The sequence below is a fragment of the Lolium perenne genome, chromosome 4 (genome assembly GCF_019359855.2).
Source record: "Lolium perenne isolate Kyuss_39 chromosome 4, Kyuss_2.0, whole genome shotgun sequence".
Classification (NCBI taxonomy): Eukaryota; Viridiplantae; Streptophyta; class Magnoliopsida; order Poales; family Poaceae; genus Lolium; species Lolium perenne.
The window spans coordinates 185,305,553-185,366,500 of record NC_067247.2 but is presented as its reverse complement, the minus strand read 5'-3'; the positions used below and the strand labels follow the sequence as shown (position 1 = coordinate 185,366,500).

The 60,948-nt window shown below is 45.6% G+C and overlaps 1 protein-coding gene and 2 long non-coding RNA genes across 3 annotated transcripts; all 3 read right to left on the bottom strand.

Annotated features, from left to right (window-relative positions):
- Positions 1-234: 234 nt before the first annotated feature.
- LOC127294532 (uncharacterized) lies at positions 235-4,412 on the bottom strand. The gene is made up of 10 exons (XM_051324375.2): positions 3,655-4,412; positions 3,316-3,390; positions 3,025-3,111; positions 2,510-2,599; positions 2,353-2,427; positions 1,815-1,901; positions 1,049-1,222; positions 877-982; positions 605-809; positions 235-495 (listed from the first exon to the last, which is right to left on the bottom strand). The coding sequence occupies exons 1-10, from the start codon at positions 3,852-3,854 to the stop codon at positions 362-364; spliced, it is 1,233 nt and encodes a 410-aa protein (XP_051180335.1). The 5' UTR covers positions 3,855-4,412; the 3' UTR covers positions 235-361.
- Positions 4,413-19,103: 14,691 nt separating this feature from the next.
- Positions 19,104-20,032, bottom strand: LOC127294533 (uncharacterized). Its single transcript, XR_011756636.1, has 2 exons — positions 19,834-20,032; positions 19,104-19,711 (listed from the first exon to the last, which is right to left on the bottom strand). It is a non-coding gene; the product is annotated as an uncharacterized lncRNA (long non-coding RNA).
- Positions 20,033-21,545: 1,513 nt separating this feature from the next.
- Positions 21,546-22,244, bottom strand: LOC127294534 (uncharacterized). Its single transcript, XR_007846722.2, has 3 exons — positions 22,202-22,244; positions 22,003-22,077; positions 21,546-21,652 (listed from the first exon to the last, which is right to left on the bottom strand). It is a non-coding gene; the product is annotated as an uncharacterized lncRNA (long non-coding RNA).
- Positions 22,245-60,948: the final 38,704 nt, after the last annotated feature.

The window sequence follows — 60,948 nt, the reverse complement described above, 5'->3', positions numbered from 1 at the left end:
GCAAACTTTTCCTCATTTTCTGAAGGCCTCATCATGCCCCTTCCTCTCAGGTCAGGTCAGGTGACGGTTGCTTGTATTTTGCTACTTGGATGGCTTGCAGCGTTGGGCAAGGCATCTCGAACAGTTGCTTGCTCGCATAATTTACACTCACGGTGGACTGCAACTAAAATAAATTTAAGAAAAAACATAAAATAAATTTAGGAGATAAGACATACACACAACAGTGTCAGTATGTATCTCAAAACCAAATTCGGAACACCAAGACAAATCATTAACTCCGTAGCCGAGGCCCCTCACACAAGACTTGTTACTTTCACGCATTGGAGGTCAAGTCTACTCGGCATACATACACCATCATCGCTCAATCAAAGTAATCATCATCTTTAAAATAAACAAAGGGGGGCCCCATAGCAGCATGGCCACCCTCATACCCGATCCCCAAAATAGGGTGCTGCAGTGCATGCATCCCTTGATTCTTGCACGCGTAGCAGTGACCTAAACAACAACATTATATAATTCAAAGAGATTAAAACGATAATTTTGCAGCAAACAAATTAAACACGATCCATGGTGAATTAGAACAAAGAGAAGGAATTGCAGATACCATCATCATATGAATGTAGTTTGTAGCATGAACTGTACTTTCTTCCATAGACCTCCTTCACTTCAGCGAAAAAAGGTGTCAATGACCATTGGTCATCTGAAATCTTTTTCATCTTCACAGTGAAGTTGAAGTGATGAAATATATGACTGTAGCTCTCCACACTGAAGCACTGGTATTTAATCTCATCGAAGCAATACAACACGTCCTGAAACAACACCTTATAAATACGGAACTTGCTGATAAAATGGACAGAATAGTACAAAATCACTTACTTTGAATTGCTTCTTTCCTTCAATGTATTTCTCAAAAGCCAACATAACTTCCTTGCCCATCCACTTCTTACCATTCTCAATTATCTCCTTTGTTGATGCTTCACCCCTGCAACAAATAGGTTAAAACTGCTGCATGCTTCAACAATTATATGCAAATCATATGGGAACATACTGTGCTAGACTTTCTGTCGGAGAGGCAACAGAATCTGATGCTTCAGCAGCTACAAATTCCTTTCCCGATTCCCAAATTTTCTGAGCATCCAGTTTATGCTGGACCGGGTTGTTGTAGCCATGTGAATGGCCAATCAAAGCCTCGAGGATGTCAAAGCGTACCGGTCTGTATACCCTGAATCAGACCAACACCGAAATGATTAACAACATGAAAAATAACAATCCACACACACACACACACACCCAGTGAGGCTAGGAGGTAATATAGCAAAAGCTATGCCATACATACTGAAAAGTTGTTAAACAGCATTGAGCTCCATATATATACTAATATACACACTGTTCGAAAAAATTCGATAGTTGATTTTGTATCACCCAATCAGATCTGTGAGCTGTAAACTTTGAATTTTTCGTAGTATTTTAATAAATGGTTGTGTGCATCTATTGATGCAGAGGCCGGGGCTTTCCCCATTTCGAAAAAAATATACACACTGTTCTCTGAGGTGCAGATCTGGAGTTTGTGAAGGACTGGGGATGTGGCTGCCTTTGGGGTGGCGAGTGTGAATGGGAAAGGTCGACAGGGGTGAGATAATGACAGACGAACTCTAATGAATTGTGATGCTCGTCCTCCGCATCTATCTCTGCTGCACGAGCGCCATCGGACAGGCTGCAGTGCGCCGTGCGGGAGAGCTACCGTGGAACATTCCCTAAATAGATTTCCCGATAAATAAACATGGGATGAACAAAAGCAAAATCATCATACATACCAAGGGACTGATTTTTTGGGGGGCTTCTCCTCAACAATTTCAGAGCCAGTCTCACTGTTGGTAGTGTCATAAGCACATTCCTCGGACCTACAGCAAGAAATGTCCGCACAATCAATCATGATTCCGAAGCTACCATTTTGTTGATATAAATAATCTTCTTCAACTAATTTTTGTGAAGTTGATGATGAATATACATAATGAGATGCAGAACAGATGAAAGATGCTACAAGTAATTTTTTTTTATCGCTTTGAGGCTTCTAAGTAGTAACAAACAACAGGATAAACATTGAGATTGATAAAAAAGCTACCATTTTTTTGATATTAATAATCTTCTTCAACTATTTTTTGTGAAGTTTAAGATGAATATACATAATGATATGCAGAACAGATGAAATAATGCTACAAGTATTTATTTTTATGGCTTTGAGGCTTCTAAGTATAGTAACAAACAACAGGATAAACATTGAGATTGATGAAGCAGGAAAAATCAATCGTTAACTATTAACCCATGGTTTTACGGAGAAGAGGCTAATGTTACCCGTGAGTTGAGTCAAGTGCAGGAGGTGACTGAGAAAGTTTCAGTGCTCTAACCTCAAGGGCATACTCCTCGATGCTTACCAAGACAAGGGAACCAATATTAGTCAGTGACTATTACAACATTTTTTTAGGGAGATATGCAGAGGCCAATGTAGTACCTAGGAGTTGAGTCAACTTTCGGAGGTGATTGATGTATTGCCCATGCTTCCAACTCCCTGTTGCTCACCTCGCTGTCATGCTTATTAACCCTGATGGAACAAGCACGGTAATATGCTCACTGGTGAATGATAATTTTGATTCATTTGTTACAGGTAAAATTAAATTTATTTGTGCCTTAATGCAACATCTGCAAATTTTGGACTTGAATTATTTATAAAAAATAAGATAAACCTAGAGATTAACAAAATATAAGAATAAATATTAAAGCATAGTTCTACTGAGCAATGCGCATGCCAATGTAGTACGGTTGCAAAACATATGTGTGTATTAGCTAAAAAATATGCAAATGGTTCCAAGATAGGCTTGTAAACCTTGGAAGCACATCGAGCTTTGTGGATAACACACTCACAGAACCCGTGGGGTTTACATACAACAAGCATCGACAATTTAAAAAGAAGAACCAACAGCCATCAAAGAAAAAGAAAAGAGAAGAACCAGCGTATATTGGTCATACCTGTGAGTTGAGTCAGGTGGAGGTGATTGATCCAATGTCAATGTTTCAAACTCCCTGCTGCTCACCTCTCTGACATGCTCCTCAACCCTGACAAAAACAAGCACGGTACTATGCTCATTAGTCACTGATTGTTAAGATGGGAGGTACTGCAATAATAACCAGGGCATTCTATTTTGTCTACGAAAAAAACTGAAGACTATGGTGAATAGCAAAATTCTAATATGTTGTGAACTGGTGATGGTAATAGGCACAACTGAGGTAATTGCAATGAGAAGGGAAAAAACCAAAAACCTTGTAGATCTGTTGGCTAGGCGATCCGAGTAGAGAAAACTGTGACGAAGACAAGCTGGTTCGGGTTCAAGTGACCTGCAAAGGTTGGAAGATCTGGAGTGAGGTTGTACTAACAACATTGTCTTGTCCAATGCCTATATTAAGCCTTTTTAGAAAGAGCGATATCAATAATCATCTTCCCTAGAAATAAAGGGTCAAGGAACAGAGCATGACCAGAGATCCTGGCTAATGTGACATTCTAATCTCTACTGCAAGGAAAGAATAACATGGGTACAAATCGCATCCTTTTTAAAACCCCCGCACACACGTGCACGCTAATTAATCTGCTGGAACACGTACCCCGCTTGCTCCTCGATGTCAGGACCAGAAGTTTCAGGGCTCCCCTTGGCGAGGGCAGCGGGAGGGGAGAGCGATCCTGGTGTGATTTGGCGAACGTGGGGTGTCCCGGGATCCTCCTTGTGCAGCTCACTGGGTCCCTGCTTTAGCTTGAGAACGGCCGCCAGACGGTGCTCCTTCTGAACTATCTTCCTGGCTCGCATAAATTGCTTCGAGAGACGGTTAGTAGGAGCAGGAGTTTGAGGGTGGCCATGGCTTCCCGTAGCGAGGGCACCGGGAGGGGAGATTTGGCAAACTTCGGGATCCTCCTTGTGTAGCTCACTGGGTCCATGCTCTTAGGTCGAGAGCGACGGCCTCCTGGCTTAGCTAGTTAGCTTCCTCGGCTCCTGCTTCTGGGCACCTTTCTTGCTTCTCGGTAGGGTTAGCAGGAGCAGGAGCAGGAGTTTCAGGGTGGCCGTGGCTTGCCGAAGCGAGGGCACCGGGAGTGGAGATTTGGCGAACTTGGGGTGTCCAGGGCTCCTCCTTGTGTAGCTCACTGGGTCCCTGCTCTAGCTTGCGAGCGGCGGCCTGCTGACGGAGCTTCAGCTTCTTCAGTCTTCTCTTCATCGCGTTCTTGCTCGCTCGCCACGCTTGCTCCTCGGGAGGATTAGTAGGAGCAGAGGTGTGAGAGTGGAGGGCGAGGGCAGCCGGCGGGGAGAGGAGACCCTAGTCCTAGGCTCCTAGTGTGGTTTGGGGAATTTCGGGTGTCACACGGGTGGTATGTGTGAGCCTCACTCTTCGGGATTTCATTTCTTCTTCTTCTTCTTCTTCTTCTTCTTTGAACTCAGTACGCCTCATCTCTGTGCGTGTCAGCATCCAGTACAACAGATTGGGGTACACCAGCTTCTCTCCTTTATCTTATTTTTTCAATTGGCAAATCACCATTATTTACATTCTGCTTCATTGAAAATATCACCTTATTTGATATCATGATACCACTCTTCGAAATTTTAATTTTATCCAAAAATTTAAAAATGAAATTTTGGGTGTTCACAAGATGTGTGTCTACGTGCCCTGTAACTTTCATAACCAAACTCAAAATACCCTAAGAGAAAAAAAAAGAGAAATCAAGCATGAATAGTGTCAAATAAAGACCAAACCACAAAAGGTCACTATTCACATAGCATTTTTTTTTCTCTTGGTGTATTTCAAATTTGGGTGTGAAAAATCTAGAGAACGTAAACACACATCTTGTCAACCACCACAATTTTTTCATTTTTTCGACACTTACATTTTAAACTTTATGAAATGGTATCATAGTATCATGTGAGGTGCCGTATCACTAGATATTTTCCCCTACTTCATTGCCACCTCCTCTATCTTCCCCGCAATTACACAAGCTCCAGCTTTTCTTCAACCTTTTTCTTTCTTTCGAGATAAGCATCTTAGCTTCGATACAATGCTTCCACCCAAATTTCATATACCGAACACCAGATCTATATTGCAAAACCAAAACTGAAAGGATTCAGTTTCAAAAAAATAATCCCAAATCAACAAACCCTAGAAATCATGTCTCGTCGGAAAAGGAGGTGGTGCCAGTGGCGACAGCGAGGGGGTTGGGTGTCCTCGTAGCTGATGCTCGTCATCATTTAAGGCCATCCTCAATGACATAGGCATCCCCAATGGGTATGCCGAAGATGGTACCTGAGGTTTATTGAAGGCCCATGACTCGAAGAATATGAAGCCCGGAAGCCCAATAAACTGTCGATATGGAAAGATAGAATTGTATTAGGAATAAAGACTTGTAATCTATACGGGACGAACTCGGAGAGTCTCACAGAGTTTGTACCTTGTGCAATACGAAACCCTCGGCTCCGCCTCCTATATAAGGGGGAGTCGAGGGACGAAGAAAGGATCGATTTCATTGTTAACACAACCCTAGTTTTCTAGCAGTCGAGTATTTTTCCGGCTGAAACCCTCGAGATCTACTTGCCCTCTACTTCCACGAAAATCTTAGTCTACAATCCGTAGGCTGGCACAGCGAAGCGTCCCGTCGTATTGGGTGGCGGGATAGTGCCAGCGTCAATGCGCGCCCGTCTCCTCGCCTTTCACGGAAACCATAGAGCCACCCATTACCGAGAGAGACAACCATCGTCGCCATGTCGAACCACCGCACCCGTGGTGCCATGCGGATGGCTTTGCGCTACGCATCCTAACCGTCTCCAATGCGTGGGCTCTCTACAGCGTGTGGTATCCAGTCCCGTCAGACATGCACCTGCCAAGCAGCGACGAATGACGGCGGACGACATCGACATTCTACTGGTGCCTAAGATCGATAGCGACCAATGGTGGCAAGAGATCCACGACCACCACCGTAAGTTGTCGGAGGGGGAGCATGCGTCCCCTAAGTGAGATGCCTCAGGCAACGATAGCTGTTGGGCCGACTTCTTCCGGGTGCGACGGGATGAGGAGACCGCGAGATTCAACGGCCTCATCTAGCCGTCGAACTCGTACAACGCGGTGGAACGCGGGGCACGCTAGGCCGCAACCTGGAGGCCATCCTCCAAGGGATACTATGCGGTGGACCTTGGCTGGAGATGTACGTCGTCGTCGCCACCAACAACAACAAGGTGGCTTCTGAGGGAGGCAATGACATCTTCTTGTTCTACGACCTCGCGCATGTGTTCTCTAGGTCCACGTGCTCCGAAGCCATCGTTCTCACGCGTCGCTCGCACCTCCCCCTATAGTATCCCCAAGCGTGGGGTGAGGAAGAGTTCGCCACGCCGCGGCGAGGAGACGCAACCCCTCGCAGGGCATCATGATCGACGATCCGAGTTGCCTACACGGCCAGAAGTCAGAGCCGAAGCTGGATTAGCAGATCAACGACGGGGAGCCGTAGCTAGCCGCCTACCTCCGCTAGCAGAGGCTAGTCTCTAGCGCCAATGAATCCGAGGACATGTCCGGCTACAGTTAGGCGTGGATGGGCTCGATAAACAACCAACACGCCTAGGATAGGACGATCGAGGACGCGATCGTGGCGTCGATCCGCGAGACAGGCACACCAATCGTCGACCTCACGCGAGATGACGACGCCGGTAGCAGCAGCAATGCTGGACTCAACGTCGCCGTCAAAGATGAGCCTGACGATGAGCCCAACCAACACGGGAAGAAAGAGGTCGACGGCTCAGACTACCGGTACTTTGTGTACTGCGGTGGCCGCCGCAGCCGCCGTTAGATTAGCTTTAAAGTTTCGATAAATTTCATCTGAACTATGTAAAATATCATCAAACTTGAATACAATTATAAATTATCGTCTAAACTTATTGTAAAAAAAAAAACTGTTTGAGAAACATGTATGGAAACGAGCCTGTCCCAAACCAAACGTGGCACCAGCGGCATCTCCCAACCGATCTAACACTTTTGGTGGAGATTATTTGAAGAAGACAACCGAAGATGCTCTAAGAAGACAAAATTAGTAACGAGACAAGGACAGCGAAAATGGATACCTAAGAGCATCTTCACTTGTCCTCCCCAAGGTTCCTTATAGGTTTTTGAGGAGTGTCGGCGCCCAAAATCGCTCCGAGCCACGGCCTCTAAAATAGATTTGGCGCTGGCGCAACCATCCATCCGGCGTTCCCAGGACGAACCCAGTAGAAAGGGATGCTAGCAGGGGCGCCCGGCATGCCGCGTGTTGGCGGGAAAGACCAGTGAAGAAGGCGCGGAAAACGCCTGCATGATGTGGACCCGCCCGTCAGCGTCAGCGGACTCGTCTTCCTCCTTGCCTTCCGCGCCCATTAAAGGATGCTTCGCCTTCTGCGCCAGCTCGCCTTCCGCGTTGCGTCTAGTCGTCTTCACCTCCGCTTGCTCGTCTTCAGCGGTGGCGTTAATGTCCGCCAACGCTCCCTCGGCGCCATATAAACCACCGCGCGCACCCGCTCGCCGCACATTGCAGCCAACGACCTCGCCCTCTCCTCCTCCAAACCTTCTCCAGCACCCTAGCCCTAGCCCTAGCCATGGACCGCCAAGAGAGAGAAGAAGGCGCCGCCGCCAACAGTTTGGCCGCCGGTGCCTTCAAGTCGCCGAGGTGCGCACCCTCTAGAGCGCGCGCCCCGCGAGACATGCGCTATCTGGGGGATGGGTGGCTGGCTTGCCGGTCCCGCCGGTGCCGACGGGACCTAGCGCGCCGTTGCCATTTACGATCATTTTTGGGAGCAGCTGACGTCGGAGGAGTGGAACGACCCGCCCTAGTCGCCGGACAAAGACCAAACGTGGACCATGTGTTGCAGTCAAAACCCACCGGCGGGCAGCGACGGGCAACACAGTAGAGCCGGGAACAACTTAGGGCTGCAGCTGGCCCTGGTCCCTCCGAGCGACGGCCCGCAAAGCCTTCTGGTCACACGTCCGATGCTGGTGCAAGGGCGTGCCACCTGACCTATACCTGGTCAGGAAGGTGATGGAGATGCCTCGCTTAGTTTCCTGCATGGCATACACGTAAACATTAAATACGAGCCTCGATCGGCTCTCAGGTTGTCCTGTGAATCGGCTCAAAGAGCCGATCCACCCATGATTCGTACGAGGTGCACGAATATATGGTGGTCCTGCTTGATCAAGATAAAGCTAATTCAATCTACGACGATTTAGGGTTTTCACCGCATAATCGGATCATCCTACTCACGATTGGGCCTCGCGGCCACGCACGGTGATCGTAAGCCGATCCTAGATAGGGCCTAAAAACCAACACGAGGTTGATCCCCGGAACATCCTGTCTAGGATTAGCAAACGACACCCTACGTGCCGCTGGATCCTCCAACCCTTTGTAAGGCCTAACTATTGCAGATATTAAACTAATCCTTGATGAACAAGGAGCAACCGTAACGGATCGGATCTACTAAATAATGATCAAGCGGGGTGCCGCCCCCACACCTAAGATAGGTGTGAGGGCGGATAGCATATGATACGAAGAACTATGCTAACCCTAACACATCTATGATAACTACGTTGCTCGCCATCAAAAAGGCTTCAGTACGAGCAACGCATGAACAACATAAAGCCTCTGCTGCCTAGATCGCAAGATGCGATCTAGGCAGCATGATGCTTACCGGTAGAAACCCTCGAGACGAAGGAGTTGGCGATGCGCCGAGATTGATTGGTTGGTTGAACGTTGGTTGTTGTTTATTCCATAAACCCTAGATACATATTTATAGTCCAGGGGACTTTCTAATTCAGGCGTGCACCTAACCGTGCACGGGTCAAACTCTACCTTCTAATCTAAGATGCGATCTACTATATTAAGATACAAGGGCAAACTAGCCCAACTTTGCGCATAAGGCCGATTCATGTATATTCCTCCATGTATAATCTTTAAGTCCATCTTGATCGCGGCCCACCTCTGACCCGGTCAAATCCTGGTGATAACACATGCCCCTCTGGTTTTGGTAATGATAATTTCAAAACCACTCTGTTTTCCTTTCGAAGGGTCATGTCGTGGCAGAGCAGAACCGTTGCAGTATTCTTCATCATGACGCCCTGTCTTCTCAGCTTCTCTGCAAAATTCGATAGCTTTAGCATCACCTCCTCGGAAACTGCAATGGCATTAAATCTCCACCAGGCTCCTCATTATTTAACCGTGCCGATTGATTAGCCCACTTCATCCCCTTCCTCTGTTCCAGCTATCGGCACCAAAAAACCCTCTTCCCCTGTAGCGATGTCTTCCTCTTCCTCTGTCTCCTCCGACCTGAAGAAGGAACAAGAGGACGACACCTCCTCCGACGAACCACCACCAAAGCGTATCCGGGGCTGGGCTTGGTCAGACGAGGACGATGATGATGACGAGGAAGAGGCCTCTGCTGAAGGTCACAGTAGCAGCAACGAGGAACTCGCCGACAGCAGCAATGGCGGCAGCTACCTCAGCGACGGCGAAGACAGCAACAGCCCTTAGAGTAGGGATTTACTAGCATAGGGTTGGCAGTAGTAATCCGTTCCCTTTTGTTGAACAATCGGCTTCTCCTTGTAAGAAATTTTATTATCAATGAAAACTTCTTTTGATTTTGCCGACGTCCTGTATGCTGATTCAGCCGATTTTCCCTCATCTGACTTTGTCGACCGTTAGCCCAATCAATGTTCAATGACTGATGACAACGCATCGGTCTCTCACGATAATCTGCGAGACAGGTTAATTCAGTCATCCCTCCAAATTAGCCAGTCTTACCGATGACGATAGCACTGCCGATCGCAGTAAGCCGTGGGTTTAGTCTTGAGCAGGTGTTTTTACAAGGGCCCTGGAACTGTCGCTGAATCAGCTTGGATGCTAAAGCTGATACCTCTATAACAAAAGCACCCCTTTTCAGAACAGTTGCGATGTAGAGCCAGCCGATTCCAACCAAATTTGCTCTCCAGAGCCAAGAAACTTTCAGGCGAGTTGCCCCCCAAGCCTCACCCAAGGCGAGAATAGTGATGAATCAGCCAAACACGTTACCATTGGCTTCCAAGTTATTAATATGGAACCAGCCGATTCCAACGAAATCGGCTCTCCAAAACAAAGACATTTTAGGGCGAGCTGCCCCCCGAGCCTCAATCAAGGCGAGAATACCGGCATGGATGCACAGATCAAACAAAAAGGCTCTGACCTTAGGTAATCTGGTAATCCGAGATAGCCACCATTGAAGAATCAGCCAGACTTGCCCCCATTGATCAGTTTCCTTCCACTGAGCGCCGATGTTGTAGATGAAACACCAACAGCTTAACTGACGCAAAGGGTTGACCATCTTGGCGACAATGTGAGCCCTGAGCACATAGCTGGTAGGTCTTGGTCTTGTGTAATTGTACTAGAGTCGATGGCTGCGCATCGGCTTCGCTTCTTAATTCTAAAGTCGATGCCCTTGCATCGGCTGTATAAAAAGTTTTTTTTTTACTGGCCGATTTTTTCCTATCGGCCCCAATATTTCACTGCACACATGTTCTCCTGCACATGTTCGCATGTTCATCGTGTTTAGGTGCCCCCCGAGCCGAATCTGTCAGGGAACTGCAGATATCGGCTTTGTGGTTAGCCAAGGCACTGTACTTGCACGTCGGCTCCGCGAGGATTCGTGCTGACTTTCATCCGCTGACGTGGCCGCTGCCCAGTAGATCGATGTTGAACACAAGCAGAACATGTGGTGAAGATAATTTTGGCCGATTGCTGGAATCGGCCTCCATATCGATTGAAGCGCTGACTGAAGGTTCTGTAATGCCCCTTCATAATTTTTGGGGCCGATCACAAGGATCAGCCTCGGCCCGTTTGCTCATCGGTTTGTTCTTGCTACTCGGTCAGGCTGGTGGATAAAACCAGCCCAACCTCTGACTTTATCATGTTGATGCGCTTGCTGTCGTCCACCTCGAGTGCATCGTGTAATCGTGGAGCACTAAGCTCCGTCGGAAGGACGAGCACCATGTTTGTGCCAGCCGATGTTTCGTCATCGGCTTTCCTTTGCTTGGGGCGCCCCTCCATTTTCCGTGGACGACCCTCTTCATCCAGGGTTCGCTGAACTTTCACAGCCAGATCAGGTCGTGCCTTCCTTAGCGTATGCAAGTATAACCTTTCGGCTTCCTCCAGGCCGCGCAATCGCTGAACCCTGCGCTTTTGGGAACGGCTGAGTCCATCAGGGCACCACCTTGGCCGGTGGTACCTGTCTTCTTCTTCTTCTTGTCCCTCGTCTTCTGAATCCTCGAGATCTTCCCATCGAGGGTACTCAGCGCGTTTGCTTTGTGGCGGGAGAGGCCCTAGGCGCTTGAACACGGACACATTGGCTGCCTCCTTCTTCTTCTGGTTGCATTCTGGGCAATTGCCGATTGTGGGCAATCGGCTCATTCCTGAATCCCAGCAGTGTCTGAAGAAGGGGCAGTCCCAGTGCCTGTCGTTGTCGTTTTGCTCCCTTGATTTTCCTTTGGCACGGCGCTCGTGCTCCTCCTCATCGCGATCATGCCGACGATGTCTTCTGGCTTCTCTAGCCAGACGATCTCTTTCATTATCATCTCTGGATCGTCGGCGTTGGTCACACTGACTCACATACTTGTTGAGGAGGTAATCAGAGAGGGGTCGCTGATAACTTATGTTCTTCACTTCTCCCTCTGTGACGTAGCGCTTGCCATCGTGACGAAGCCGATCGCGTGGAGCGGCCTCCTCTATGTCCTTGCTACGAGAGCAGCTGCCCTCGTCTCCATCCTTGCCAGCGTGGTGTCCAAGTCCTACCATGTTGATGCTGAACGAGGATCCTGGCTGGCAACTTTCAGGGTAAGTGCACCCCACCATGTTAACGGCGGGGAAGGGTTGGGTGTCGACCTTCATGGCGTACTGGTTGAAAATCAGTCGTCCTTGTTCTATCGCCATTTGGATCTGCTGACGCCACACCCTGCAGTCGTTGGTGGCATGGGAGAGCGAGTTATGCCATTTGCAGTATGGCTTTCCGTTCAGCTCCTGTGCCGTGGGGAATTTGAGACCTTCAGGTATCTTCAACTGCTTCTCCTTGAGTAAGAGGTCGAAGATTTGCTCAGTTTTGGTCACGTCAAAATCAAAACCCCTGGGAGGACCTGGTGGCTTAACCCATTTGCAGGACACGGGGGTTGCCCCCGAGTCCATTCAGCCACTGCTACCTCTTGATCTCCCGCAGAAACTTCGTCTTCCTCTGCCTCGACCAGGACTACTGCACGCTTGAATTTGTCCTGGTACAAGTCCGGGTGGCGCTGTTCATATGCCGACAGTTTCTGAACCATGTGCGCCAGTGAGGGGTAGTCTGCTTGGGAGGCCATGTCCTTGAGCGGTGTGGCAAGACCAGCTACTGCCAACTCGACTGCTTCCTTTTCAGTCACACGAACCGAATAACATCGGTTCCTAAGATTCCTGAAGCGCTGGATGTATTCTGTCACAGTTTCTCCACGCTTCTGACGTATTTGTGCTAGATCGGCAAGGCCAGACTCGGAAACCTCCGAGTGGTACTGCGTATGGAACTGTTCTTCCAACTGCTTCCAAGTCCGGATCGAGTCTGGTGGCAACGAGGTGTACCACCCGAAAGCCGATCCCGTGAGGGACTGTGAGAAGAACCTCACGCGTAGTGGATCCGACACTGAGGCCGTTCCTAGCTGTGCCAAATATCGGCTCACATGCTCGATGGAGCTGGAACCATCCGATCCACTGAATTTGGAGAAATCAGGGAGCCGATATTTAGGTGGTAGCGGGATCAACTCGTACTCGTCGGGGTACGGCTTGGAATAGCCGATTGCCCTCCTTTTCGGCACCATGCCGAACTGGTCTCTCAGTATGGTACTGATCTGATCCGCTGTGCTGGCCGCAGGAGTTGAACTCTGAAGATTCGCCGGGGTGGCGTACTTAGCCAGCCATGCTTGCTTTTCCAGCTCTGAGCCAACTGCAGGAGCTGAGCTCTGGAGGTTCGTCGGGGTGGCATATTTAGTTAGCCACGTCTGCTTCTCAAGATCTGTCGCTGACGTTCCTCCTGTTTTCCCAGAAGTCCCTGATGTTGTGGCCTGGTTTGTGAGCGCCCAGTTACCGCAATCTGGCACATACGTGCACATGTACCCGTGAGGGATCTCCTTAGGCGCCTCATGCAAGAACTGGCAGTCACTAGGGTCACCACCGATCTTGTAGACGACGAATGCCGGTGAATTCGGCACTTCTGGTGCTGCCAACGCAAATGGCAGCGGTGGACGGGACTGGAGTGGCAACTCTCCTTGATGCGTCCCGAGAGCTGGTCCTGACGGCGAGTACTGGCCTCATGATCTCCTGGATCACGCGAAGAGCGACACGCTCCAACGTGTTTACCAGGTTCTCAGAGTGGCGGTGTAGCGAGTGAGCTACCAAGTAGTTGATCTCCTGCCGCAGGGACCTGGTGCGTTCTTCTGACGGGGCAGAGAGGTCTATCCCATCGAGTGCACCATCAGGCGTGAACCCCTTCCACCTGATGCCATGTGAACGGGTTCTGTGGAAAGAGCCGATGAGGTCGGCTTCGAGGATGGCTTTGACCTCGTCATACTTCTTCTTGAGCTCGTCGGTCAGATCCTCGTACGTGACTGGCGTGCCGTCCGCCATCTCAGATGTAGATGGCGATGTGGTTGATGTAGACGATGGTCCCACCGGGCGTGTCAGAATGTGTTGCGGTCAAAACCCACCGGCGGGCAGCGACGGGCAACACAGTAGAGCCGGGAACAACTTAGGGCTGCGGCTGGCCCTGGTCCCTCCGAGCGACGGCCCGCAAAGCCTTCTGGTCACACGTCCGATGCTGGTGCAAGGGCGTGCCACCTGACCTATACCTGGTCAGGAAGGTGATGGAGATGCCTCGCTTAGTTTCCTGCATGGCATACACGTAAACATTAAATACGAGCCTCGATCGGCTCTCAGGTTGTCCTGTGAATCGGCTCAAAGAGCCGATCCACCCATGATTCGTACGAGGTGCACGAATATATGGTGGTCCTGCTTGATCAAGATAAAGCTAATTCAATCTACGACGATTTAGGGTTTTCACCGCATAATCGGATCATCCTACTCATGATTGGGCCTCGCGGCCACGCACGGTGATCGTAAGCCGATCCTAGATAGGGCCTAAAAACCAACACGAGGTTGATCCCCGGAACATCCTGTCTAGGATTAGCAAACGACACCCTACGTGCCGCTGGATCCTCCAACCCTTTGTAAGGCCTAACTATTGCAGATATTAAACTAATCCTTGATGAACAAGGAGCAACCGTAACGGATCGGATCTACTAAATAATGATCAAGCGGGGTGCCGCCCCCACACCTAAGATAGGTGTGAGGGCAGCTAGATATGCAAGGGTTGCACTACGATAGCATATGATACGAAGAACTATGCTAACCCTAACACATCTATGATAACTACGTTGCTCGCCATCAAAAAGGCTTCAGTACGAGCAACGCATGAACAACATAAAGCCTCTGCTGCCTAGATCGCAAGATGCGATCTAGGCAGCATGATGCTTACCGGTAGAAACCCTCGAGACGAAGGAGTTGGCGATGCGCCGAGATTGATTGGTTGGTTGAACGTTGGTTGTTGTTTATTCCATAAACCCTAGATACATATTTATAGTCCAGGGGACTTTCTAATTCAGGCGTGCACCTAACCGTGCACGGGTCAAACTCTATCTTCTAATCTAAGATGCGATCTACTATATTAAGATACAAGGGCAAACTAGCCCAACTTTGCGCATAAGGCCGATTCATGTATATTCCTCCATGTATAATCTTTAAGTCCATCTTGATCGCGGCCCACCTCTGACCCGGTCAAATCCTGGTGATAACACCATGTTCTTCCAGCACCAATGCGAAGACTACCTCGACGGCAGCGGCGACCCACCAGCGAACGGCGGCGGTGGTGGAGCACGCCCGGGAGAACCCTAGCGTGGGTCCTCGACTACATCACCGATGGCAACGACCCGCCGCTGCGATAACCTGGCGGCCCCGCTTGGCAACGGCCAGTGGGCGGCGCGGCGATAGGCGGGCTCCTCCTCCTCCCGATCCTCCTTGTCGTGAGGGTCGTTAGCTAGGTACTCCCCCTACAACACGCCCTTGCCGTGATTCATGGCATAGGTCAAGGATGAACCGGAGGAAGCGCCTGTTCGCAGGCGCCGCAATGGCGGCAGAGGCGTCACCATCCGCGGGCGGCGCCAACCATCTCCACCGCGCTAGAGCGAGTGGCCGCCACCGTTGGAGTACAAGGTGGCGACCTCCATCGTCAAGGTGGAGGACAATCCGAAGGAATTCCCTGGGCTGCGCCAAGCCTAGCTTTAATCTTTCGCGGCGACGGACGAGTTCGCCGATGCGTGAAGCGCGGCGGATCACCACTGCATGGAGGAGGAGCGCTGCCCTCGCCTCGGCCTCGGCATCAACCTCGACAACGACGACGACGCCGGCCAGCCCAGCAGCTGCGCGGGAGGCGCGGGGACGCTGGCAAGGGCTGCAGCTACATGCCATAGCCGAAGAAGGAGGAGCCCGATGACGAGGAGGAGGACTACGCAGCGGCGATGTACCGTCGCCTAGGGCTAGGCCGTGGCGGCGGCGGTTATTACTTTTTAGGTTTTTTTTACTATGTTTTTAAATTTGTACAAATATTGGCAAGTATGGCCGAACTATCTATGACTCTACTTTTTCTTCAAATTTTGTTATATTTTAAATTTTAAATCTTTAGTATAGGGGCCGTGGCTGGCAGCCGACGGACACCTATTTTTGTTTTTCCGCCGACGCCTCACCATATGAGTCCTAAAACAGCTGCGTCGGAACCAATATGGGTATGGGGACAATTGGAGATGCTCTAATCGTGAGAGGAAAAAGCTAAGTGCCGAAACAAGATCATATATAGCGGCGAGAGCCATAGGAGGGGAAAGGTGTCACCTTGGATTGGGGCCACGGCTGGTGGAAGAAGACGGTGTTTGGTCCATGGCGCGTGGACGACGGCGGCGGGTATGCTCCATCGATCGAGGGGCCGGGATCTGTTTTATTCAAGTCGGCGAGAGACAAATCGGCGCACGATGGAGGCGAAAGGTGCAGACGTGCTCGCCGGCCGGGTTCATAGAGCCTCAAGACTCAAGAGTCCAACACGGAGACGCACGATGCACCCAAGTACACACTCCGTCGGACTCGACTAGCCGTGAACAAGACAGACCCTAACTCTGACTTGCGATTTTTTTTTAGATGAAAAGAGGTCTCTCACCGTCCCTACTTAATTTAAGATAAGAACAAAACAAACCAACGATTTTATGTTGTACATTCTAGCTACGGCATAAAGCAAAAATGAAAGGAGTTAATTGCGGTGGTTGTAACATCCTAGGTATTGGACTCGGAGTTAATTGCGGTTGCTCCGAGTGCGAGCGGCGGTATGTCGGGATGGTGGTCCCGGAAGGTGGTGTTGGTGGTCTCTGCGTCGGGCATGGTGGGTTAGTTGGATGTCGGGGCGGCGGCCCCGAGAGCTTGACAGTGTTGAGGACATCGACCTTGTGTCGGGAGGGCGACAAGGTCGTTTTGGCGCAGTTCTCTGAGTGGTTCGTCTTCAGCTATGTTGGAGTCCCGTGTCTGCTCCTCCCACAGTAGGCACGACGTCTTCTCTCCGGCTTGTTTTAAAGGCAAGCTGGTCTTGGCGAGTGTGTCGTCCTTGTATCAGTGGTGGGTTTGAGTGGGCTTAGCCCCGTGGTGTCTTGTTGTATGGTTTTCGCTCGGTTTTCTCCTAAAAACTGTACACTTTCTGCTTGATTAATGGATGAGGCAAAGCTTTTGCCTCCATTTCAAAAAAAAAAGGTATTGGACAAATGCAGGGTAGAGGTAGCAAGCTTGTGTGCATTTGCATCTCAAATCGAGGCAATTTTTCTCGCAATTAAAAACAAACATAGGAGGATCGAGGTCTCTCTCATTCTGTTGAATTAGGGTTTAGTCATGGCAGGGTCGACAGATTTCGACATGACATTTGTAGAATTTATGTGTTTTGGGGGAATAGTTTGAATTCAATTCAAATATGAATAATAAGAATTCAAATTTGAATCCTAGACAAAAGAATAATTTGAATTCAAACTATAACTATCTAATTACAATTCAAACAATATTTGAATTAGAAATTAAGACAATAATGAGAAAGAATACGAAATTGAAGAATAGAGAAATTACACATTTATTAATTAAACACAATATTGCAAAGTCTTTACGATATTCATTTTTACAAACTATAAATTATTACAAGTATGAAAAGATCAAATAAAAACCTAAGCTAACCCTAGACTAGTGTCAACAGCAACAACAACAAAGCAAGAAAAACAAGTGGCAATCAAAATAATATGTCCAATAGTGATAAACATCACTTGGCCGAGCCCATCCTAAGTAGCTTAGGGTCACAACAACTTTAGCAAGCACACATCTCACTCATGTTTGAGTAAGAGGAGTCACACGGAAGATGTCAACATACCACTTACTTTGAATTGCTTCTTTCCTTCAATGTATTTCTCAAAAGCCAGCATAACTTCCTTGCCATCCACTTCTTACCCTGCAACAAATAGGTTAAAACTTCTGTATGCTTCAAAAATTATATGCGAACGTACTGTGCTAGATTTTCTGTCGGAGAGGCAACGGACTCTAATGCTTCAACAACTACAAATTCCTTTCCTGATTCCCAAATTTCTTGAGCATCCAGTTTATGCTAGACCGGGTTGCTGTAGCCATGTGAATGGCCAATCAAAGCCTCCAGGATGTCAAAGCGTACCGGTTTGTATACCCTGAATCAGACCAACACCCAAACGATCAACAAATGCAAAGTAACAATACACACACATCACTGAGCCTAACATGCAACATATCAAAGTTATGATATACATACTGAAAAGTTGTTAAACAACATAATATATACAATCGTCTGGCCACTGCGGTGCAACAAGTCAAAATTTGTATGAAATGCAAATATATTGATCATGATGATCATGTATCGTATGCTTCACTTAAATTGGCATATGGTACCACAGGTTATAATTGTACAACAAATGGCTAGAGCAAAGAGCCTGTTATTCCACAGGTTGTAGCATGGTAGAATATTCTAGGCCTGGTGTTGAGTGCACGCAATTGCATCGTGTAGATCCAATGCATAAGATTGTTTAGCATGGATTTGAGAAGGAAAGATGCATGAAGGAAAATGTAGACCAGTGAAGGAAGAGAGCCTCAACTTCTATACAAGCACAAGTAAGCTGGAGCCAAAGGAATAGTCCATTGGGGTGGTGGCAGGAGGCCGTCCTACCGACCCGAACGGCTGCTCGAAAGGGCACTTTCTTGGTGCTCATGCTCATAGCTTGGTGGCTATGAAAGTGGCGCAAAGGCATCATCTTCGATAGCGTGCGGCCTGAACTCGGCGGCCTCCTCGACTCGATTAAGGTGTAAGCCAGATCGTGGGTTGCAGCAGGGCCCTCGGGCCTTGCGTGGATTCTACCTCCAGCGGCTTAGCTGTAGTGTTGTGTTGTACCCGGGTGTGGCCTTTCTAGGCTTGTAAACAACTTCTACTTGTCAATGAATGAAGCGAAGCTAGCTCAAAGCTTCGCGTTTTCTCGAAAAGGAAGCGATGTGATCGACACAAAGCTGTGCATGCAAGTTTTGATTCTAGTTCTGAACATTCCTACATTGCAACATAAATCATGTTGAGATGCATATTTCAAAATCTAAGAACATCTCTAATAGATGATGTAAAATAGGGCAGCCGGAAAAAGTTTTATGGCACAAAAATTGGGCTATAGAACACCAAAACAGTTTATGTCGTAATGATGATTTTAGGGCATGCTACCGTAGCAGATGACATAAAATATGACACCACATACCTATTTATTCTCCACAACTCCATACATATATGTGAAAATAATATAAAATTACTTAATTATTACACCACAATACAAATAGTTCAGCAATTCTTAGCATACATATCAACACAAAATTCATCACAAAAACACACAAATTTAATCACATACAGCATGAGACATAGAGATAAAACTAGTGGTTTTGGTGGACATTCTATATCCACCACTACTCAATGAGATTCTTTTAAATATCTGCATGCATATCTAAATCTCGAATGTTATGGTACACATCAAGAAAGCGCCGGATTCAGTCTCCACATCTACGCGGCCACACCGGTTGTCCCATCAAGTCATAGATGCCATAGTCTACAAAATTTCTACACTCATTCTCAACAATCATGTTATGCATGTCGAGGACAAGCACAATGTACATCCTTGGTTCAACTACGGCTTGTATTGCACCCAGACCCATATCACCACGGTAAAGTTTAAGAAAAACCACAAAATAAGTTTAGGAGATTGGCATACACAACATAATTAGTATGTATATCATAACCAAATTCGGAGCACCAAATCTTCCTACTTTGACGCATTGTATGTCAAGTCCCCTCAACATCATAGACCATCATCACTCAATCAAAGTAATCATCATCTTCAAGATAAACGAAGGGGGGCCCCATAGCAGCATGGCCACCCTCATACCCAAGCCCCAAAATAGGGTGCTGCAGTGCATGCATCCCTTGATTCTGGCAAGCGTAGCAGTGACCTAAAAAAATAAAAAATATATATATATATAATTCATGAGCTCAAAATGATAATTTTGCACCAAACAAACTTAACAAGATTCAGAGTTAATTATAACGAAATAGAAGGCAAAAAAGCACATGCCATCATCATATGAACTTAGCTCGTAACATGAATAGTACTTCCTTCCATATAGCTCCTTCACTTCAGCGAAAAAAGATATCAATGACCAATGATAGTCCGAAATCTTTTTTGTCTTCACAGTAAAGTTGAAGTGATGAAATATATGGTTGTAGCTCTCCACACTGAAGCACTGGTGTTGAATCTTATCGAAGAAATGCAACATGTCCTGGTACAACACCCTATAAATTAAGAACCTTACTGTCGATTAAAATGGATAAAATAGTAGTCACTTACTTTGAATTGCTTCTTTCCTTCTTTGTACTTCTCAAAAGCCAACATGACTTCCTCGCCCATCCACTTCTTACCATTCTCAATGATTTCTTTTGTAGATGCTTCGCCCCTACAACAAATAGGTTTAAATTGCTGCATGCTTCAATAATAATTATATAATAATCATATAGGAACATACTGCGCTAGTTTTGCTGTTAGAGAGGCAAGGGACTCTGAGACTTTTGGAGCTTCAATTTCCTCTCCTGCTGCCCAATATTTTTCAGCATCCAGTTTATGCTGGGCTGGGTCGCTGTTGCCATGTTTATGGGCAATCAAAAAAAAAAATGCAAGGTGTCCACACACATCACTGAGCCCAAGAGGTAGCATAGCAGAAGCTATGCTACACATACTGAAAATCTGTAAAACAGCATTGATATATACACACACTGTTCATTGAGGTTCAGCAAGTCAGAATTAATATGACATGCAATGATCGATATACTGATCATAAGTTCTGATCAGGTACATGCGCTTCACATAAACTGGAATGGCACCACAGTTGTAATTCGTGAGACAAGTAAAGCAAAGAAAAACCATCAGCAGAAAATCAATCGGATTGTCCATTTGTACTGTTTGGTTTGTTTACTTGCACACTAGGATGCATCAAAGAGCCTGAATTGGGATAATATGCATGGAAGGAACTAGCATGAGCAGGAAAAAAAATCGCAACTCCTATACAAGCGCAAGAGCTAAAGGGGAAAACTTTCTATTTAAGAAAGCCAGGAGGAGCACAGGGGGTGAAATACTTAGATCTCTTCCATGGCACAACTTTACTTCCATGTGTTCATCCGGAATGGTTAGCGATACTGTGCGCTAAAGGAGGAGAGGCGGGTGCAACGCAGTTTAAAGAAACATCTAGTAAGGCTATTTGAATTAAGAGAAGTTAACACTCTTAGCATCCACCATATAAGATGCTATTTATCTATGCTTGAAGCACAAGAAAAAACAAATCTATTTCCTCAAAATATTTTATCACCTAGTCTATGCCTATGTAGTCTACCACAGAGTTTTGGTCAAAGTCAAACTTTATAATGTTTGACTATCTATATGTAAAAATATGTTAGATGTCATAATACCAAATGCATATAATATGAAAATGTATTTCATGATGGTTCTAATAACATTGGGTTGATGTTGTAGATGTTGATATTATTTTATAAATATTTGGTCAAAGTTTATAAAGTTTGACTTTGACCAAAAATAATATGCATAGTAGTTATCTCGTTGTGGATTAGGTCAACACTATCCTACATCACACTAATGACATGTTGCCCTGCTGCTTTTTTATATGATGTGATCCATTTATATACAAGTAAAATTAAGTGTTTTGAGGCTTCTAGCTACATTAATGCATTCAAGACTTACAAACTACAACTTAATAAATAAAACATGAGATGAACAAAAGCAAAATAATCATACGTACCAAGGAACTGATTTACTTTTGGGCTTCTCCCCAACAATTTCAGAGCCAGTGTCCCTGTTGGTAGTGTCATAAGCACATTCCATGGACCTAGAGTGATAAATTTCCGCACAATCAGTGATTATTCTAAAGCTACCAGTTATTTGATATAAATAATCCTCTTCAACTCATTTTTGAAGTTGACGATTAATATACATGTTTGAATGATATGCAGAACAGGTGAAAGAATGCTACATGTATATATATATTTATTGCTCTCAGGCTTCTAAGTAGTACTAATAAGCAGCAAGATCAACATTGACATCAATAAAAAGCAAATTCAATCAACAAATATTAATCCATGGTTCTACAGAGCTGTGCTAATTGGTATCGTTTTGATATTAATATATTCCCTTTATCGAAAAAAAACAGAGCTGTGCAAAAAGAGGCCAATGTAGTACCTGTGAGTTGAGTCAAGTGTAGGAGGTGACCGAGCGAGTTTCAGTGCTCTCACCTCACTGGCATACTCCTCAATGCTTACCAAGACAAGCAAACCAATATGCTTATTAGCCAGTGACTATTACGATGTAGGTATTGCAATAATAGCAAGGAATAACCACTGAAGTTTTTTTAGGGAGCTAGCAGAGGCCAATGTAGTACCTAGGAGTTGAGCCAAGTGTTGGAGGTGATTGATGCATTGTCCGTGCTTCCAACTCCGTGTTGGTCACCTCGCTGCCATGCTTCTCAACCCTGATGGAACAAGCACGGTTATGCTGACTGGTGAATGATAATTTTGATTCATGTATTACAGGTAAACTTTATTTCTTTGTGTCATAATATGCTGAATCTGCAAATTTGTAACCTGTAACTAGTGACAAAAGCAACATAAACCTGGAGATTAACAAAAAGAAAAATAAATCAATAGATAGTACGCCATGGTTCTAATGAGAAACAGGCATGCTAATATAGTACCATTGCAAACCGTATGTTTGTATTAGCTAAAGTTTTATATATTCAAATAGTTGGAATTTTCAGTAAAACATACTCAAATAGTTCCGAGATAGGTTTATAAACCCTGGAAGTGTTGGAATTTTCGGTAGAAAGATCATTATAACCTGTGTTATTTGCTCATTTTATCTTACATGAAATTTGTAGGTGATTTTATAATCATGTGATCGAAGGGAGTAAGGGACCTTAACCATCCGTGGGGGTTACATACAACAAGGGCTTGCCATCATTTAAAGAGAAGAACCAACAGCCATGAAAGAAAAACAGAAGAGAAGAAGCAACATATAATGGCCATGCCTGTGAGTTAAGTCAGGTGTAGGAGGTGACTGATCAAGTGTCAATGCTGGCCAGAACAAGCAAGGTAATATGATCATTAGTCAGTGATTATTATGATGGGTGGTACTGCAATAATAAGCAGGCCATTCTATATCTTCTACGAGAAGGACTGAAGGCTAGTGTGAATAATTAAAAAAAAAACTAATAGGTTGTGAAGTGGTGATGGTAATAGGCGCAATTGCGGTAACTGTAATTGAAAGGGGAAAACCTTGTAGATCTCTTGGATCGCCTGGGGCGATCTGAGTAGAGAAAACTGTGGCGAAGACGAACTGGTTCGGGTTCGAGTGACCTGCAAAGGTTGAAGATCTGGAGTTAGGTTGCACTAACAGCATTGTCTTGTCCAAGGCATATGCTGAGCCTTTTTAGAAAGAGCGAGTTCGATTATCATCTTCCCTAGAAAGGAAGGGTCAAGGAACAGAGCATGACCATTGATCCTTGGTAATGTGGCATTCTAATCTCTACTCGATATGCGAGGAAAGAATAACATGGGTACAAATCACATCTTTTTTAAAACCCCCGCACACACGTGCAAGCTAATTAATTAACCGGAAGACCCCGCTTGTTCCACGATGTCAGGACCAGAATTTTCAGGGCTTCCCGTAGCAAGGGCAGAGGCGACCCACTGACGGAGCTTCGTCAGCATGCTCTTCATCGCGTTCTTGCTCGGTCGCCACGCTTGCTCCTCGGGAGGGTGGAGCACGGAGTGGGGATCCCCAGGTGTGTGAGGGTGGGGATCGCCGTCGGGTGAGGAGAGGGCAGCCGGCGGTGGGAGGGAGGAGACCCTAGTCCTAGTGTGGTTTGGGAAATTTTGGGTGTCACGGGTGGGATGAGTGCGAGTCTCACTCTTCGGGGTTTCTCCTGTTTCTCATGGCGGTGCGTGACGCATCCCGTCAAACACCTTTGGTTGGACCGGCCCGCTTCTCTCCTTTACTTTATCCAGTTCCCAAATCTTTACCTACTAATAAAGGAAGTAATTAAGGTTTCTCCCCATTATTTTCGTCCGTTTTTGAATTGCCCATAATTTTCGGTCTAAATTACGGCAAATGCCACCGACAAGTGAATACAGCGCGTGGTTCGTTCCAATGATTCATCGCTGGTTGATTCGATTCCCCTACTTGGTCGGTCTCCTTCGTGGTGTCGCGTGGCCCATCGGCCCAACAACAGTTGATATTGCCAGCCTACGGTTCAGCGCTGGAAGCTTTAAGCATTTACATGAGCCCACGTACGAATGCTCGCGCTCATATATACTCCGATCCAGGAGCTCGATCAGCAGAAATCAATCAACTTTTGTTAGGGTTTCTTCGTCTCGGTGGGTGCCGCTGGCGCATCTTGATCGCGCTCTGGCCTTCCCGCATCTGTTGATGCCTTCGTTGGAGATGACCATCACGAAGCGTCTCTTGCCGGCAGATTTGGCGCCGTAAGAGGCGGCATCGTCGACGCTGACAACGGCCCGATCCCACCCGTCCGGCTACCTCGCGCAGCGTGTTGGTGCGGAGGTGCGTCGGCGTGTGCTCCAGTCCGGAACCCACAACGCCCCGGCAGCCGCGGGCTGCGGCCATCTACTCGGCCATCCACACAAAAGCATCTTTGCATCTCACACCTGGTGCCACACGAGACAAGACGCCTGATGTTGCTACATCCGGCGCGACGCCGCTGCGACGGCAGCATGAGCGTCTCTAAAAGCCTGTTCGTGACCTCCAGATGTTGCTACATCCGGCGCGACGCCGCTGCGACGGCAGCATGAGCGTCTCTCACAGCATCGACATCCCATCCGGGCCTTCACGAGTGAATTCCTGCTTAGTGTCTTTTTAGTGCTGCAAGATGAAGTAGGCGCAGGTGAGGAACGAGAGGTTCGTCCCTGCCGGCGCCACGGCGGGCAGTGTGGTGGCTTAATCCCCTTCTGCCTCTAAATCTAAACTGAATTGTTATTGCGATCTACTAAGTACGTATGTAAAATCTGCTGCTTTTGGTTGAATTGTGTGGCCTGCGTACTTTGTAGGTGGTTAATCTGAAGGCACTTGTTGAGGTGGAGGTGAGCTGGAGCAGCGAATATTTAATTCAATTCTCTTCCATATGTTGCCTTGACTAATTTGATCTCTCAGATATGCTCTCACATTGTTCGCGAAACACACAACTTACCCATTGCCCATTCCTGCAGATGCCGGAGCACGGATTAATTTGATTTCTGTGTGCGGTTAGAGCATACAAAGTTTTGTTTTGCTCAGAACATGTACAACGCTTAGCTGCAGATAGATTTTTCATGAATTATTCTACACAGAGAAATTGTCAACGAAGTGGGTACGCTCTGTTAGATCAATTATTTAAATGTAGCTTTTACCCTGCAAACCGTATCCTTGATGTTATTATGCACCGATTAAATTACAAAGTTTCTTCAGCTAGCTAATATGCTTGTGGTACAAGTTTATTTTATTTGATGACCGATTTTGTTTCAGCGAAGCAAAAGTGGGGTTTTGGAGGCAAAACAGGACATAGAAGTCAATATGACAGTTGTGAGTGATTAGATCTACCCCAGTTGTGAGTGATTAGATCTGTCAGCGGGGACCCGGAGGCTAGGATATTTTTATCATATCCTTTGAGATTATTAGTGTTATCCTTTCTTTTCTTCCGATGCAACGCACGGGTATTTGTGCTAGTCATTTAAAAAGAACAAAACATTTTTTTTCTCACAGTCTCTTTCTCTTTCCTCCCATTAAATGATTTTATTTGCTAGAAGCACGCAGGCTAGCCCTTGCATATGACAACCCACTTTTTTATTTCATTTTTCATTGTCTCATCTCTGCATGCTCTTGCATATTTTTTCTCTTTTGAAAGTCAAATATTTTTAAATTTGATTAAATATTTGCATAAAAACAACGACTTTTAAGAAATTAAATTACTATACTATTGAACTACATGTCAAGCTGAATGCACCGATTATAATTTAGTGTCATACATATTGTTACTTTTTTCTCGAAAGTTAATCAAAGGTAATAATCTTTGACTTAAGAGTTAAGACATATCCACATGTACACTCATCTGATGATGTAGAGAGTAAGTTAGAATGACATATAAGAATCCTAATAGCCTACTGAAGTTTCAGTAGCTTTCAGTTCAGCTTAGTATATATATAGCTGTTTTTTTGTTTTCTTTCCTTTGGTTCTCCGAGCCAGAGTCCTGTACAGTTTGTACCCTCTATTGATCAATGAAAAAGCATGGCTACACTGCATTTTCAGTCAAAAAAAAAAGAATGTAGGTGAGTTGGTGACCTTCTTTAGTTGGCTGAATATTTGTTTTTAATATCATGAGGTATATGTGATTTTCAACCGCGATTTCATAAACAAAAAAATCTCCATCTTGAACACGTTTTTTCCAATGCTTCGATTTGAGAAGTGTCTAAGGGGGATTTTTTTTCATGGATATGCAACAAATCAGTTGATGCCGTCTCATTAAGATTGAAAAGGGTATTTACAGGAGTTTTGTTACAACCCACCTAGCCGTACGCCCTCCGATCTCTAGCCTACTACTCAGGTAGACCTGCATGTTTTGCCGTTACATCCCAAAGCTCTAGATCTTCCTTAGCCCCTCGGATGACTTCCACAAGACTGGCACTCTTCCTATCAAACACTTAAGAATTCTGCTCCAGCCATAACTTGCTCATCCCAGCTATCATAGAGGATCTAGAGATGCTTTCTTTTCTTACAATCGATATCATGATATATTTATAATAGTGTGTAGCACATGGTAGAGACACATAATCTCTCACACACAATTATAAAATAAAGTCTGGGAAACAATCAAATCTTGGAGTCGTTTAAACTCCATTTCTTCTTCAAAAACACCATTTTTTTTTACTTTTGTGAATGTAGTTGCAAAACAATGACATGAAGACCAAAACAAGAACCCGAGGATTCTTCTGTGATTTTTGATTGTGAGCCGCAAAAATAATTCACCCGACATCGGCAAGAGTATTAAAACAAGTATTGTCGAATAGTGTGATCGAAGTCATCGGGAGCCGAGAGTACGAATCTCCATTATCAAAGAAGTAGTAGCCGAAAAAAATATTGCAATGACCAATCCTCCGGTTGACAAATCAAAAGATCATACCTATAGAAATTTAATTCATCCAACACAGACTACCATTGACGCTAGGAAGGAACTCCCATCGTCAAATGAAGGGCCCAAGAACACTTATTAAAGATGATTTGGCTTTTATTGGCACAATTTTCAAAAGAAAGATGACGGTCAGAACCCTAAATTAATGTACTTCCTCCGATTCATATAATTAGTTGCCACTAATATAGATGTATCTAGACGTATCTTAGTTATAAATACATCCATACTAATGGCAAATAATATGAATCGGATGGAGTATTAAAAACTTGTTTTATCAAAAAGCTCCACCCATAAATCAGGTTCTCGCACCTCCATGCGCAAAAAATTATGGAGACCTGGGTGGCTGGGTTGTATATCCACTTCCCTAACCAAGTAAGCTAGGCTCACTTCTTCTCCAAGAGAGAGGACCTAGCAAGGGCTTAGGGCATCTGCAACAGGCGACGCAAATCGAACGCCAAAATCGACCGACTGCGTCCGTTTGCGTCGGCCTGTGGACACCGAAATGGTCGCCAGACCAAGATTGTCCGTTTGCGTCGGGGGGAGGGGGCAGCCCTAGCGGGCCGACGCATTTCATCCAGCGAGGCAGGCATGTTCTTTATTTCTAGCTAGTTGATCGACTCCACCAAGTAGTGTATGTGCGATCCATACCAAAACGCTAAGAGAAATTAAACAAGGTAGGCAACATGTTGAAAGTAGAGAGAAAATTGTTCACCGTGGTATTTATTGGTATTTATAGGTAGAATCAAGGTTTTGAACTAGGTAGTGCAACATATTGAAACAAACTAAACATAGAAACTGCGAAATAATATGTTCAAACTACATTTTAAACGAGCTACTTCTTCTTCACGGACGCGCTTACTACGTCTTCTTCTTCATGGACACGCTTCCTGCTGGTCACCTCTTCGGAAGAGCTAGTGCCGGTCGACGCGTCCGACGAGCTTGTGTCCCCCTCCGACGAATAGTCATTGGGGTCTTCGTCGTCCTCCGTGAACGCATGTTGCGCCTGCGCCCTCGCCCGAGCCCTTGCCTCTTTCTTTGCCGCCGCCTCCTCGGTCGCCTCATCCGCCTCCAGCCGTCTCCACCTCGCATCTTCAGCCTGTTCCTTTTCCTCCTCGTCCTGGCCGTCGTGGGCAACAACGTCTCCCTCCTCATCCTGGCCGTCCATCGGCGGAGAGCTAGAGCTGCTCGGCGTGGCAGCTCTATCCCACCAATGACGTCATCCCGGCGGCTTCCCCTCGCTATCGGTGTCCGATGGCAAAGATAGATTGCCCATGACTCGTAGAGATGAATGGCGCATGCCGGTTGGAGATCCTTAGCGTAGACGCGGGGGTCTTATTGAGCGGGGATAAATAGCGGCGCAGATACTGAAGAGGGTTGCGCTTGCTCTTCCGTGGTGGTTCACGCTCCATTCCAGGGGTTCTCGCGTCGATCGACACGGTTGGCACTCCAGCGGTTCTCCTTCTCGTCAATTGTTGTGCTAACATTCGCGCCGGCTCGAGCCAGGGTTGCTGCCAGGCTAGCCCATGGGACAAGCGAGCGGACCCTCGACGCGACCACGCAACGTCAAACGTGCCGCATATTTATCCCGAGTTTGCGTCTCCGTGAACGACTCGGTCACTATGCGTCGTCCGCTGGAACAAGGTTCAGACGTATTTTTCGACCGCACGAACGCAAACGGTCGCGTCGCTGTTGGAGATGCACTTAGGTTTAGAAATTCAACAATTGGGTCGAACAAAAGATGACCATATCAAGTAGTTGCATGAAACTCTAACTACCAACAAACGAAATAAAAACATGTTTGCGAGGAGGAGGGGACAGGTCACCTTGGATTGGGGCCATGGCTGCTGCTGAAATAAAAACATGTTTAAGTGTGTATCTATGTTAGGAGTTGATCCAGACGAATCGGGCCGGCGCATTGAGATGCGAGGTCGAGGTCCACAGGTACAAGACGCGGCGAGGGCCGGGCTCACTTTAGTAAACGGAAACCCCAACCGCCGTTTACAAAGCCGGGTCAGAATCCAATGTCCATGTAAGAAAGGAAAAAAAAATCGGGTTCAGAGTCCAACACGGAGACCAGCCGCTTGAAGGACTCGCAGGTGAGCCTGGCCCATCGACGCGGCCATTCTTCTTCTCCCAACTTTCTTCCTAGCTATTCGACGCGAATCGAATCAACCGCGTCGAAGCCTATGCCCTGCGCCACCCTGCTCGTCGACCCGCCCACACGGTAGCCGTCCTAATCATCTTCTCCTGCCATCCGCCAGGCAAGACCCCCTTCCCTACGAGCATCTCCACTCTTCCTCCCCAAAGGCCACATATAGATATTTGGAGAGTGCCCGGCGTCTAAAATGATTCTCAGCCGTGGCTCTTAGAACAGATTTTCAGTCAGCAATGTCCAACTATCCATCCAGCGCCCCAGACCAAACCCAGTACAAAGGGAGGTTAGCGGGGGCGTCGGCCAGCCGCGTGTTAGCGGAAACAACGCATGAAGAAGGCGCAGGAAACACCTGCATGTTGTGGACCTGCCCCGTTAGTGTCGGCAGAATCGTCTTCCTCCTTGCCTTCCGCGCCCGTCAAAGGCTGCTTCGCCTTCTGCACCTGCTCAACTTCCGCGTCGCGTTGGCGTTAATGCGCCTGCTCGTCTTCAGCGCCGCCTGTTCATCTTCGGCGGCGGCGTTAATGCCCGTCAACGCTTCCTCGGCTCCATATAAACCACCACGTGCGCTCCCTCGCCGCACAATCCAGCCATCGATCTCGCCCTCTCCTCCTCCAAACCTTCTCCCTCGTCGTCATCCGCGATCGACTCCAGCCATCTCCGCCGCGCCGGCGTGATGGACGCCACCGCCGGAATACAAGGCGGCGACTTCCATCGTCAATGCGGAGGACGACCCGGAGGAATTACCTGAGCTGCGCCAAGCCCAACTCGAATCCTTCGCGGCGACGGACGAGTTCGCCAAGGCGTTGAGCATGGCGGATCACCGCCGCGCGGAGGAGGAGCGCCACCGTCGCCTCGGCCTCGTCATCATCCTCGACAACGACAATGATGCTGGCTAGTCTAGCAGGCCACGCGGGAAGCCCAGGGACGCCGGCCAGGGCTGCATCTTGCCGCAGCCGAAGAAGGAGGAGCCGACAACGACGAGGAGAATGTTTCCAATAGGAAAAGTTAGTTCCATCAAAATTGGGAGAAGACCCTGTATTATTAATACGAGGCATGCGGGGATTAATCTTAGGGTACGTAAAAATAAATTTATTATAAGACTCAAAATGATTTGAGCTGCCACTCATTTGAGCGGGATCGACATAGCCTTCCCCACAAGGTTCCAACGGTTTCCCCAAGGAGGCAGCGGAGGGGTCACCAAGTATAGTTTTATCGCCAAGAACCTTGAAACGTTTTTCTAGTTTGTTAATATGGCCATCGAGACCTGAATCAACCTTAGACTTTCAAGGGCTTCACATGCAAACACTTCCTTGATCTCTTTGACCAAATAGGTCTTAGCCTCATCCGCATCATCGGATAAACCATCTCTCTCCTAAGGCGGTAAAGCCCTAAAAAGATTCATTGCTCTGATACCAATTGAAAGGATGGAGATGGTAACTTAGAGGGAAGGGGGTTTGAATAGGTTTTACAAAAAATCAATTTCCTTTGAAATTTTAGGCTTTGTGGAAATATAAGAGATCCTAATGCAAATTAGGTGATGCAACCTAGATGATGATACAAGATACTTGAAGCACAAAGGCTATCACAAATGTAAATAACACGAGCAAAGGGTTACTGAAGCACACAGAGACGAATATGCATTCTCGTGTTCCCTTCCTTGGGAGGAAGGTACGCCACGTTTGAGAAGTGTTGGATCCCACGAAGGATTTCCCCACGCCACGAAGGATCACCTTCTTCTCCGGAGCCTATCTCACAAAGGAATAACCACTCATGCTAGACTTTAATATAGTTTACGAACCCTCACAAACTTCTTCCTCAGAGAAAATCCACAACCCGGATGCTTCCGATCAACCATAGCCACCTCGAGTTTCCCACAAACCAAAGAGTGGCAATCTTGCTTGATAAACTCAAGGGATAATGATGTTTGACTCGGTGAGATTGTAGATTAGTACCTCCTCTTCATTTTCCCCAAATGGTTTTGAGTTTAGCTAGGGGAAATGGGAGACCTCAAGCTTTTGGAGCTCAAAAATTGAGTGAGAGAGAGAAATATCTTATACTTTAAATGTGGTCAACCTACCCCTTCGGAGAAGAAGGGGTGGCTTTTTGGCCGTCCCGAGAAAACTGTTGGAATTGGTGCCCAAGAGGCAATAATAAATGATATTTATTATCATCAATTTATGCTCATGACATTATTTGTTCACCATGCTTGTTTGTATTATTCATAAACATAATACTTGTGTGGAGAAACAAATGAAGTGTCCCTAGTATGCCTCTATACTAGTTCGCTAAGTAAGTGTTGGTTATTGGTTTCCTTAACCATGGACATGCTATCACTTATTAGCGAGGTCATATTATTAAGGAGGATAATATGATGGACTTGACCTAACCAAAGGTAGCAATTGATCGTGTTACATAGTTCTGATTGCGAAGCCTTTCCATTGTCTTTTATACTATTCCTTTGACCGTGAAATTATACAACTCCTAGGTATCGGAAGAATGCATAGCTTGTTGCAAGCGTCACTTCGTAAGTGGGTTATTATAAATCTATCTCGCATGTGTTCCATAAGATATGGGTTGTATGTTATCAAGAGTGGGATTTATTGATACGTCTCAAACGTATCTATAATTTTTTATGCTCCATGCTTCTTTTACACCAATTTATATATGTTTTGCTCATGCTTCATTGCACTTTTATACATTTTCCGGTACTAACCTATTAACAAGATGCCACAGTGCCAGTTCCTTGTTTTCCACTATTTTGTATTTCAGAAAGTTGTACATGAAATATTCTCGTAATTGGACGAAACAAAATTCGAAGTCAATATTTTACCGTAACAAAGACAAAATCCAGAGGGGAGTCAAAGAGGAGCCACAGGGGGGCAAGCCACCCCTTGGCGCGGCCGGGCCTAGGCCCGCGCCAAGGCATGGCGTGGCCCACCCAGGTGGCCACCGACATCGCCCCTCTGCCTATTTATTCACGATCTCGGGAAAACCCTGAATACCCGAGCCTGTGTACATCTCAAACGTATCTATATATAATTTTTGATGCTCCATGCTTGTTTTACACCAATTCATACGTGTTTTGTTTACACTTCATTGCACTTTTACATGATTTCCAACGCTAACCTATTAACAAGATGCCACAGTACCAGTTCCCTCTTTACTGTTGTTTTTGTATTTCAGAAAGGTTGTACATGAAATATTCTCGGAATTAGACAAAACAAAAGCCGGAGTCAATATTTTACCGAAACGAAGACGAAGTCCGGAGGGGAGGCGAAGAGGCGCACCAGGGTGCCCACATCACCCCTAGACGCGGCCTCGGGCTATCCCGCGTCTAGGGTAGGTGTGGGGCCCATAGGCACCCCACCGACCTGAATCCTCCGCCTATTTATACATCTTCTCGGGAAAACCCTGGATACCCGAGCCTCCATCCACGAAAAGTTCCGTTGCGGAGGCCATCCCCGAACCCATCTCGGGGGGTTCTGAAGCTCTTCCCGGCAACCTGCCGGAGGGAGAAATCATCGCCGGAGGCATCTAGATCGCCATGCCCGCCTCCGAAGTGATGCGTGAGTAGTTCATCGCTGGACTATGGGTCCATAGCAGTAGCTAGATGGTTGTCTTCTCGACCATGTGCTTCATGTATCGATCTTATGAGCTGCCCTACATGATCAAGATCATCTTTATGTAATCCTCTATGTTTGGTTTGCTAGGATCCGATGAATATTGTGTACTATGTTGAGATTGATTATATATTCATGTCATATGTTATTTGTGATCTTGCATGCTCTTCGTTGCTAGTAGAAACTCTGGCCAAGTGGACACTTGTGACTCCAAGAGGGGGTATTTATGCTCGATAGTACGTTCATGCCTCTAGTTTCCTGGGAGGGTGACTTTATAACTTCTAAGGTTGTATATGTGTTGTTGCTACTAGGGAGAAAACAACAATGTTTTATCCAAGGGTAATTCTATTGTTTACTTTACACACATTGCTTAATGCGATAGTCTGTTGCTTGCAACTTTATACTGGAAGGGGTGCGGACGCTAACCTGAAGGTGGATTATTAGTCATAGACGCAGTTGGATTACCGTCTATGTATTATGTTGTAATGCCCAAACGAATCTCATAGTAATCATCTTGCCATGTATGGTCGATATTCCGTCAATTGCGCAGCTGTAATTTGTTCACCCATCATGTTATTTATCTTTATGGAGAGACACCTCTAGTGAACTCTAGACCCCGGTCCTTTCCTTTACACTTATAAATTCAACTAGTGCAATCCTGTTCTGTTACTTACTGCAAAGTTTCGTTCTCTTTAACTACTGCAAACATCTCTTTCCACTCGATACGTCTAATTCTTTGTGTTTAGCAAACCGGTGAGATTGACAACCTCACCGTAAGTTGGGGCAAAATATTGTGGTTGTGTTGTGTGCAGGTTCCACGTTGTTGCCGCCGGTAGTGCGCCATGTCACTAGTCAGCTAGCAACACCTTCAGAAGTCATGCCTTTCTCCTACTGGTCGATTAAACCTTGGTTTCTTACTGAGGGAAAACTTTTTGTTATGCTCATCACACCTTCCTCTTGGGGTTTTCCAACCGCTTCCACAACAACCGGCACCAAGATTATCTGGCGCCATCACCGGAGCACCATCATTTGTCCATCCAAGTAACGAAAAGATATTCTCTGGATCCTCTCGGTAATACATACTCTACCATTTGAAAACATGTGACTAGGTCACAAGAGGGTGTGGTACTGCAATGAGAAAAGAGTACTTATCAGTATAGAGATAAGAACAAGGTATGAACATACCGACGATCAAATCTCTGGTAACTAAGATATCGCAGTACATGTAAATTATATATGTATGACATAAGTGGTTCACTCGATGCAATCATCGTTGAATATATGGGGGTTATTATGGATCTCCAGATCCCTCTATTCAACCATTGGCTATGAATATACAGAATTAAGGTACGACATCGCTAGGGTAAGACATATATTTAGTGGGATGTTTTCGGAGTCTTGAATGGTTTCGAGAATATCACGGATGGTTCCGGAATGGTGAAAAACCTATAGGAACATATATGAGAAGTATCGGAATGGTTACGAAAAGTTCCGAAAATTTCTGATTTACCGAAAAAATTCCGGAAGAGCAGAACCCACCGCTGACAATGTAATAACTTGTCAATGCCTACAAGTCGTAGACTAGGGTTTCGTTGAAAGTAGAGGGCAAGTAGATCTTGAAGGTTTCAGCCGAAAAGGTGCCCGACTGCTAAAAACTAGGGTTGTGTTGACAATGAATCGATCCTTTCTTTCTCCCTCGACTCCCCCTTATATAGGAGGCGGAGCCGAGGGTTTCGTGATGTACAAGTTACGAACAACGGGAGACTCTTTGAGTTTGTCCCGTATAATTGCAAGTCTCTATTCCTAATACATATCTATCTTCCATATCGACACCTTATTGGGCTTCCGGGCTTTATAATCTTCGGGTCGTGGGCCTTCAGTAAACCTCGAGTACCATCTTCGGCAGGCCCATTGGGGATGCCTATGTCAGTAGCCCCCGAGATTTTGCTTGAATCGTAGAATCGAGTAAAATCTCCATCATTACGATCAACTCATAATTTCTTCTAGTCACTAAACAATTTTCGCAGAACAGTCATATATTGAGCAGGGATAATGGTAAATGGGGTTGGTTTATCTGATGGATCATGTACTAGTTAACTGCTCTTGTGGCAATCCCGCAAAAACCTACTTCGAAGTCAAGTCCCTGGACTCGACCCCGGTATACTGGCGTAATTCGACATGTGCCGCTTAAGGTCTTACCATAATCCCAATTCCAGTCATATTTATCGAGTACCTAACGCATCCGTTAGGATTTTTCTTCGCATATGTTGATACGGAAAAAAGTAGCAGAGCGCATTCAGGTGCGATACCATGCCATACATGACGGATCCCGGGGACTTACCTTCGTAAAATATTACGACATTCAGAGATTTTTCCGCGGCGGACGCGTTCTGATAATATATTGTCGAGTGCCTTTTTTGGCTGCTGGAATGACATATTTATTCGAGTCATATAATGACTTACTAACTTGACCTCCCGATGGGAGTATATGAAGAGTTATGTTTTAACTCGAAGATGTGCAATGTTACTCCTCATATTTCATCAAGTGCGTGACTAACGCTCCCGATGGGAGTAGCCCCGAAGGCTACAGCCAAGTGCTTGTACTTGGTTGTAGGCTCACTTTTTTGCTGTCTTGTCGCTATATTTTCAGCTTCCCATCTTTTTCATTTTTATCGGGTGCGCGACCAGCGCTCCTGATGGGAGTAGCCCTCGAGGCTACATGCAAGTACTTGTACTTGGTTGTAGGCTCATTTTTTTTCTATCTTGTATCAACTCGATATTTTCTTTTGCTGCCTCTCCCTCTTATCAGAAATATGAACCCAAATGATTTGTATTTGATCACAAGCTCCCGATGTTTTTCTGGTTAGCTCACTCGTGGTTTTCGCTGTCGCTATATTTGATAGAAACACTCGATATTTTCTTCAAGATGATATCATTGCTGACGATAGCCACGACCACCTCCTTGAAAACCACGGCTCATGTCACGTCGCTGAAGTGTGGGTCCAAAGTTCTGCACGGTCGACACATTGCGCAAGTGGGAGACACACGTCCTCCGCAATTACCGGCACGTGCGCAGTAACTTTTGTCCAGTAACTTCTCGCCGAAAAGACGACTATACCCTTATTAACACGCGTAAGGCGTAAGATGCATTTTTGAAAGATCGAGATGTCGCCTAGAGGGGGGTGAATAGGTAATTAAAAACTCTTACAGATTTGTCTTGTAAGAATGCAGAATTAAACTAACGTTTAGTTACAAGCACAAACCCTAAATATGCTAAGCTCAACTAAGTGTAACAATAGCAACTAGAGCTAAGCAAGATAGGCACAAGATATATGTAGCACAAGTGATAGCAAGATATATGTACTTCAAGCACGATGGCTATCACAAGGAAAGAGAGCTCGGGTATAGAAATAACCGAGGCACGCGGAGACGAGCATGTATTCCCGTGTTCCATTCCTTTGCAAGAAGGTACGTCACGTTTGGAGGAGTGGAGGTCCCACGAAGGATTCCCCATGCCACGAAGGCTCACCCTATTCTCCGAACCACACCCACGAAGGATAATGGCCCTTTCCTTATGGTTAGCTTTTCCTCCGCTCCGGAGATGGCAAGCTCCACAACCACTTCACAAGCTCCACGAAGGAGAAGCCCGGACCCCTTCACAATCTTCCAGGAAGAGATCACCGGGGCACCAACCAAGCCAACTAGGAGGTCTCCCTCCAAGAGTAACAAGCTCACGGTCTCTCACTCGAACTAATCGTGGTGGAGAGCTCAACACTATGCAATGATGCAAAGCAAGAAAACTAGAGGTGTTCAAGTCCTTCACACTCAAATCCCACCAAAGCAACGAATGCTAGGATGAGATTGGAGAGGAAGAACAATGGGGAAAGTCAACAAAAGACTCCAAGATCTAGATCCAAAGGGTTCCCCTCACTTAGAGGAGAAATGGATTGGTGGGGATTGTAGATCTAGATCCCCTCTCTTAGATCCCTGAAGAATGAGCAAGAATCATGGGGGAATCAAGAGAGAGAGCAAATTCTTCAAAGGAAACAATGGAGGAGAGAGAATAGGAAGAACTAACTTGCTCAAGGTCGAAGAAGGGCTATTTATAGCATGGGAGGGAAAATAACCGTTGGGGGAAAAGTCAAGCAAAGACGCGCAGGAAAAACGGCCTAGCCGGTCCACATGCCGGCCGACCGGGGCTGGAGCGGACAGGCCGGTCACCAGCCCGGCCAGACTGGGCCACAGGCCGGCGGGGCGGGAGCGAGCCGGGGGAGGCGGCAGCAGGACGTGCCGGGCAGCAGGCCACGCGGGGAGGCGGAGACGGCCCGGCCCGGCAAGGAGGCCGGTCAGCCGGGGCGGGCGCCGGGTGGGCCGGCAGCTGCTGGGCTCGGGGCCGGACAAAACCGGGGCCGCCTCAGTAAGGGGCCCGGTCGGTGTCAGCACCAGGGCCGGCCTGGACCGGGTGGGCCGGCGTGTGGGCTGGCAGGCCGGTCGGCCGACCGGCCGCCCTTTTTCTTTTCTTTTTTCTTTTTCTTTTTATTCTGCTTTCTCCTTTTCTTTAATAACTAATGATCCCGAACTCCGATTGACATGAAACCAATTTTGTTGGAAAGATAATGACGAATAGAACCCCAACAAAAACTGGAAATATGGAGACTCCTCACAGAACATTTAGATGATTTTATAGAGGGAGTCTCCCACCGTCATGAAACGGTGAAGACGTCCAAACTCGAAAACGCAATAGAAGATGCATGCGGATTCCGTTTTCGATGAACTTGGGCTTGTTGTAAAGCTAGCAACAAGCTCAAGAACCTCCATAGAGAAACACCAAGAAGCAATAATGATATGCAAAGTATGCAAAGGATTGAGCTCCCTAAGATGATGTGATCAAGTTACCCAACCGAAAGCCCCTCTTAATAGTGCGACTATCTATCCTATAATCCGGTCTCTCATCAACCACCTTGAGACCGGTAAAAGGAAAACCTATCAAGGCCATACCATTGCCTTGCGCATCCCGCTTGATCTTGATGATAACTCTTCAAGCTTCACTCAAGCCAGAATTCCTCACTTGATCAATGTTGCTTCGTGAAGACTCACAAATGCTCCCTCATACACTATGATGGGAAATCCCAATTGATGCACATCTTCACATGTCCATTATCACCAAATGGACGGCAGGCTTCAAGCATGTGATCCACTTGAGATGCTCATCTTGAACTTGCCCAACTCAACCTTGTATCTTCTCATACTCTCATAAGATAGAGCATGGCTAATATTGAGTTCCACATAAGAACTCCATCTTCATTTCTTCTTATTGATCATATCACATATATGTCTTCAAATCAATGATCTTGATGCCAACACACAAAATGTATCTTTATTTACATGGCATCCATACTTGAATCCAACACATGGAATACAAGTAGAACCTATGGAATATTCCTTCATATAAACTCAATGAAAACATTAGTCCATAGGGGTTGTCATTAATTACCAAAACCACACATAGGGGCAATGTACCCTTACAATTTTCCTTTCATCCAACGGTGCGACGGATCGGTACCTCTCTATAAAATTGCCCCTTCGTCCTCATTCTCCCCCTTCGCTGCGCCGCTCTTCTCTCTCCTCTCTCCATTCCGCCATTGTCGTGCCCAAGATCCTCGTGCTCGTGCTGGTGCTTCCAATCCTCCCTTTCTCCACTAAAGCTCAGTTTTATGCCGCTGCGCACCAAACTGATTAGGCACACCGCTCCAGGCACCAACGCAGGGATGGAGAATGTGGAGATCTCTAGATGGGAGAGATCCAAAATCTCGAACCAAGATCAGAAGACCCTCAAGAAGCTTGGCCTGGTCAAGAAGGAAGGCTCACTGATCTTCCCTGGCGATGAAAGCTTCCCGCGTCCTCCGATGGGTACCGGGTAACTTTCATCGATCACCTCATTCGCGGCCTTTCCACCCACATCCACGAGTTTCTTCTTGGACTTCTCTTTGTTTACGGGATTCGGCTGCATCAGCTGACCCCCAACTCCATCCTCCACATCTCGATTTTCATCACCTTGTGTGAATGGTTCCTCGGGATCCATTTGACAAGGGATTAACTTATCAATGCCTACAAGTTGTAGACTAGAGTTTTAGTCGGAAGTAGAGGGCAAGTAGATGTCAAAGGTTTCAGCCGAAAAGTGCTTGACGATGTGAAAACTAGGGTTTTATGAGACAATGAATCGATGCTTTCTTTGTCCCTCTCCCCCTTATATAGGAGGCGGAGCCGAGGGATTCGTAATACACAAGTTACAGAGTCCGGGAGGGTTTCCAACTCATCCCGCAAGATTACAAGTATTATTTCCTAATACAACTCTAGCTTTCCTTAATAGTTACTTGGGCTTCCGATTCTTCTTATCATTCGAGTCGTGGGCCTTCAGTAAACCCCGGGTACCATCTTCGGCAGGCCCATTGGGGATGCCTATGTCAGTAGCCCCCGAGATTTTTCTTGAATCGCAGAATCAGGGAAAATCTCCAACTTTATATTCATTCAATAACTTTCCGAATTTTATCACATATCCTTGGATACGTAATTATATATTGTACAGGGATAATGGTAGTTGGGGCTAGTTCATCTGACGGATCAGGTACTAGTTAACTGCTCTAGTGGAAATCCGCAAAAACCTACTTCAAGATCACGTCCCTGGACATGATCTCGGGATACTGGTGTAAACTTCGACAGGTGCCGCTTAAGGTCTTACCATTCTGTCGAGTCGCAGTCATATTTTATCGGGTACCTAACGCGTCCGTTAGGATTTTTCTTCGTATATGTTGATACGGAAAAAAGTAGCAAACCGACGTCAGAGACGGCGCCACGCCACTCAGAACGGATCTGGGGTCTTACCTTCGCAAAGTTTTGCGGCATTCAGAGATTGTTCGCAACTTTGGCGCTCTGAGAATATATTGTCGAGTGCTTTTTCGGCTGTTGGAATAGCACATTTTATTGGGTCAACGGATGACTTATATTGCCCTCCCGATGGGAGTATATGTAGAGTTATTTATATAACTCGAAATATGCTCACTTTTTCTTATTCTTTCTCTCTTTTTTATAATTTCATCGGGCACGCGAACAGCGTTCCCGATGGGAGTAGCCCCCGAGGCTACAACCAAGGACTTGTGCTTGGGTGTAGGCTCAACGCCTTACGTTGCTATATTTTCCTTCTTTCTCGAAGTTTTCATATCTATCGGGTGCGCGACCAGCGCTCCCGATGGGAGTAGCCCCCGAGGCTATGAGAAAATGCTAGTATTTGATCATAGGCTCTCGCCATTTCTATTTTGTCATTCTTGAGTTTTTCATTGTTTCAAAGTAGCCCCCGAGCATTTGATCAAAAACTTGTATTTGACCAAAGGCTCTCGGAATAATCAATAATCTTCTGCTGTCGCCATTCTTATGAAGCTTCATAGCCGAGATTTTCTCTTGCCAAGGTGACATCATTGCTGACGATGGCCACGATCACTGTATCGGGAAAACGCGAGAACTGCGCTCTCTCTGCCTTGTGGGCCCAAATTTCTCATCAAATTGACACGTCATGCAAGTGGGGGACACACGTCCTCCACTTTTCCTGGCGCACGCACTGTAGCGCCTGTTCCTTCCCTTCGTAGTGAAATTACGTTTTTACCCCTTGTCCACGTGTACACCATCTATCTCACAATTTCTCCATCCAACGGTGCGTCGATTCACCGCACCTCTACTTAAGGTCGTCGTCTTCCTCCTTCCACACTTTCGCTCGCGCCGCTCCTCTGCTCTCCTCTGCAAAATCCTCCATTGCGCCCCACAGCTCTTGAGCTCAACCACGCTCACGCTTTTCTCCTCCACTCTCGTTGATGCCACCGCGTGCGCGGCTCACCAGGCACATCACGCCCGAGTCCAAGATGGCCGCTGAAGATCTAGAGTGGGAGAGATCCAAAATCTCCAATCAAGATATGAACCTGCTGAAGAAGCTCGGGTTCACGAAGAAGGAGAACGCCCTGCGCTTCCCCAAGGAAGAAAGCTATCCATCGCCTCCAATCGAATACCGGGTCAGTTTTATTGACCATCTCATCCGCGGTCTTTCTCCCCCTATCCACGAGTTTCTTCGTGGTCTCCTCTTTGTCTATGGGCTTCAACTGCATCAGTTGACGCCCAACTCCATCCTTCACGTGTCGATTTTTATCACACTTTGTGAATGCTTCCTCGTAGTCCAACCTAATTGGGCTCTGTGGAAGCGTATCTTCTGCCTCCGCCGCAATGGCTCTCACAACGTCGCCTACAACATTGGCGGCGTTGTCATTTGCGTTCGCTTTGATGTCGAGTACTTCGACATCAAGTTCCCCGACTCCGTCCAAGGGTGGCGCAAGAGATGGCTCTATGTGCACGAAGAAAGCTCCGACTCAGTGGAGTACAATATTGCTCCTTTCGACGGAGGAGCCAAGATTCTTCGCCGCCGTTCCTGGGACGCTGAAGCCACCGAAGAAGAGAAACTGGCGACAGAGACGCTGATGACTCGCATCCATGAGCTCCAGAACACCCGTGGCAAGGAACTGTCGGGTATCCAGATCACAGCCTACTTCCTTAGGATTAGAATGCAGCCTCTCCAAGCTCGCAAAAATCCCCTTTGGTTGTACGCTGGTGAAGAAGACGTCGACAGGCTCTCCAAAGACCTTCCTGTGAAGGATTTGGAGAAACTGATCCGAAGAATCTCGTCGCTCAGCAAGAAGGATACTATTCCATCCTCTTGCCGCATTAAGCCATATAGTGGCACCAATGCCCTTCCCGAGGTAATTTTTCCTCTTGACTACTATATTGTCTTCTCGATTTTTTAGTATTTGTCGACTACTATCTTGCTAGCGTCTTTTGCATAAATTTTTGTCGACACTCCTTGTTTTTTGCAGAACCACCCTGTTCTGGCTTCTCTTCCTCCTCTTCCTGAAGGTGGAGAAGGCGAAGAATGTACCGTTGTCACTGATGACAACCAGGGTACTTCTCGCCCTAAGAGTGAAGTCGCGGGTTCTCAAAAATCCGCGGCTTCCTCTGAAAAAGAAGCCGAGTCTGAGGCTACTGCCTCGACACGCTCCCTTCCTTCCGCTGTTTCTCCAAGGAAAAAGAGGAGAAGCGACGAAGGTGCCGATTCTGGCACCTCCAAGGCTGGCGCACCTCCTGCCGAAGAAGTTGGTCCTTCTGAAAAGAAGACAACTTTCAATCCTTACGAGGATGCCCTTGTCAGCTCGTAAGTTTTCTATTGCTCTTTGTTGTTTGTTCTCGATGTTTTTGTCTATGTTGATTCTTATATTGTCGCCTTTTATTGTAGCGGTGATGAGGATGAAGATCAACCTATTGACACGACTGCTCGAACGAGTACGTCGCGCATTTTAGTTGTCTCTGAAGCTCAGCCTGATGGAGATGAAACTTCACCTCCTCAGCAAAACATCGAGCATCCTACTCCACCTGCAAGCCCCCGTGCCCCTTCGCCAAAGAGGGCAAGGGTCGAGCCATCCAAGGAGCCTACCTTACTACTTGGTAGCTCCACGACTCCTTCCTTGGATGATGTAAGTTCTTCACTTCTTCTCTTCTGTTCCGAATATTTCAATGCTGTCGACTCTTTTTTGTTTTTCGCTTCTCTTTTACTTTTTGCTGTCGAACTTTTTACCTTATTTGATGCTTCCTTTCTCTATCTTTCTTTGTCAGCCTTTGATGAAGGAATTCATCCGTCTCGGTACCCAATTCGTCGGGTACCGTGACCATGCTAAAAAAAGCCGAAGGTACTATTTTGCTACTTCTTCTGGTAAGTGACCTCTCCATCATTTCTTATCATGACTTTGATTGTTGTCGACTATTTTGTCAGAAAATCTCATAGAGGCCAACAAGCGTGCTGATTCTCTTGCTCGTAAACTGGAGCAAAGTGAAAAGGCTCGTAAAAAATCTGAAGCAGATGCTGCCGCTGTCGAAGATCTTCGACAAAGACTTCATGACGCGGAAACTGCTTTGAGCGACAACATATCCGAGCAAGTTGTTCATGAAAGAGAAATCCCCAGTCGTTTGCAGTCGCAGAGTCGACGTTTTGTCAGTAAGTACTCGAATCTCTGCTACTTCTTCGGGTTGTCAAATTTATCATTGCGCAATCTTTGACAAGCTTTCTTTTGCTTCTTTGTAGGGAAAACACATCAAGATTTTGACTTGGAATGTCCTGAAGGTGATCAGCTTCTTGACGAGCTTTCTCTTCTTGAATTTCATGGAGAGGAAGCACGCGAAGGCCTTGCTGAAGCCAGAGCAGGTCTGTCGCGTCTTTTTCCTTATTTCTTCCCGAAGAAAGAAGAGCCCAAGATTTTCACAACTCTCGCCAAGTGCTTCAACTCTCAAGAGATCTTGGGCTTAAACTTCGCCAAGAAGGCCTGAAGATTGGCGTTGAAGGCACCATTGCTCTGGTTGGTGACAGCCAACAAGACGTCGACTGGGCTAAAGTTGGCGATATAAAGGAGATGGAGACGAAGAAATGGCAGTCTTTGATTAAGGCTGCCAAGCCCAACTCAAAGCCGATCCTTGCCTTCCTTGGCTGCAAGCCAACTCTTGCTCCCAGCTCGTCGAAGCCAGAGGTCAAGTAGACCACCCTGTCTTTCTTATTTTTTCTTTTTCCTTTTGATGATGTCGCCAAAGTAGCTTTGGCGACACTTATCTCACTAGTTCTATAGGGTTTCCTCCTTTTGTAATGCTTTGTAAATACTCTGAGAATCAATAGAAATCTATTTTGCTTGATGATTGATGTCGAAAATTTTGTTTTTCAGTTGATATTTGATGACTACACTTCAACTCCTCGTCCCTCCGATGTTTTTCCTGCTTCCTCCCATTCGAATAAAACGCCTATTGATAATGAATTTGGTGAAGACTCTTCGAGTAAGGGTTCAGCACAGGACTTGGAGGAACTTCATCAACAGCTTCAGTATATGAATAAGCAAACACTTATAATAATGGACCAGTCTCGAAAATCATCCGAAAAGGAGAAAGTTGCACTGCAGCAGGCTCAAGAGGCCATAGCTGCCGAAGAAGCCAAAGGCTGCCACCCGAGAGAATTTTATGCTCGAGTTAATGACTGAAGGAAGCTTGGATATGACAGGTATGCTTTGTAAACCAGAACTTCATCTGTGTTTTCCCTGTTTCCTTCTTTGAAATTCTTGTGCTGTCACCAAATAGGTTCTTTTCTAGACACTGCTGCCGAGGACCAACGGGTGGACACAAGGACAAATCTCCTTGTTAATCTTTCACTTGACCATGGTTCTCTGTTCTGGGCTACTCCAGAACGCACCCGACAAATTGTCAGATTCCAGGACCGCTCTTGCCAAGTTCGTGAGTTTCTTGATTTCTGTACAAAAACCTTGTCGCTAGTTTATAGTACCATGTTTTCCTCGGAACAAAATACCGAACACTCTTCCTGCTCTGATGGAGAAATTTCGGGATGCCCCTCGTATCCATAATTTTGTGCGGGCTCAACTGTCTGCTGGGGCAATATTCGCCATGATTATGATACAGATCGGCTACCCGAAATTAGATCTGACGAAGATTGTCGCCAAGTGTCTGGCCAAGCAGTCAAAGCGAAAGAGGAACATTGATAAAATTAACGACACTGTAACTCCTGTAGCCGAAGAAATGATGGACGAACTTCTTCGGATGGACTCAGAATTCTTTATCAAAGGTAGCTATGCTGAACATACGGCTGGTGCTGCAGTCAACAAAGGTGTAACCATAGATGATATATTAGGTAGCAACTGAGTTGTACTATGTTGCGGGAATTCATATATTTTTTCTGTGTCGAATTTATATTGATGATGAAGTTTTCTATATTGTAAAGTATAATCTATATTGTGAAGCCCCCGAGCCTTTGGCCGGAGCTCAAGCTATTTTTGCGTCTCGATGAATTTACTATTTTGCGAGAATATATATATATATATATTTGTTGCCACGGGTTATGAGCCCCCGAGCCTGTCGACGAAAAAAGATGTATGTCACCAATATATTTTACTATATTGCAGCACCGCGAGCCCGCCTCATTAAAAACCTTTTAGCCCCACTCGGTGCCCTGAAAGGAAAAGAGTGCGTCTGAAAACTCGCGGGCGTTTCAGTACGTTATATTTTTATAAGGAGGACTATATTTCGACTCTAGGCGTAAAAACGCCTTAGCTGCGCCACATTCCAGGGGTTTTTCTCGGGAGCCCCCGTCTTCTTGTCCTTTATCCTGTACGCTCCTCCTTCGATTACTTCTGTGACGATGTAAGGGCCAAGCCATGGTGATTCGAGTTTTTCAATGCTGTTTTGATTGAGTCGTAAGACTAAGTCTCCAACCTGAAAAGATCTTGGCCGCAAACGTCGACTGTGGTAGTTTTTCAAGTCTTCCTGGTACTTAGTGACCCGTGATAGTACTTCATCTCGAGCTTCGTCAAGTGCGTCGACATCGTCCTCTAATGCTCTTCTGGAAGCTTCTTCATCATATTCCGTGACTCTTGGAGAAGCATGCTCTATTTCTATCGGCAGTACTGCCTCGGCTCCATGGACTAGAAAAAACGGAGTCTCCTGTGTCACTGTATTTGGTGTTGTTCAAATACTCCATAATACACTCGGCAACTCTTCTGGCCACGTATGTCGAGCTTTTTCCAGTGGTCCTAACAAGCTCTTCTTAATACCGTTGCAGATGATACCATTGGCTTTCTCGACTTGACCATTGGTTTGCGGGTGCCCAACTGACGCGAAGTGCAATTTGATGCCTACCTCTGCACAGTATGCCTTGAATTCCTTGGATGTAAAGTTACTGCCATTGTCCGTGACGATGCTATGAGGTACTCCAAACCGAAAGACAGTGCTTTTTACGAACTTTATTGCCGACGCTGCGTCTGGTGAATTTATCGGCTTTGCTTCTATCCACTTGGTGAATTTGTCGACAGTGACGAGCATATACTCGTATCCTCCTGGCGAGGCCTTGTGTAACTTTCCCACCATGTCGAGGCCCCATTGAGCAAAGGGCCAAGACAACGGTATTGGCATCAACTCTGCTACCGGAGAGTGAGGCTTCGCGGCAAATCTCTGGCACGCGTCGCAGTTTCGTACTATCTCCTTCGCATCCTCAATTGCTGTCAACCAATAAAATTGTCAACACCCGGATTTTTAAGTCCAGATGCCTGTCATGCCATACATCGCAATCCCAGGAATATTGTTGTTGCGAGGCATAACAGTTGAATATCATAAGTCATCATTCATTACATACCATAGTCGTCTTACAAATAGAGATCACACGATCCCATATTACACACAGAGTTGATCTAGGGATCAACATTCACCAAGTTCATAGTTTCATAGCGGAAGCGTAAAGTAGAAGGGACTCTCTAGTCCACAGGCCAACGTCTGACGTCAGAAGGCTCCCTAGTTGTCGTGGGCGTCCTGCGGGTCGTCTTCTTCATGCTGTGGTTCTGCTTCAAAATCTGGCCATTTGAATAGCCAGGGACACAGCCGTGAGTACTTTAAAGTACTCGCAAACTAATACTAAGGTAAGTGCTAACAATCCTAGTAAGGGGGTGCTAAGCTCTAGTTTATTTTGCATAAAGCAGAATTTGTTTCACAAACATTTTTGTAAACAACTCTTTATGTACCAACTACTCAAGTGGGAACATTAGTGTCATTCCCACAACTCTGTTGTGATTCCAAGTCAAAGTCTCCATTCAAGTTCAAAGTCATAAGTCACCCTTCACCATTCATAGTTTTCGAAAAGTTCTGATGACGGAACAGTATGGCCTTTCCAACTGTCCATAACCGAGGACGCGGCTATTCGAATAGGTTTAACTCTGCAGAGGTTGTACACTTGTGCCACAACAATTGCAATAGCTCGTCAGGGGTAACTGGCCCTGATTTATCGTACGCAGTACGCGAACTACCAATCATAACCTTTCATTTACACACCCTAGTATAGGCACCTCTCCCCATGAGCTTGGCCTCCCAGTGAAGACCAACTGTCAACCTGGGAACTGCACAGGGCTTGGGCCGGACATTCACCTCATCGCGCATCATATCGTATCATCTCAGTTGTTTGTGGTAGAGGCAGCTTTCGGCATAACCCCGATGATGCTTGTTTAGAGGGAACCCATACTAAGACACACAAACTTCCAGCTAAGCCCTACCCAGATTCAGGTATTGTGGGGGTACGGTAAAATTGGAATGGTATCGCATCCGAATCCAACCATCGTTGTTTTTGGTAAAATTCACCAAGTCATTCACCAGTCATATTCACCTTCAAAAGAAATCATTCAATGGGATGCATCTTCATTCCAAGGTTTCAAAACTCCTTCAAAATCTCTCAATAGAATGACTCGTCATTCCAAGGTTTTTCGAAGTCTTTCCAGTTTCCAGTTTCCCACATGGAGTAGCCACTTTCAAATCAGCCCTAGCATCTATGCAAGAGGGATGCTAAGTATTTGGTTTGTTTCTAGGCTAAGTTTGATACTCTTGTACTAGTCCAATACTAGCCAAGTGAATCATGAATCAAAAAGTACTTTGATAGAACAAAGGTAAATAGAGTTTGTAAGTACAAACTGGAAATTAAGATCATAAGCCTAAAGTAAATTAGGGGAAGGCTTTGCTCATAGAGAGCTTAGCAAGTTGCAAGAGTATTATCTTGCAACCAAAATGGTTTGCCTCAAGCTAGCGTGCATTGGTGGTAGCTTGCTAACTTTACTACTTTAGTCACCAACTTGTACTTTGACCAAAGTTAACTATAAAAGTAACCCATCTAGAAAACAGGTAAGAATTTGTAAAATCAAAACTTAGGATGGGTTCATATAATAAAAGGGTAAGAAACATGGTGCCTTGCCCCAAGGGGCGTGCACCTTGCAAGAATATTAGTTTGCAAACTAAATATCTTAGCTTGCAAACAATATCACCTTGCAAAGGTAATTTCTATCAGTGCTAGCTTGCCTTGGTTGAAGTGAGGGTCCAAGTCCTTTTCTCCTTCCTTGTTGTAGAAGTCCACCTCTTCCTGGTGGTCTCCGGTACTAGCGTCTAAAATACGAATACGGGATACACAATCATCATACCAAACTTACATACTAACTAATCTCCTACCAGCTTCACACAACTTAACTAGCATCACACACTACTATTAAGTGGGTGGAGGTGTTCCTCTTATTCAAGAAAAAATAATTTCCTCTCATACTAACTTAGGTGTTACTTTTAATTACTTAGAGAAATAATTTCCTCTCATTACTTTATTAAGATTTAATTTCTCTTATGAACACAATATGACCTAGGTTGACTAAGGTCAACCTCTTCATACTCCTCATTTGAGAAAAATGATTTAAATGAGGTTTCATACCTCATACAATTTAATCCTAACAAGGGTAATGATTTAAGGTCACCCAATACTCAATATGAGATTATATAGACCATGGTCCATACCTCATGTTGAAATACTTGGGACCAAGATTTAAATGAGAGAGAAACCTCTCATAAGATTTAACACATAGTTGTAACTAGGTTAGCAACTACCATTGAGGTGATTGCACCACCTCAACAATTCATTGGTTATTCTAACAATACTTGTACTCACACCAATACTACACTTAGAGTGCATTGGTTGTGTGGCTTGAGGAAAATAATTTCCTCTCCTTACATGTAAGTGATAGTTTCCATCTAGTGTTTGAGAAATACCTTTCTCTTACTGAAAACTTCTTAAGATTTAATTTCTCCAACATTCATGCATGAAATCAAGTTGACCAAAGTCAACCATTCATCATCATAAATTGAGAAATAGATTTAAATGAGATAAAATACCTCATTCCATTTAATAACACTACCTATGATTTAAATCTCTTAGTAATTCATATAGGTGAGTTTGGCCAGGGGTCCAAACATCACATGAATTCCTTTGAGATAAGATTTAAATGAAGCATAAGACTTCATATGAATTACTTAATAATTTCGGACAATATCAACTAGTTAAACTAGCCATATTGCACATTTCTTAAACTAGGGCAAGATCATGCAAAGTGACCACACCATTTTATTTCATAAACAATTAGTGCAAGTCAAAAGTGAGCTAAAGGAGTTGGAATTTACTCAATAGCTATTTTGGTTGATTTTTAAGAATTATTCTAAGGCAGAAAAGTCCCTGGCTTGTTATTTTTGTCAGATTAATTCTACAAAGAGATTGACCATGAGGCCAGTGGCATTGGGTAGATATTTTCCTAAGCTTTCCAACGGTATAAAATTCACTAGATTTGGTTTAGCCAATTTGAAATGGTTGAATTTCAAAGTGGAGGCAGTATTACAATTATTTGAAAAAGTTTAAAACCAATTTGAACTAGCTGGGCTGGCGGGAAAGCCGAATGGACTGAAAGATTTAAACATGGCCCAAGCCAGCCCGGTAACGTTCGGGCCAGCTGACAAAGGGGCCCGCGCGTCAGTGACGGTGGCTTACCGAATCGGTACGCGCGAGTGGTGGCCGTGCGATCAGATCAAGATCCAACGGCGGGGGATCGTCGTCGTCGTCGACGAGAGGCAGACGCGGGCACGGCGGAGGTAGGGGGTCGGAGCGGTCGTCGGAGCTCCGGCGGTCGACGGCGAGGTGCGCAGCGACGTTGTCGAAGACGGCGGTCCTCCTGGTAGCAGTGGCGTCTCCGGGGAGGGCTCCAATCGGCGGCGGCGTCTGCGTCGGCTTGCGGGTCTCCGGCGGGCAATTGGAGGGCTCTGGTGGGTAATTGAGGGAGAGAGATGGTCGAGGAGGATCAGAAGAGAGAGGGAAGCAAGTTTGGTGTGGAGAGGGAGGCGGGATCGTCCTCCTTTTATAGCGACGCGAGGTGGCCAGAGGTCTGCGGCGGAGCCGACATGGTCGCGGTGTTTCTGGCGAGTAATGGGGATGGGCGAGGGCGGCGTTAGGTAGGCGAGATCCAGGCGAAGCTAACGAGCGTGATGGCGAGGTGGGGGACGGTCTGGCGACGACGCATTGCGTCCGTGCTTGCGGCGGCGTTCACGGGATCGTGTCGACGTCTCCGGCGGCGGTGGTCCAGGGCCGTGGTTGCGAGCGTGTCTGGTGGATTCGCGGTGCGGCGCTGATGCTCAGGGAGAAGAGAGGGGGCCAGGGATGGAGCGGGGCGGCGAGTCGATGGTTGGCCGCGGTGCGCGCGTCGGCAGACATGCAATGGCATGGCCATGCCGCTCCTGTCGCACCAGTGCGTCGTGGGCGCGTGCTGGCCTGGGCTCTGTGGTCCACCTTTCGACTAATGGCGTGTATGAGCTTGCTCAGGGGACCAAGGGGAGGCAGTAGGGCAAGGTGGTCGGTGCTAGAGTGAAGAGAAGAGAGGGGGAGCAAGAGGGTATGTCCATGGCCGGCATGGCCATGGCTAGGCCATGTGTAGCTAGCTCCTCTAGGGTTTTTGTGTGTTGTAGGGTGAGAGGGGACAAGGGAACAGAATGGTGTAGGTTGGGGTAGATTATGGGTAGTGTAGGACACTATTTCAAATAGTGTGTGTGGTTCCCTATTTATGTTTCATCAAATTTTGCCCAAATTTGAATTGGCTCAAAAGGTTGACAATTTTGAAAGGGGTGTAATTGGTTTGGTTCTAAATGACCAGAGGCAAAGAAAGGTGGTGGTGGAATTTAGAAAATCGAAATATAGCAAATTCCTAAGTGGGAGATTGTTCCACTTAATTAAAAGTGCCAACTTTGGATGAGCCTAGAAATTGATTAATAAGGATTTTGGCAGGGTGGTCTTTACAAAAGTTGCTCACCTTGATGTCCTCTTGGATGACATGCAAAGAGTTGGGAAAGTCTAGTTTGAAAAACTTGAAATGGAGAGGCTCAAAGTAGGGACCAGAATAATTATGGCAGATTTGACCATTATTGCATGTGATCCCCAATTGAGTTTGAAATTGATTTGAATTGGGTTTCTTGGATTCCAAAAGTTGTAATAGATGTTTAGCATCATTATACAACTAATGGTGAAGGCCAAAATGGGCTAGGGTCAAACTTTAGAAAAATGGCATAAGCCCTATGTGAGGTTTTGTGAATTTCTAACTATTTAAACTTTTATTTTTCTTGGCCTTGCTTTGACAAGGGTGAGGTTTTATTTGGTGTTAGATGAAGTTGGATGAAAGGTTCCAACCATTTTGAGGCAAGGTTGGTGCCTAGATCAAGAGTTGATAAATTGGCCCTATGTGTATGTGAGGAAAATGGAAATATCCCACTATTGGGTTTCTCTCCATTTGATTGGACTTGACTTGACTCCAATGTCATTCTTATTAGTTTAGAAGCAATTTCAAACCATTGAAACCATTCCAAGAGGTCTAGCTCAAAGATTTGTAAAATTGGCCAAAACACATAGGAGATGACCAGTCAATTTTTCTTATTCTTGTAAGGTGCTCCCCTTGCTTTACTTGAGCAAGGTGGAGGGTCAAGTTAGGGTTAGATTGGGTTCAGAGATGGTTTCACACCATTTGGTAAAAGTAGAAGGGCATAGGACAAGAATTGGTGAAAATGGCTACGGGTCACATATGCCTCTATGCATATGTGGCACTTGATTTTTATTGAACTTGGCTTGACCCAATTGATGTTGTTGAGAGTTGAAAAGGTATATAGGAGTGATCCACCCATTCCACTTCAAGTCTAGGGTCAAGATCCTCAATTTCACAAATTGATATTTTGCCCTCATATACCTCTATGGCATTATTACTCTCTTTTGAAAACCTTGTGTTCCACTTTGGATTGTGTTGGAAAAGTACTAGATAAGGTTTAAGAATACTTTCCAATTCTCTACATAAAGTAGAAAGGCCTAGGGGAAGTTTTACAAAATAGCCATAGGCATATATGCTTCTTTCTAAAATAAGATTTTTCCTTTTTATTCTATTTTTCAAAGATTGATGTCAAGAGGGATGTGGTTTAGGGTTTAACAAGTTTTACAATGGTTCACTACCATTTAGTAAAATAAGAGAAGGTAGGGTTCAATATTTACCTATTAGGGCTATAGGCCCACATATAGCTTTCTTCTATTTTGGGTTTCTCAAAACCAGATCCAAATGATTTTGGAAAAGGTTTAGGGTTCTTCTTATTTGATTTCTTTCTCTTTTTGTTTTTATTTGGTTTGTGATCTTCACTTGATCACTCTAGGGTTTGAGGGTGTATCACATAAGTATACCACACTCATCAAGGCAAGAACACAAGTAATAGGTAGGAGCACTAGGCATAACACTCTAATTCAGAAAAGTTTTTGTTGGTCCTCATTTTTGGAAAAAGGAAAATTCATTTCTGCTTTGTTTTGAAATTTGGGATGTTACAAACCCTTCCCCCTTAAACAAATCTCGTCCCGAGATTTTAAGAAGAGTTAGGTTCCTAAGAGAGATTGGGTGATAGGATTTAGCAGGGAACATACTTGGCATATTCTGAGATGTTCCTTGTGTTTCGGTGGCCTTCAGGTTGTAGTAGCGACCGTTGCGGTTGTTCGGGTAGTTTGGAGCAAAATTTCTTCTAGTTGCGAAACGGCGCTGCTGCTGTGCAGATGCAGCGGGGTTGGCGGCAGTCTTGGCCAGCTTTTTGGGGCATTCATTGGAGTAATGACCCACAGTTCCACATGCATAGCAGGTTACCGTTGCCTTGTCGTTTTGTGTAATAGGTACAGCATTGCTTCCAGTTCTTGGGGCTTTGTTGGCGGCTTTCACCGGACACTTGTTAGAGTAGTGACCAGTAACACCACATGCGTAGCAAGTCACATCGGAATTGGCTCTGGGGGCATGGTGGGGTATTGGGAGGAGCCGTTCTAGTGATGCTATCTTCACGCGGAGGCGGGCAATGAGGTAGTCCTTCTTGGCTTGCTGATGGCGAAGTGCCTTGCGCTCCATTGCAAGGATGTTGATGGCGTCAGTCATCTTGGCGTGCTCAGGGGGTATCTGATTTGCTTGGGCACGGGAGTTGTTGCGGGTAGGAGGGGCCATCTGAACATTGAAGTAGATGATAAGGTAAGAGGGAAACTTCTATGGTTTGTTTGAGTTAAAATTCACAAAGTTCAAAACTTGAAAACTTGGGTAGTGTTGAAGGGGGTAAAAACCAGCAACACCTTTTCATTCATACCAAACATCACACATTACAAATCTAACACACCGTTGGTTTGAAGAACCATTCATTCGTTCTACGATACAAGGGGATCCTGATACACTCACACCTACTTCAGTGCTGGAGTGATACTACTCTTCCGGGTGGAATCTTCTTCTTCACGGGTGAGATGCTTGACGATAGGCGAGGGCGTTGTCCAAATCCCTGCGGGTTTTGTACTGCCTGAAGTCCTGAGGTGCTTCATAGGGATTCATCTTTGGTTGTGGTGGGGGCATGGTCATTGGTTCTCCCCAGGGGTCATGTCTTGGGTAGTAGATGAAGCGAGTGTTCTTGATTTTGTCCTTATTTTGTCCACACAGACGAAAAATTGCTTCTTGCATCGCTTCGGCTAGTCCTTCCTTCCAGGTGTTTCCTGTTACAGCAATCCAAATGGTTTCCCATACCGGGGCATCAAGCTTTCTTCGTAGATCAGTAGAAACGTCCCACTGAGGCGGTTCTCCTGCCTTTGCCTTGAGTGGCATTCCGAAGAACTTAGGGTATGGGTGTCCTAGATAATCCACTAGTTGCTTCAACTCTTTTTCGAACTTGAGGTCGCCTTCGGGACCAAGCTGATAGGACTCCCATTGGTACGTCATCTGTGAGCAAAGAGGAGTAAATTAGAGAAGTAGTCAAGTGTGCAAGTTTTTATGTAGGCTTGCAAGAAAGTAGAGTATGTCTTTCTCATTTTTGGCAAGGAATCTCAAAGGTAAGGGTAAGAACAAGTTTTCACAAATATTCACTTCATTGGTTTTTGAAACTAAGTTTTTCAGACGTCCATTCTAACTAGGGTCTCCTAAGGTCAAACAATGGCTCTGATACCAACTTGTCAACACCCGGATTTTTAAGTCCAGATGCCTGTCATGCCATACATCGCAATCCCAGGAATATTGTTGTTGCGAGGCATAACAGTTGAATATCATAAGTCATCATTCATTACATACCATAGTCGTCTTACAAATAGAGATCACACGATCCCATATTACACACAGAGTTGATCTAGGGATCAACATTCACCAAGTTCATAGTTTCATAGCGGAAGCGTAAAGTAGAAGGGACTCTCTAGTCCACAGGCCAACGTCTGACGTCAGAAGGCTCCCTAGTTGTCGTGGGCGTCCTGCGGGTCGTCTTCTTCATGCTGTGGTTCTGCTTCAAAATCTGGCCATTTGAATAGCCAGGGACACAGCCGTGAGTACTTTAAAGTACTCGCAAACTAATACTAAGGTAAGTGCTAACAATCCTAGTAAGGGGGTGCTAAGCTCTAGTTTATTTTGCATAAAGCAGAATTTGTTTCACAAACATTTTTGTAAACAACTCTTTATGTACCAACTACTCAAGTGGGAACATTAGTGTCATTCCCACAACTCTGTTGTGATTCCAAGTCAAAGTCTCCATTCAAGTTCAAAGTCATAAGTCACCCTTCACCATTCATAGTTTTCGAAAAGTTCTGATGACGGAACAGTATGGCCTTTCCAACTGTCCATAACCGAGGACGCGGCTATTCGAATAGGTTTAACTCTGCAGAGGTTGTACACTTGTGCCACAACAATTGCAATAGCTCGTCAGGGGTAACTGGCCCTGATTTATCGTACGCAGTACGCGAACTACCAATCATAACCTTTCATTTACACACCCTAGTATAGGCACCTCTCCCCATGAGCTTGGCCTCCCAGTGAAGACCAACTCACAACTCGGGAACTGCACAGGCTTGGGCCGGACATTCACCTCATCGCGCATCATATCGTATCATCTCAGTTGTTTGTGGTAGAGGCAGCTTTCGGCATAACCCCGATGATGCTTGTTTAGAGGGAACCCATACTAAGACACACAAACTTCCAGCTAAGCCCTACCCAGATTCAGGTATTGTGGGGGTACGGTAAAATTGGAATGGTATCGCATCCGAATCCAACCATCAGTGTTTTTGGTAAAATTCACCAAGTCATTCACCAGTCATATTCACCTTCAAAAGAAATCATTCAATGGGATGCATCTTCATTCCAAGGTTTCAAAACTCCTTCAAAATCTCTCAATAGAATGACTCGTCATTCCAAGGTTTTTCGAAGTCTTTCCAGTTTCAGCTTCCCACATGGAGTAGCCACTTTCAAATCAGCCCTAGCATCTATGCAAGAGGGATGCTAAGTATTTGGTTTGTTTCTAGGCTAAGTTTGATACTCTTGTACTAGTCCAATACTAGCCAAGTGAATCATGAATCAAAAAGTACTTTGATAGAACAAAGGTAAATAGAGTTTGTAAGTACAAACTGGAAATTAAGATCATAAGCCTAAAGTAAATTAGGGGAAGGCTTTGCTCATAGAGAGCTTAGCAAGTTGCAAGAGTATTATCTTGCAACCAAAATGGTTTGCCTCAAGCTAGCGTGCATTGGTGGTAGCTTGCTAACTTTACTACTTTAGTCACCAACTTGTACTTTGACCAAAGTTAACTATAAAAGTAACCCATCTAGAAAACAGGTAAGAATTTGTAAAATCAAAACTTAGGATGGGTTCATATAATAAAAGGGTAAGAAACATGGTGCCTTGCCCCATAAGGCGTGCACCTTGCAAGAATATTAGTTTGCAAACTAAATATCTTAGCTTGCAAACAATATCACCTTGCAAAGGTAATTTCTATCAGTGCTAGCTTGCCTTGGTTGAAGTGAGGGTCCAAGTCCTTTTCTCCTTCCTTGTTGTAGAAGTCCACCTCTTCCTGGTGGTCTCCGGTACTAGCGTCTAAAATACGAATACGGGATACACAATCATCATACCAAACTTACATACTAACTAATCTCCTACCAGCTTCACACAACTTAACTAGCATCACACACTACTATTAAGTGGGTGGAGGTGTTCCTCTTATTCAAGAAAAAATAATTTCCTCTCATACTAACTTAGGTGTTACTTTTAATTACTTAGAGAAATAATTTCCTCTCATTACTTTATTAAGATTTAATTTCTCTTATGAACACAATATGACCTAGGTTGACTAAGGTCAACCTCTTCATACTCCTCATTTGAGAAAAATGATTTAAATGAGGTTTCATACCTCATACAATTTAATCCTAACAAGGGTAATGATTTAAGGTCACCCAATACTCAATATGAGATTATATAGACCATGGTCCATACCTCATGTTGAAATACTTGGGACCAAGATTTAAATGAGAGAGAAACCTCTCATAAGATTTAACACATAGTTGTAACTAGGTTAGCAACTACCATTGAGGTGATTGCACCACCTCAACAATTCATTGGTTATTCTAACAATACTTGTACTCACACCAATACTACACTTAGAGTGCATTGGTTGTGTGGCTTGAGGAAAATAATTTCCTCTCCTTACATGTAAGTGATAGTTTCCATCTAGTGTTTGAGAAATACCTTTCTCTTACTGAAAACTTCTTAAGATTTAATTTCTCCAACATTCATGCATGAAATCAAGTTGACCAAAGTCAACCATTCATCATCATAAATTGAGAAATAGATTTAAATGAGATAAAAATACCTCATTCCATTTAATAACACTACCTATGATTTAAATCTCTTAGTAATTCATATAGGTGAGTTTGGCCAGGGGTCCAAACATCACATGAATTCCTTTGAGATAAGATTTAAATGAAGCATAAGACTTCATATGAATTACTTAATAATTTCGGACAATATCAACTAGTTAAACTAGCCATATTGCACATTTCTTAAACTAGGGCAAGATCATGCAAAGTGACCACACCATTTTATTTCATAAACAATTAGTGCAAGTCAAAAGTGAGCTAAAGGAGTTGGAATTTACTCAATAGCTATTTTGGTTGATTTTTAAGAATTATTCTAAGGCAGAAAAGTCCCTGGCTTGTTATTTTTGTCAGATTAATTCTACAAAGAGATTGACCATGAGGCCAGTGGCATTGGGTAGATATTTTCCTAAGCTTTCCAACGGTATAAAATTCACTAGATTTGGTTTAGCCAATTTGAAATGGTTGAATTTCAAAGTGGAGGCAGTATTACAATTATTTGAAAAAGTTTAAAACCAATTTGAACTAGCTGGGCTGGCGGGAAAGCCGAATGGACTGAAAGATTTAAACATGGCCCAAGCCAGCCCGGTAACGTTTCGGGCCAGCTGACAAAGGGGCCCGCGCGTCAGTGACGGTGGCTTACCGAATCGGTACGCGCGAGTGGTGGCCGTGCGATCAGATCAAGATCCAACGGGGGATCGTCGGCCGCTGCCGTCGACGAGAGGCGTACGCGGGCACGGCGGAGGTAGGGGGTCGGAGCGGTCGTCGGAGCTCCGGCGGTCGACGGCGAGGTGCGCAGCGATGTTGTCGAAGACGGCGGTCCTCCTGGTAGCAGTGGCGTCTCCGGGGAGGGCTCCAATCGGCGGCGGCGTCTGCGTCGGCTTGCGGGTCTCCGGCGGGCAATTGGAGGGCTCTGGTGGGTAATTGAGGGAGAGAGATGGTCGAGGAGGATCAGAAGAGAGAGGGAAGCAAGTTTGGTGTGGAGAGGGAGGCGGGATCGTCCTCCTTTTATAGCGACGCGAGGTGGCCAGAGGTCTGCGGCGGAGCCGACATGGTCGCGGTGTTTCTGGCGAGTAATGGGGATGGGCGAGGGCGGCGTTAGGTAGGCGAGATCCAGGCGAAGCTAACGAGCGTGATGGCGAGGTGGGGGACGGTCTGGCGACGACGCATTGCGTCCGTGCTTGCGGCGGCGTTCACGGGATCGTGTCGACGTCTCCGGCGGCGGTGGTCCAGGGCCGTGGTTGCGAGCGTGTCCGGTGGATTCGCGGTGCGGCGCTGATGCTCAGGGAGAAGAGAGGGGGCCAGGGATGGAGCGGGGCGGCGAGTCGATGGTTGGCCGCGGTGCGCGCGTCGGCAGACATGCAATGGCATGGCCATGCCGCTCCTGTCGCACCAGTGCGTCGTGGGCGTGTGCTGGCCTGGGCTCTGTGGTCCACCTTTCGACTAATGGCGTGTATGAGCTTGCTCAGGGGACCAAGGGGAGGCAGTAGGGCAAGGTGGTCGGTGCTAGAGTGAAGAGAAGAGAGGGGGAGCAAGAGGGTATGTCCATGGCCGGCATGGCCATGGCTAGGCCATGTGTAGCTAGCTCCTCTAGGGTTTTTGTGTGTTGTAGGGTGAGAGGGGACAAGGGAACAGAATGGTGTAGGTTGGGGTAGATTATGGGTAGTGTAGGACACTATTTCAAATAGTGTGTGTGGTTCCCTATTTATGTTTCATCAAATTTTGCCCAAATTTGAATTGGCTCAAAAGGTTGACAATTTTGAAAGGGGTGTAATTGGTTTGGTTCTAAATGACCAGAGGCAAAGAAAGGTGGTGGTGGAATTTAGAAAATCGAAATATAGCAAATTCCCTAAGTGGGAGATTGTTCCACTTAATTAAAAGTGCCAACTTTGGATGAGCCTAGAAATTGATTAATAAGGATTTTGGCAGGGTGGTCTTTACAAAAGTTGCTCACCTTGATGTCCTCTTGGATGACATGCAAAGAGTTGGGAAAGTCTAGTTTGAAAAACTTGAAATGGAGAGGCTCAAAGTAGGGACCAGAATAATTATGGCAGATTTGACCATTATTGCATGTGATCCCCAATTGAGTTTGAAATTGATTTGAATTGGGTTTCTTGGATTCCAAAAGTTGTAATAGATGTTTAGCATCATTATACAACTAATGGTGAAGGCCAAAATGGGCTAGGGTCAAACTTTAGAAAAATGGCATAAGCCCTATGTGAGGTTTTGTGAATTTCTAACTATTTAAACTTTTATTTTTCTTGGCCTTGCTTTGACAAGGGTGAGGTTTTATTTGGTGTTAGATGAAGTTGGATGAAAGGTTCCAACCATTTTGAGGCAAGGTTGGTGCCTAGATCAAGAGTTGATAAATTGGCCCTATGTGTATGTGAGGAAAATGGAAATATCCCACTATTGGGTTTCTCTCCATTTGATTGGACTTGACTTGACTCCAATGTCATTCTTATTAGTTTAGAAGCAATTTCAAACCATTGAAACCATTCCAAGAGGTCTAGCTCAAAGATTTGTAAAATTGGCCAAAACACATAGGAGATGACCAGTCAATTTTTCTTATTCTTGTAAGGTGCTCCCCTTGCTTTACTTGAGCAAGGTGGAGGGTCAAGTTAGGGTTAGATTGGGTTCAGAGATGGTTTCACACCATTTGGTAAAAGTAGAAGGGCATAGGACAAGAATTGGTGAAAATGGCTACGGGTCACATATGCCTCTATGCATATGTGGCACTTGATTTTTATTGAACTTGGCTTGACCCAATTGATGTTGTTGAGAGTTGAAAAGGTATATAGGAGTGATCCACCCATTCCACTTCAAGTCTAGGGTCAAGATCCTCAATTTCACAAATTGATATTTTGCCCTCATATACCTCTATGGCATTATTACTCTCTTTTTGAAAACCTTGTGTTCCACTTTGGATTGTGTTGGAAAAGTACTAGATAAGGTTTAAGAATACTTTCCAATTCTCTACATAAAGTAGAAAGGCCTAGGGGAAGTTTTACAAAATAGCCATAGGCATATATGCTTCTTTCTAAAATAAGATTTTTCCTTTTTATTCTATTTTTCAAAGATTGATGTCAAGAGGGATGTGGTTTAGGGTTTAACAAGTTTTACAATGGTTCACTACCATTTAGTAAAATAAGAGAAGGTAGGGTTCAATATTTACCTATTAGGGCTATAGGCCCACATATAGCTTTCTTCTATTTTGGGTTTCTCAAAACCAGATCCAAATGATTTTGGAAAAGGTTTAGGGTTCTTCTTATTTGATTTCTTTCTCTTTTTGTTTTTATTTGGTTTGTGATCTTCACTTGATCACTCTAGGGTTTGAGGGTGTATCACATAAGTATACCACACTCATCAAGGCAAGAACACAAGTAATAGGTAGGAGCACTAGGCATAACACTCTAATTCAGAAAAGTTTTTGTTGGTCCTCATTTTTGGAAAAAGGAAAATTCATTTCTGCTTTGTTTTGAAATTTGGGATGTTACAAAAATCCAGCTCGAAAAACCTTGGCCGCAATAGCTCGAATGCTAGCGTGATGACCACATATTCCCTCGTGCATGTCCTTCAGAATTATTCTTCCTTCTTCGGGTGTGACGCACCTTTGTAACACACCCGAAATACTTCGCTTGTACAGCTCCCCTTTGACCACCGTAAAAGCTTTGGATCGTCTAATAACTCGCCTTGCTTCAACTGGGTCGTCGGGTATTTCTTTCCTTAAGATGTATGATATGTACGCTCTCATTCATGGGACCTGCACCATCATCACTAGCTCCTGTTCCTCTTCTTCTTCTAGTGCTTCTTTAGGAACCGTCGAGGTTTTCTCATCCTTCTGCTTCTTATGTGCCTTCTTCGGCTTTGTAGACCTCTCGGTTATCTTTTCCTAGAACACACCTGGTGGAATTGCGAGGCACTGCGACCCGATGTTTGCAAGAACATTGGCTTCATCATTGCTCAGCCTGCTGATGTGATTTACTTCGCATCGATCAAATAGCTTCTCTAGCTCGTTGTACACTTCTTTGTATGCTACCATGCTATCATTGACTGCATCACACTGGTTCATGACTTGCTGAGCCACCAATTGTGAGTCGCCAAAGATTTTTAGTCGAGTTGCACCACAAGCCTTCGCCATCTTCATCCCGTGTATAAGAGCTTCATATTCTGCCTCATTGTTAGACGCGTTTGTGAACGTCATCCGTAAGACATACTTTAATTTGTCGCCTTCAGGTGATATGAGTATCACGCCTGCTGCAGCTCCCTCTAACCTCTTGGACCCGTCAAAGTTCATAGTCCAAGTTCTCGATAAATCCGGGGGTCCTGTATTTTGTAGCTCCATCCACTCCGCAATGAAATCTGGTAGAATTTGCGACTTTATTGCTTTTCTTTTTTCATACGTGATGTCCCGAGGGGAAAGCTCTATTCCCCAAATGGAGACACGACCTGTAGCTTCTGGATTGTTTAGTATGTTGGATAGAGGCGCCTCGTTGACCACTATTATCGGATGTGCCGAAAAATAGTGCCGCAATTTTCTTGCGGTTGT

Bases quoted from the DNA above. Each gene is read 5' to 3' on its own strand.
- LOC127294532 (XM_051324375.2), bottom strand. From the start codon at position 3,854: ATGCGAGCCAGGAAGATAGTTCAGAAGGAGCACCGTCTGGCGGCCGTT. The intron at 983-1,048 runs GTATGTTCCCAT...TATTTGTTGCAG, and splicing joins CCGACAGAAAGTCTAGCACA to GGGTGAAGCATCAACAAAGG. The intron at 496-604 runs GTATCTGCAATT...GTTGTTGTTTAG, and splicing joins ACTACATTCATATGATGATG to GTCACTGCTACGCGTGCAAG.